The sequence below is a fragment of the Dryobates pubescens genome, chromosome 20 (assembly GCF_014839835.1).
Source record: "Dryobates pubescens isolate bDryPub1 chromosome 20, bDryPub1.pri, whole genome shotgun sequence".
NCBI lineage: Eukaryota > Metazoa > Chordata > Aves > Piciformes > Picidae > Dryobates > Dryobates pubescens.
In genome coordinates this window covers 4,644,289-4,712,195 of record NC_071631.1, presented here as the reverse complement: position 1 = coordinate 4,712,195, position 67,907 = coordinate 4,644,289, and the positions used below count along the sequence as shown (strand labels likewise).

At 53.5% G+C, this 67,907-nt stretch overlaps 1 protein-coding gene across 1 annotated transcript; it reads left to right on the top strand.

Moving 5' to 3' along the window:
- Positions 1-14,524: 14,524 nt before the first annotated feature.
- Positions 14,525-50,305, top strand: EPHA10 (EPH receptor A10). The gene is made up of 16 exons (XM_054170338.1): positions 14,525-14,599; positions 15,818-16,487; positions 30,614-30,769; positions 31,475-31,816; positions 35,761-35,885; positions 38,084-38,246; positions 39,676-39,784; positions 40,006-40,061; positions 41,481-41,606; positions 43,068-43,253; positions 44,146-44,207; positions 44,325-44,528; positions 45,153-45,302; positions 45,515-45,708; positions 45,853-46,017; positions 46,508-50,305. Exons 2-16 carry the CDS (start codon positions 15,884-15,886, stop codon positions 46,620-46,622), a joined length of 2,757 nt encoding a protein of 918 aa, XP_054026313.1. The 5' UTR covers positions 14,525-14,599; positions 15,818-15,883; the 3' UTR covers positions 46,623-50,305.
- The last annotated feature ends 17,602 nt before the right edge of the window (positions 50,306-67,907 follow it).

Below are 67,907 nucleotides of genomic sequence, written 5' to 3'. Positions count from 1 at the left end.
CGTTTTTGCACCCCAGTGCCTGACTAATCAAACCTCTGCTCGCCCACCGTGGCAAACTAGTGTATTTTGGTCCCAACATTACAGAGATACTGGCGTGATAGAACGTGCAACGTTATCTCTAATAAGCAATTATATTTCATTAGAGGAATTAATTAAAATCTTACACTTAAACCAAGTAGCTAATTACAGACCTTTTAGCTTAATAAAGATAGAGTGAGGAAAGGGATAATATATATGGTAATTATTGAGTGAAGTAGAATGTAATGTGCATCCGGGGCGTGCCGAGGACATTTGCAGTCAATACTTAATTACTTTACTGCTCTCTGAAGTCTACCTGGCATCTGCTTGCTCCCCTCGCCCCTACCCTGACACCCTCACTGCTGCCACTTACCTGAGAGGCAGGGGGATGTGTCTCATGGGGTTGATCTGCTGTGGCAGCTCACAGCTGTCTGGGCCGGTGCCTGTGCTGCGTTGGACCTGCCCACTCTTGGCACAGCCTATGCCAGCTGCCCATCTCTGCCCAGCTTTTGTAGGGCTCTGGCCACGAGCCCTAGTTGGTGCTGCCTCCCTGCCCTGCAAACCTCCTTGGGGACTCCCCTGCTGCCCTGTTCTGCAAATGTGTTACAGGGTGCTGGGCTGTGCTAGCAGCTGGCAAAGCTGCCCGGTGTGCCCCGCGGAGACCCTTTGCTCCTCCAGCTCGCCTTGATTGAGCAGCGTTCCCGGCATCGCTCAGCCCTTACGGTAACACAGAGGAGAAATGTATTTAGCGAGGCTGGAGGTCAGGTTTTGAGAGTTAACAGTTGCGAGGTCAGGAACAGAGAGTTACAAGAGAAAACAAAAGACAAACTGCAGCCCTGTGCTGAGCGCGGGGCCAGGCTGCTCCCTCGGCTCTGTGCCTGGTGCCGCAGGGCTCTGCTGGCAGCTCAAGGATGCCAGAGCTCAGCTCCCTGCCCAGGCTGTCTTCAGCCCTCTGTTAATTAGCTTCCTGCCAGTGGAAGCAAGGTCCATGCTCCTCTGCCTTCCTACAGATGGGGATGGATGGGAAGTCATCTCAGTCCCCACTGTCACCTTCCCTTCTAGGGATGTCTGGTGAGGCTAAACCTTTCCACAGGCCTGTAAACAGCCCTGGAGAGCTGTCAGCACTGAGCACGACCAGCCCAGCCCTGCCACGATGGCCGACAGCTCAGCTCAGCTTAATGACTGGATGTGGACTTAATGACTGGCAGGCAATGGGACCTGCTGGCTGGGCAAACTGGAACTTGGCACAAAGCAAGAGGTGTCCGGCTGGAAAATCCTGGCTTGTTTGGGAAAGGCCACTGTGATGCTGCAACACTTGAGCTAGCTGGGTTATGAACAGCTCCAAAAACCCAGCAGTAACTGGAAAGGGAGGTAAGATGCACTCAGCAACTGAACTAAGCAGGCAAGGCAGGCATCTGAGTGGCAACATGCCAGAGAGCAAGAACGCAGGAGATCCAACTGCAGGCACTGCCACCAGAAGTGCCAGGACAGTGTCAGAGGGATGGTGGCAGGAAAGACCTAGTTGATGTGCTGCAGGCCCTGGTAACATGGGGCTGGGGTCCTGCCAGTAGCTACCCCAACTCTGCTGCAGGAGGTGCCTGCGCTTCCCCCTGCTTCAACAGCAGCAGCTGAGTCCTGCCCAAGCAAGAGGAGACACCAATTGTGTGTGAGCCCCGCCGTGGTGTTTGATTTGTGTGTCGTGCTGCACCCATGAAGGGTTTAAGCAAGGATGAAAGGCTGCTTTAGGAGGAGAGGCTGAGTGATTAAGCAGCTCTCTCCCTTTGCACTTGAGCACTGCGCTGGCTGGCAGCTGCTCTGCGCCTGCCATAATTATGTCAGAGCCTGCGGTGCCATCAAGGGTCTCCAGCCATCTGCAAGTGAAGAGCTTCTTCCCAATTACTAGCACTGGCATCCCATGTCCTCTTTGGTCCGAGCTGATGTTTGCTGAAGGATATTGGAAGAATTAGTAGATATATTTCTCTCTAATCCTGTCTCAAGCGACAGCAAAATCAAACTAAAAAGCAGCAGCTCGTGTGCTGTTGTTTTAGGCAGCAGCCCAGTGGTGTTAATGAAGGGTTTTATCATTCTGGGGGCTGCATTGATTTGGAGAAGGAAGCAGCCAGGGTAACAAAGCTGGACAAATTAAAAGATTAACAGCATGAAGAGGTGTTAGAGCACCACAGATTCTCTGGGAACTTGCCTGGGCTATCCCACTCTTTGAGACTGGTGTCCCTGCCACAGCTTTGCCCTTCCCTCAGGCTCCTCCAGGTGCCGGGCTGCTGCTTCCCTCTTTCTAGGAAGGAGCTGTAGGCGATTGCAGCCCCACTATGCTGCATCCCTGCCAAATACACCAAGCACAAAGTGCCACCCCTCTGCCCATTTCCTGGCTGCAGCATGTCCCTGAGCATCAGGGCAGCACTTTGTGCTCGGTGTATTTGGAAGGGATGCAGCATGCTGGGGCTGTTGAGGGGTTCAACGAGCCAGGAAACCATTTGTCACTGTCTGTGTTTTGGCCAAGTAACATAAATAAGTGGACTGTGTTTGCAAAGGTGAGGCCTCTGCATGGACAAGCAGCCTTGGGGAAGAAGAGCAGGGTGTGGATGTTTCTGAGAATCTTCTTTTGTCTTTGCTCTTCTTCCCTGGCAATATCAGCAAGCTCTCAGGCACCTCTGCTCTCTAATCTAATCCAATCACTCCTAGGAAAACAGGATTTGCTGCAGTGCCTGACCACTTAGGGACCCACCAGCAGAGTAAATACCAGAGAGGTTTCATGAGGGTGCCCAGAAGCTCTCACAGCACCTTCTAATGCAGAGACAGGGTTGGAATCTGGATCTCTCCCTGCATTGTGCTGCTGCTCCGAATTCCACCACTGTACTGCTGCTGACTTTGAACAAGCTCCTCTGGGGGGAGTGGGGGTTGAGCTCTGCATCATCTTTGGCTGTTCACTGATATGCAGCCTGTCCCCATCCTGTCCCTTGGATCTCACAGCTGAAGTGCTGTGATCTGGATACCCACCCGCTCCAGCTGTATTTCCCATTTCCGTGGCTGGAGTTCATGAGGAGATGAGACATCCCTTATCCTCTGCCTGTGCTGCAGGTACCACACCTGAGGGCAGTGGGAATGGGGCTCTGCTGGGCACTGAATTGGAGCTGCCAGGCGTGGGCAGAGGGGCAGCTGCGGGCTGCAGCCCTGGGGTTTCCCTGGGGGTGCATTAGGTGATTTATGAGCATCTTCCAAGGTTTTCTCCTTTATGATTCTTGATTAGTAGATAAAAGGCCCATTTCTTTCTTTTAATGGAGTCTCTGATGTTAATGGCCTCCCTCCAGTCAGATTAAGGTGCTTTGGCCTGGTTTATTCTAATAGGGGATGACTGAGAAGACTCTGGCTGGGTCACAGTTGGCTTCCTCACGTGTCTTGCTGTGCCGTGCTGCGGCCACTCTGCTGACGAGAAGCTTCCTGCAAATTAAAGAAAGGCTGGAGGAGCTCATCCCTCTCTTTGCAAGGGCTCCAGCACTCCCTCCTCCAGGCCTCCTCCTTGCTGTGGACGCATCTCAGGACCATCCCGAGGAGCACATGGCCATGATATGGGAATGGGGCAAAGGCTGAGCTCCTGGGGCAGCTGGTGCTGCAGTGATCACCTTCCCTGGTGTGCCGTGGGAACAGGGCTGCCTGTTCTTCCAGCCTTTGCCAGCCTCTGCCTGTCTCTGCTGTGTGTTGCCGTCCAAGGGCAAAGCCAAGAGTCTGTAGGATAATCAGAGCTATTAGAGCACTTGTTTGTGCAAGAGGGTGTGAAACACAGATGGATGCAGGACTCTGGGGAGCAAGAGAGAACAAGTGGGGACATGCCCATGTCTCGGCTGGGGTGGAGGGAGTACAGCCTGTGGTAGCTGGCACAGGGACCCTGGCTTCCCTGTGCCCCCCTCAGCCATAGGCATCTCTGAAGCAGCACGGAGCAACTCCCCAGGCTGCAGCCTCCTCGCATTACAAAGGCACCATCTCTGCATTTTAAGTGTGTGCTCCTTGATGTTGTCCTGCCTCTAAATGATTCTGGAAATGTATCGTCTACTTAACTACCTTTTAATTAAAAGTCAGGGATATTAGAAAAGTGAAATCAATTCCTGTCACAATTAAGAGTTTGAACAATTGCAGCGAGTTTCACCAAAGGATCCTCTCTGGACTTATTGATCTGTATTGTCATAATGTCTGCTTTATTACCATGGCTCAGACGCTCTTAAATGAATATTTCACCTGAATTATGGATGTCATCTGCGGCAGGGGAGGCTGCTGCTGCCACTCAGAGCCTGCAGGGCTTCCAGGCCCTGACGCTGGCTGGCCAGGGCTGGGGCTGGGTTGAACAGCCTTGTCCCCTGGAGTGCCAGGCTCATTGGTGAGCGTGCTGCTCACACTGCTGGAGCAAGCTGAGGAGTCATGGTGGGGCAGTCTCACGGTTTGCAGGCCCAGGAACCATCTCCAAGCCTGGAGACAGCCTGGGGAGTGGTACTGGTGAGCAGGAATCAGCGACCAGCAGTGCCCACGGGAGTGTCCTTGCACTCCGTGCCCTGCTGATGGGAGCAGGACCAGGAGGGCAGGCTGACATTTGGTCTGGAGCCTTCCCCACAGGCACCCATGGCTCCCTCAGCCATTGAAACCTTTCTCTTCCTCTCCTATCCTTCTCCCCCTTCTCTCCTCCTCCTTTCCTTTTCCTTCTCTTCCCCTGCAGAGGGGCTGCAGGGAGGTCCTTGGTACTCTCTGTTGCGGAAGTGACGGGAGAGTAGGAGGCTGATTAATCAAAATCTAACATGATGAAGAACCTTTTTAAAGGCAGAAGATGTCCCACTTAGGGTTTCTTTGCCCTTTAAAAGTTCTTGAAAACTAGGGGGTCTTGGAGGAAAGAAAATTGATTTCTCATGGTTTCTTTTGTACCTCGGGGCAGAAAGTAAATTCAAAGGGGCCCTGACATGAAAGGTCAGAGTCTCTGTTGCCGTGGCTGATAATGAGAACTCTCACAGATAAATCAAACCACCTGGATTTCACCACAGAGGAGCTACTGGTTTAGCCCAAGATGTTGGGATTAGAAAGAAGAGAGGGCATGTGCTAAAATCCTGCCTGCTGTGGAAGCAGACTCGGCAGCGGGAATGCTGCAGCCCCCAGTTATCCTGGGGTCATGGCCGTACTCTGCTGCCTGGTGGTGCCTGGTGCATCCCCTGCCTCTTTCCAGTTTGTGCAGGTTCTGCCAGCCTCTCCCAGCTCTTGTTTCATGCTGAAGTGCCTTCTTTAGAGTCTGGCTTGCCTCTTGTGCTGTTGCTGCTCTTGCTATGATCCACGGGCAGGGGCTCCTGCAGCTCTTTTCCCCTCTCTCCATGTTCACCCACAGCCACCTTGCCAAGACCTGGGGCTGGGGAGGGATCAACAACCCCCAGCCTTGACGGCACTGCTTGTGCAGTAGTAGCCATGGCTCCCAAGGCTGCAGCCCTCTAGATACTGTTTGCTCTGTGATAAATAGGAATCACATAATCATTTCTGGCTCTTATTAATGCTTTTAATCTGCAGACCTCAGGAGCACTCAGACAGGGAGAGCTGAGCCACGGAAAGTGAAAGATGCTCAGGAAAAAAAAAAAGGGAAGAAGCAGAGGAAAGTGAGTAGGATGAACTTTTTACCTCTTTATCCCATTAGCACATTCACCACAGATTGCACAATCCTTTTAGAAGCAGGGCTGGAAGGCAGCAGGGGTGCCGGGTGCCAGGCGGTGGCTTCAGCTCTGTGGCAGTGCCAGGGCTCTTCTGCTCGCAGGGGGCACAAGTCAGGGTGTCAGGGATGGCTCCAGCCCTGCCTGCCCCCCGCCCCAGGACAGCCTCCAGCTTGGATCACTGCTTCTCTCTCGTTTGTGCTTTGCGACCCTCAGGCTCCTGCCGTTGGTGATGACTAATTGGAGAAGTGTCTAATCTTGTCCTCCGCTGATGGTACCATTGTGCAGCCTGTGATTAACCACGCTGTCAGCCACTGCTGTTTACAGATAATAATGCTGCTTTTTCTCCATCCCTACACCATCAGCCTCATTAGGAAGGTTTATGGATAAATTAGTCAGTCTGGAACTGGATAATGTCTCCAAATGCATCTACTGAGCACCTCACCCTCTGACTCCGGGTGGCCAGATACGACTGCGGTGACCCCAAACCACCGCCCAGGTTAGCTTTGCTTCGATGGAGACTCTTTCAGGGGTGCAGCCTCCAGGCTGGAGACAACAGTTAAGTGTCTGGGTTGATTAAATTCTCCCTGATGCTTCATTACAGCACAATCTGCAAAACATGCAAAAAGCTGCTCTTTTTTTTTTTTTCCATCTTCTTCTTTTTCTTCCCTCCCCCTCCCCCCCCTTGCTGAATGAGAAATTCATCCAGAGAAAGCTCCTGGTAGGGGTGGTGCATGGCCTTTTGGATACAGTAGGAACAAGCCGCAGCTGCTGATGGGAACAGGTTGTTTCTGCCATTTGTTATTCTTTCCCCTAATTATAATGCAGATTGGACACTCTCTCCAGCATTTCCTCCCTTTCTGTTGATTTAAGCAGTATTTTTGTGAACCTCCATGGCAATCTCGCCCTGGGATGTGCCTGCACTGTTGTAATGAAACCAAATTTATGGCTTCCCCCAAACTGCAGCCTCTCCCCTCCAACACCCCTTCCACCAGCAGCTACGCTGAGCCGGGACAGGCAGCTTGTGCAGGCAGCAGGGCCAAGCGTGGGGCCAGGGGAGTCCCTCCCCAGTGACAGGACAGAGCTGGCAGGACCCCCGTGGCATGTGTCCTGGGTGACAGCGTGGCCAGGGTCTGGTGGTCTCTGGGGCTGGCGGCACGTGGAGCAGGGACGCCTGGGGGTGTGGGAAGCTCTCCAGCTCTCAGCTCTCTGCTGCACACCGAGTGCCCTGTAATTAACAGAGAGCTTTAATGGAGCTGGACACCCCGAGCTGGTGCCTTATTTAGAGCCTGCCCAAGCGCTGAGTCCTGGAGTGCAAAACACATGCAGGAATTAGCCCCACTTGGAGCGAATTGCTAATTATCATTTGCAGAATGCTCTGCCCTCCCTTAGCAGCGACAGATGAAAAGACTCACTCTGGGTGACCTCCCCATCACCCTCGCCCTGCCACCGAGGCATAATTGTCGAGCACCTTGTGGTGATTGAGGCCTGAGATGTCTTTCTTCATCAGTGTCATGCAACTTGCATCTTTGATTGCCTAATGAACAGGAGCTGGGGCTGCGTCCCCCCAAGGAGAGCCGTGGCAGCTCGGTCCTGCAACTTCAGCGCCTTTCTTGTTCAGAGATGTTTGCTGCCACTTTATTGAGGGGCCAATGGAGTTAGAAATCTGGGGTAACTGGTTTTCAATGGGGATTTAGCAAATACTTGCATGTGAAAATGGGAGGTTGTGGAGTCTTCTTTTCTGGAGACTTTCAAGACCCATCTGGATGTGTTCCTGTGTGACCTGTGCTGGATTCTATGGTTCTGCTCTGGCGCAGGGGGAGGGGGTGGGTGGACTCAATGATCTTTGGAGGTTCCTTCCACCCCCTAACATCCTGGGATACTCTTAACAAGCAGGGAAAATATGGAAAAGGGAAATCCACAGCTGGGGCAAGCTGGCACTTTGGGGTCCCTCTCCAGAATGCATGGGGATGCATGCACAGAGCTGTAGGTGCCTTCAGGAACAGCATGATCTAGCCTGGCATGAATTCAGCACAGTGCTGCTGGGAGCAGTCACAGGAGGTCCAGGAAAGAGCACAGGCTGTGGTGGGAGCTCAGCACCGGGGCAGGCACTTGGCCTCTGGTGGAGCATCCCTCCTGATGCCCAAGGCTGGGCACTTGCCTCGCCTGACTGCAAGGCCAGCAGGACCAGTCTGTCTGAAACCCATCGGGCCACAAGTGATGGCCACCCGCTGCAGATCCCTTTGTAAAACACATAAACAGCCTGCTGTGAGATGATTTCCGACGCCACTGCAAACGAGCATCCTAATGACAGCACTTCAAACAGAACTGCTGCAAATCTCTGTAAGTGATTTTAATGAAACCAGCCAGGAATACAAGGAGAGCAAATCAAAGCTAGGACAACTCCTTTGTTCAAATTACACGTAATTGGTATCAAAATTATGATAATGGTTGTTTGCACCATTATGCTTCAAGTATATCATCATTTCTATCACAGACCTGGGCTCTCAGAGGCTCAGGCACCTGAGCTCTCAGTCTGAAGTTCTGTCTCCCAGCCAGGAGAAGAGAAGCAGCAGAAAGGCTGCGTGTGAAGAGCACAAAGGTGGCAGTGTCCTGCCCTGTATTTGGCACCACCACCAAAGGGTCTCTGCAGGGCATGACTACTCTTCCCTGGGGAACCCTACCCCAGCCTGGTTAGAACTCTGAGGTCCAGCTGGAAGGGCCTTGCCCCTACTGCCTCTGCTCGCTGGCCGTGGGAGTGCAGCAGGTCAGTATTTCTGCTCCTGGTGATCAAGAGTGACAGGAAGGGTGGGGCAGGGCACGGCACATGCCCAAAGTCAATATGTTTAAGTAATTGGGCATTAATTAGCACTAATTTACACCTGCATTTCTCCTGAGCTCCAAATTGCTTTTCTATTAGCACCAAATGGTTTCCTCTTGATCAATGCCAGCCAGGTAGGGGTTGGAGCTGTGGTCAGCAGCAGGTCAGCGGTGACTGCCACAACCCTCGGGGGGGTGTGTGGGTCCCCGACTGCCCTATGCTCAGGGCGTTTGGGGGGAGTGCGGTGGCCAAGGGCAGGCAGGGTCTGGCCAGCGTGGGGAGAGAGGTTCTCCTGGACTCAGCAAATGCCTTGGCTTGCCCTTCACATACTGTCACCTGGTTGCGGCACCCGGATCCGTCCTGCCTGGCTCTAATTAATAGAGTGTGATAATTTGTCTCCACTTGAGTTGGAATTTGATGCTGAGTGGATCCCTGCCCCCATCTTATTGATGATGACAGAAGGGGGTATTACTTATGTAAGTGTAATAATCTTAGGCTGCCTGGAGCTCTGGATTTTCTCAGGATATGACGAATGGGAGGCATTTAAAAAAATCAGACACTTACTATATTTTATATTATTTTCTAGAACGTGGATCTCCCTGGGCTGCCTGGAAATCCATTAGCAAGAAATGTAAAGATGCTTAAAGGCATTTACCCAGATTAGCTGCCCTTATGTAGTCAAGGATCTTTTATGTGATTACCTTAAAAGCTAAAGAGCTGCTGCAAAACACTTCTAGCACAGAGATGCCGAAGCAAAGAGTACACAGCTGACAGAAAAATTAAGCCTCCGAAAACAAATGCATCGCTCTGGTTGCTTTTGTTTTCAGACAAACAAAACAGAACTTAAGAGGAGTTAAGAGACAGAGCGTTTTTCCTCTGGCAGCCCCCAGGGCAGGGCTGGGCAGCTTTGCTCGGGAGATTTATGGGGAAGCTTTACATTAACTTCTGTTTTCGCTGTGATTTCTACCAGTTAGCAAGGACGAGAGGGTGCAGGATGAGACGGCGCTATCGGCACGGTGCTGGAGCGTGACCCTCCCGGGAAGCAGTGTCTGAGCCCCGGGATCAGCTCGGCAGGGGCTGGCGAGGCATGGAGGGACCTGCTGCGTGTCGCTGGAGCTGCACTAACCTGGCCGTGTCCAGCGTGGGATGTTTGTGCTGCGTTGCTGCTGCCTGCTCTGCTCTGTCCCAGCCTCATCACAGCAGAAGCAGCAAAACTGGTCCGGGAGCATGCTTCCTTTTTTTTTTGTGACATGCCCAAAACAGCACGAAATTGCACAAATCCCTTGTTTTCTGTGCTAAGAAAATCCTTTCAACTGTGGAAGAGGAAGGAGAGGTGCAAAAGGTTCTGTGAGGTTTTTGCCTGCTCCTCTTTTCTTCAAGGGCAGCTCTTACAGCCACATACTGAGGGCTCCTTTGTCCTTTAGCATAAAAAGTCATTTGTCAGCAAAAGAAACAAAGTTTTGTTTTTCAGTCCAGATCTGGCTGTCCTCCCACTGAGACTTTCAACTCTTTATCTCAGGAATTGATGGTCTCGGATTCTGATCCTCTTTCCTTGGTGTTTGTATCGATTTTCTTTTTTTTTTTTTTTTTTTTCCCCAGGAGGGTTATTTTCACTGTGGTTTCAAAACTATCTTTCTGTCTCCACTTACAGCAGGTAATAGCTCAGCTCAGAGAATTACACGTTTTTTCTGGGCTACACTGCCTCCAGCTCTTTGCAGAAGATCTCCTGGAAATATGGAGCCTGGACAAGACAATCAGGCATCTTTGCTTTCCCACTGTTCTCTCTCCAGCTCATCCTGTGGCCGCGGTGGCACTGGGCAGCAGGGTAGGGGAAGCTGCTTGTGTGTTGGGCATGAGTGACAGCAGTGACCAGACAACCAGGGTAGTCCTCTTCCTTCGCTTGCAGGAACTGGGTCCATGGTGTGCTGCTGGTGCTTTGGGAGAGGCTGCTATGCTGGGCCACCCTGGGACAGCAGCCCTGCCCCGTGTCTGCTGACCCAGGGGGACAGAGTCCCTCTGTCCTGCCCCCGGCAGTCTTTGGGCTCAAGGGCCCATTGGTGGTCATTAGCTGTGCCTGACAACAAATCTATCCAACAGCCTCAGATTTAAAGGCTGCTCTGTTTCCTTTCCTCCAGTGATGGCTTTTAGTCATCCAGCTTTACCAAAAGAAGATTCATGAGGCCATTTGCCCAAAACAACACCAATACTTCAAAATCATAATTAAAATACCTCTGGCTGCTCTAATATTAAGCTTTTATAAGTGCTTGGAATAATATTTCAGGTAAATGATGAAGCTTTGTACTCTATTAGCACGACAGTCCTCTAGTGAAACAGCTCTAACATCAAACCCTCCACGTGCACTGAAAATGCTCTTTCCCTGTCTGTCTCTTCAGGGACAGGGATGCGTGCAGCTCCCACGGGTCTCGGCTGGTGAATGGAGCTGTCCCAGGGGTCTGCATTGATCTGTTTGGTGACATTAACACCTCCCGACGTCCCCCGCAGAGACAGCCGGCACAGGAATTCTGAATGGGAGGCTGCTGTGCCCCAGGGGCTGGTGAGCGAGCTCCCGTATATTACACTGTGTGAGTTGTGTGTCATATTAGAGCAATCTGATTTTAAAGGGCATCTTTCAAGCGCAAACTGGCTTTTTCCCACACTTGACTGATCACACAAATAACTGTGATTAAAGGTCAAGTGCCTGGGTTTTTCTGTTTTACTCCTTAAAAATTTATATGCGAAAGAAAACCTAGAAGTTAACATAGCATGAAATTGTTATGCAGTTATGAGCCTTTAACGACAACTAAATATCACTTTTCTTCCTGGGTGGCTTGAGAAATCTCCAATAACAGTGGGTCACTTCTTCTGGTTTCCACTTGAGGAAGGTTATAAATAAACCCTGTCTTCCCTGCCCTATAATGTGATGGGGAGAGGGTTTTAACGGTATGAACTTGTGACCCAGTCACCGAGGCTGGACCCTGGTAGTGTCAGGGCTTGGAGCACTGATGCGCAGTGGCAGCACCACAGCAAAGCATCAGCCCGTGGTGAGTGCTTCCAGTGGGGAATAGCATTGATAATTGGACCAGCATCTTGTCACCACTTAGGTTACTAGAGAAAAGGTAGTGGCAGTGTGTGCAGCGGGGCTGAGAGTTGGAGGGAGAGCTGGAGACACCCTTGGGCTCCAGGTGCCCAGCTGGGCTGTCTGCATCCTGCATCTCTGCTGCAGATCTGTCAGGCTACAGCCAAGACAGTGGCTGAAGAGCATTTGGAGTGGGAGTGGAGTGCTGGAAGGCATGGAAAGCAACTAGAAATATTAGAGGTAGATATGGTCAAATCCAGCTGTGAATCATCCTGCTTGAAAAATGTTTCCTCAAAACAGCCACAGCAGCAGCAGCTTCCTCTGAGCTGTCCAGGAGCCCTAGAGAGCCAGCAGATTTGGCCATGGATGCAATGCCTCCCAGACCTCTCAAAAGTGAACACGCCTCAGCTGTTAAAAGTGCTTGGAAAGGCAAAATTCCTGTCTGGCCAGCTGTGGCAGTAGGGGTCCAGCAGTGCTGCTGGGACTGGGGACGTTGCTCCTTGGTGCTGTGCACAGGGCTTGGCATCCATGCCCATTACCAGGGCCTGTGTACTGGGTGCTGCAGCCCAGACAGGCTGTGCTAAATAAAGACTCGGTGATTTTGTTGCAGATTTGCAATGGTTTACCTTGACAGCACATAATCAGTGAAGGGAACACCCCACAGGGACAAGTGCTACTACACAAACAAGTTCTGGCATCATGGTAGGAGCCACCAGGTGAGAACCTGACAGGTGTTCAGCCTGACTACATTTTTCAAGGACCTACAATTAATGACAAACAAACCTTGTGGAGTTCCTCCCCTGGTGCAGGAGGCTATGGGCCTGGCAGCACCCACCTCACCCAAATGAGTAGGGAATTGCCGCCCCCAGCTTGGCCAGTCTCCACGAAGCTTCCTCATGCTGCGTTTGCTGCCATGGCACTGCGTGTCATGACCCTCTGGCAAGACTCACCCTGCCTGGCACTGCTTTTTCCTGGGGTTTTGGCTGACCACTTTGACTTTTATGGCAGCTGCTGGGCTTGGAGGACCTTGAGATGAAGCTGGAAATCAAATTTCAACCCCCAAAGTCAGACATAAACCTGGCGTTCCTGGGCATCGCTTGCAGGCACAGGCAGTAACGAGCCCTGCCGCGCTGTCCCCGGGGCTGTGGTGCAGAAAGGCGGCTTTGACTCGCCGCTGGCTGCCCGTTCATGGCGGCACGGAGCAAATGTCACCCGTTGGGTGTCCCACGGCACTGTGAGTTGTGGCTGTGACCACAACAGCATCTCAGCGTCACCACGGGCTATCCGCGCCCTAGCCGCCCTCTGGGTCCCACCGGCAGCCCCTGCCCTTGGCAGCGGGACCGAGCAGCCCAAAGCTCTTCCCGGCGGCGCTCAGCCCGCTCCGGCGAGCGCCGACAGCTGCCGTCAGTGAGCTCCAGAGTGAACGGCGCGCCTCACCCCGCCCCCCCTCGCTCCACGCCCCGTCGGCCGCGGCCGATTGGCCGAGCCGTCTCCCGGCCACGCCCCGCCAGCGGCGATTGGCGGCTCTGGGCGGGGGCGGGGCGCGGCGGCCGGCGCGCGGCGGCGGCGCGGGGCGCGCGGAGTCGGCGGCGCCATGGCGACGGCGCGCGGCAGTGGCGGCTTCCCCCGAGCGCTGCCGCTGCTGTTGCTGCCACTGCTCCCGGTGCTGCTGCCGTCGCCGCTGCTGCTGCCCCGCGCCGCCGCCGAGCAGGGTGAGCTGGGACCAGGAGGGCGGAGCGGCATCTCCGCTGCACCTGCGTTTCTGGCCGCGCTATGTCTCCGGTGCTCCGGACGCGCCGGTCACGCCGCGTCGTGCTCTCCGTGCTCTCCGTGTCCGGCGGCCGCCGCGCTCGGTGCCGCCACATCGGTTCCGGCGTCGATCCCCTGCAGCGGGTCGTGCTGCGCGTTGCGGTGACCGGAAGGAGCTGGCGCGGCTCAGGGGCAGCTGGCGTCTGTGGGTCTGCTCTCGGGCCAGCGGATCGGGTCCTGGCACGCTTCCCCGACCACCCCGCGGTGTCCCCGCCAGTCCCCGCGAGCTCGGCCATTGCTTCGCGGGGTGGGGGTGCATGTGCTGGCGATCTGTGATGCGGGGGGACGCGCGGGAGAAACGGGACGGGGTGCGGCGGATCCGGCCGCCCCGGTCGGCGGCTCCTCGCGGGACTCCCGGGCGTGTCGGGGGATCCCGAAGAGAGGAGATTGGTGCGGCTTCGGTACCGGAGAGGCAGTAGCCTGCCCCGGCTGCAGCGGCTCCGAGAGGCAGCGTTGACCTCCTGTGAGGCGGGCACACAGTTCCAGCCCCGGAGGTCGCTGAGCGAGGGGGCCGCGCTGCCTCGCACGGATTCACCGCCCGGAGAAGTGCCCGGGAGCCCTCGGGGTACCATGGTCCCCATGGCCGCGCCCGGCGGTGTCCGGTGACTCGAGTCCGAGAGCAAGCGCGGCGCCAGTCAGGGGCGCGTCCGCTCGCTGGCGGAGGGGGAATCGAGCCTGGATTTGGGAAAACGGCTTAGGAGAGGCTGCGGGCAGAGGGCAGGGCTGCCCCACAGCACCGGCCAGCGCCTCTCGGCCCGCGGGGGATGGCATGGGCACAGTGCGGCGACAGCGCTGTCTGGGTCGGTGGGATTGTCCTGCAGGGTCCCTTTGGGCTGTAGCCTTCCTTGGGGCGTTGTCCCCTCCAGGTCGGGGCTCTGATAGCCTAACGGTGATGTCTGCTCTGGGGTCTGCACTGGAGCTTCGGGCCAGAGCCCTGCAGGGCAGGTCCTGCTCGGTGGCTGCTGGAGCTGGGCAGGAGCTGCGCCCTGCATTTGGGACCTCACTCACTGCTCGGGCTGGGGCGGCGCGAGCTGGGGTGCATGACGCGGTGCGGAGCTCCTCAAGGGGCAGCTGAATGGGTATCTGTTGGTGTATGCTTGCTAAGGTGTGGTCTTTCCTGCAGTTGTCCTGCTGGACTCAAAGGAATCGCAGGCGGAGCTGGGCTGGACCTCGCACCCGTCCAACGGGGTAAGCGTGGTGGTGGCACTGTTCCCCTCCTTTGCTTTGGTGCTCTGCCTTTGGTGCTCAGCAGCATCTGAAGTCCACACTGAAGCTGGTGGAGAGGGCAGAGGGTGGCACCCTGGGAACAGAGTGAGAGGTGAGGTGCTGGTTGTATGCGTGCTGTGACTGGCATGGAGCAGCTTATCAGAAGGGTTCTGCTCTCCTGTAGCATGCAAATCACCACCAGTCAGTTAGGGTTTGTGCTGTGGTTTGCACACCAGTGCAAGCTCCATGGGATCAACCCAGCCCTTGGAGGAGGCTGTGGCTGGGGTGGGTTTGTCAGGGGCTAAATGTCACACAAGGTTGGTTTGATGAGGTCCTTGCTTTGCTGCCGGGGTGAGCCTGTAGCTGCTCCCAGAAGAGCAAACTCAAGAGTTGTGTTCCTGTCTGCCTTGGGTTCATTTTCCATAGTGGAAACAAACCCTTCAGAGGGAGTGGTCATGGATTCTGGAGTCACCTGCCTTGCTCAGCTGTTAGTCTGCAGAGGAGATGCTGTTTTGGGTGCATTTAGAAATCTTGCATGCATTTGCTCCTGGAAAGCTTTGCTTTGGGTAGCTGCCAGGTCACCCTCAAGGCTGTGAGGGTTGAATCATCACTTCACTAACCAGGATCTTTGCTGGTAACTCTGAGGAGATCCCATTTCACTTGCAGTCAGAGGATTTGTCATGTTCTAGGTAAAACTTTTGTCAGAGAATCTGCTGCTTGCTGTCCAGAAAGATACTTGTCCTTGTGTGATTGGTGTCACCTCTCTTTGGCCATCTTTGGCTTCTTTGGGCAGTTCAGCACCATCTGGCATTACGCTGTGTGGTGATGCTGTGCAGATGTACCTTGCCAGGGACAAATTTTGAACTGTGGGAGACAAAGGCTCTGGTTTCTCAGCAGATGATGTATCCAGGTTCACAAGCAGACTTTGTTTTAGAAGGCCTGATGCCAGTGCCCTCTTTCTGGTCGTGTCTGCATCTCTGCAAAGAGCTCAGGTGTGAGGTGGTCCAGCAGCACCATTGTGTTACCACAGCTTGTGGGCTTGGTAGGCTGAGGACTTCTGGTGCCTATGACATAATGGCCTGTAGGTGGAGAGGCTCGTGGTGGGGATATTTATAGTGAGTGGTGAGTCCGTGCTGGGGCGGCTGGCTCTGGCTCACAGCAGCCCCCGAGCTCTTACAGCCCATTGTGTTCTCTCCCCAGTGGGAAGAAATCAGTGGCGTGGATGAGAATTACAAACCCATCCGCACCTACCAGGTCTGCAATGTCATGGAGCCCAACCAGAACAACTGGCTGCAGACAGGCTGGATCGCCAGGCGTGATGGCCAGCGCATCTTCATCGAGCTGAAGTTCACCCTGCGGGACTGCAACAGCATCCCTGGCGTGACTGGCACCTGCAAGGAGACTTTCAACCTGTACTACGTTGAGTCTGACTCTGACCTGGGCTGTCACGTCCACGAGAGCAAGCACATCAAGATCGACACCATTGCCGCTGACGAGAGCTTCACGCAGGGGGACCTGGGTGAGCGTAAGATGAAGCTGAACACCGAGCTGAGGGAGATTGGGCACCTGAGCAAGAGAGGCTTCCACCTGGGCTTCCAGGATGTGGGTGCCTGTGTGGCGCTGGTCTCCGTGCGGGTCTATTACAAGAAGTGCCTCAGCACCGTGCAGAACCTGGCCGTGTTCCCGGACACGGTGGCGGAGGTGGCCTTCGCCACGCTGGTGGAAGTTAAGGGCACTTGCGTGGCTCATGCTGAAGTGGACGTGGATAACCCCCCCCGGATGCACTGCAGTGCGGAGGGCGAGTGGCTGGTGCCCATCGGGAAGTGTGCCTGTGGTCCTGGCTTCGAGGAGAAGGATGGGGGATGCAGAGGTAAAAGTGCCTGTCTCTGTCCCAGCTTCTGTCTGTGTCAGTCCATGGTGCTGCCAGGCTGCTCTGCTCTGCCTGCTGCCTGAGCACAGCTAGGACAAGCGGTGTTGCCTTTTGTCAGCAGAATGGGTCTTGGCTGATTGCAGCTCCCCAGCTGACAGCCAGACCTTTGTTTGAAGGGTGACAGTTGGGTAGATGGGAGTGGGAGCTGCTCTGTGGTGTGGTCTTGACCAGGCAGATGTACCAGGGCTGTGGATATCATCAGGCATTTCCCACAGCTTTATCTTAACCATAAAATTACTCTAGAACATGAATATCCCTGTCATCAGGCTTTAGACACAACTTATTAGTTTGATGACTTTACAGCTCGCAAAGTTATGTTTAACAGCAGCTGTAAAGTGGATGTAGCCTCCACTTAATGGCATCCCTCTCATGAACCTGTGACCACTTTGATCTCACTGTGAAAGGCAGGCAAGAGCCAGGTGTGTGGTCAGCCCTGAGTGTGGGGCAGGGTCTGCTGTGATGCTCCTCCTGGAGCCTCCAAAAGGAGAGAGGTGCTGGGCTGATGCCTCCACTTGGGCAACTCCCCTTTTTGGGCCATGGTCAGGACCTTGTCCCAGTTCAGCAGAGGCATGAGCTGTCAGTGGTCCTGGGCAGCAGTTCTGCCTATCCTGCCCTAGCTGTGGCCGTTCCTCTGTCCATCAGCACCTGGGGCTTGTCTTCTCTGGAAGGTGTAATTAGCTCCCAGTTAGCAGCCCTGTTAGCAGAGCTGCTCTGAGGCAGGAGAGTGATTAGACCACCAGCTGTGACACGTGAGAGATCTTTTCTTTAGTAAGATGCACCTAGAAAGATCCTTTGTTGCCCCTGCCTGGTGTCCAGGTAATACCTTGTACTGGTACAAGATAGATTGAAAGGAGAAGAGCTACAGCAGCCCCATGCAGGTGCAGTTCCCGTGTGAGCTCTTCCTGAGGAGTCAGCTCTGCCCTTTGGAGCTGCTTGAGGCTCCTCATATTTAGACTGTGCCAGCTGTGCCCCCTTCCTCCAGGAGGTGGGAAGCCTTCTCTGGTTCTTCAGGTGGTGGCATTGACTTGGTGGCCTCCTTAAGAAGACCTTATGAGAACTATGGAATCGAAACCCTAGCGCTGTTCATTGCTTCAGCGGCTCGTGGCAGCTCGCCATGCTTTCCCCATCTGTTCCGAGTGGGAATTTACATAGCAGGTCCCAGAAGGCTTTTGCTAATGTTTCAGGTTTCTCTGTGTTGAGTTTAAATAATTCATATTCTCCAAGGAAAAATATTTGAAGTAATTTAATGGCCATAATTAAGTTTTCCCCCTCTCTCACAGAAAGCAGGTCATTAGTCACTCTCTGCAGAGCAGTGTCTGATGTCTGGTCAAATATCAGAAAAGAGTTTTTAAGGGTTGAAAGTTTTTTGGTTGGTTCCAGAGCCCAGCATTAGCATAGTGCTAAGTGAATAACTTTAAAAGGTTTCTGATGAAAGGCATCCAGGGCTGTGGAAATTCTTCAACAAGGATGAAAACCTTTGAGCTGGAGGCAAGCCAATATGGAGGGGAGTTTGGGGACGTTAAAGCAGCCCAGCGATGGCACAGCAAATCCAGCTCCACCACCGTGCTCCTGTGGTGGTGGCTTGGGAGGGTGTGAGTCCACTGGGTCCATCTTGCCCATGACACTCTTGTGCTCTTCTGACACATGGGTAAGGGTTTAGCTAGGTTGGCAGTGCAGGTGGTGGCCATGGTGGCCACAAGGGTGTGGGTGGTGTGAGCTTCTCTGCAGCAGGAACGAGCTTCATTTCCCACTGAACTGGGGAGGCTGTTGGAACTAAATCACAAGGCTGGTATCCCTGTAACCATGATTGAAGTGCTGAAATCATCCCGCTGCTGAGAGCGCATTTGTATCCTCGCACTGAAATTAGGAGAGATGAGAAAGGCTGCCAGGATTTCCAGCACTGCTGATTACTGCTGTGAGACAGCCCAGCCCTTCCACTGTCCCTCTCCCTGTGCTGTGCCACCTCTCTGAAGAAGCCCCAGCACCTGCCAGGCTGCCAGGGGTGTGCACATTTCTGATGAATCATTTCACTGATCGCTGAGACGCAGCCATCTCTGGGGTGGAACCGAGCAGCTTTAGCATCTGGCTAACATCTCCTCCTGAATAAGGGGAGCGGTTCTGTCACTGCAAGCACTCCCCCTGCTTTTCTCCTCCAGGATGGATATGCAGCCAGATGCTGCTCTGTGCTCACTCTGATCTGAAAGCCTATTTCCAGCAGAGGCACAGCAGGCAAGCACCAGGTCCTCTTGCAGTGTGGATGCTCACCTGCCTAGCCCTCTTCTGCTCTCCGAAGGCTTCACAGCACTGATGTGCTTTTACCCTTAATTCTACCAGGTCTGAGCTCTGGCCCCTTCCTGCCATTTACCTTGTGGTGCATTGCAATAGCTTCTGTGTAAATGAAACCGGGATGTGGAGGAGCTGCCTGACATTTGCTGTAAAGTTGTCTCTTTCTGCTTCATCTTTCCCATCCAATCCCTTGTAATATCTGCAAGGAGAATTTCAACAAAGCCCAAGGTTAATATTTACCAGCCAGATTCGTTGCAAATGAGACAACTTCAACCAGACATTGAATTAATATGATGGAGACCAGTTTCCAGAAATAGCTGTCAGCCCCTCTGCTTTGACAGAAACGTAAATTTGTGCTGCAGCAAAGTTTCCTTCTCCATTTATTTCCTTCCACTGCTGACAGCTGTGTCAGGAGCTGGCTCTGTGCTGGGGAAATGCCCTGTGCTCTGCTCTCCTGCGCTGGCATCGCCATGCAGGGCAGGCTGGCACTGTGCAGGGCAGGCTGGCACCGTGTGCCTTCCGGTGGCGATGGTCTGATCACCAGGCTCTGCCCCTTGCCTACGCAGAGATGACGTGACTGAAGCCAATTTTAGGGAGGAAACAGCTCCCAGTGCTTTGTCAGGGGTTTTAAAGGACGTTTTAAAGTGAATTTGGTGTGGGTTTGACAGCTCCACTGGGACTGGGCAGTGAGGCAGGACCTGACTGGGTCACGGGCAGTCAGACTGGTCCCTGGCCAGTGCTGCTGCTGCTTCATGGTCCAACTGAACATATATTTGCTTCCCTCACAGTAGGCAGCAGGCATTGCTGCTTTCCAGGAAAGGAAAGCCTCATGCAAGAGTCGCATCAGTGACTCGCTGTTTGTAGCAGCCCATGGGCATGAGGAGCAGCTGCCAGTCTCCATGGTGGCTGTTTGAAAAGGGGGAATAAAAGAAGTTCCCATACTACTGAAGGGATTTTTGAGCAGCTGGTTGGATCTAACATGCCATAGACAGGAGACAAGGAAGAGTTACCCTGTCTCACTCGGGGACAAAGCTGGAGAAAGTTGTAGCCCTTAGACTCATTCTTGTTCTGGACCCTCCTGAACTGAAGCAAGGATAGAGGGGACAGGTGTTGCTCTTGCAGGATTTTCCCTTTTTCCACTCCTTTCCTGTATATTTGTGATAAACCAGCAGGAGTGCCTAGTCTCAGCTGGGTGGGTTTGCACACTTCATCCCACTGTGTTGGGTGCTCCTGAATGTTCTTGCATGGGTGACCTGTCAGCAGCTCTGCCTGTTTGCTTACATGGGAAGTGGATTTTCTGAGGGCTGGAGGCAAGTCTCCCATCAGAGCCTTTCTTGGGAAGGGCCAGGCTTGCCCTAGAGGAAGCTCTGGCAAGCAAGGCTGTCGGTGCCAGCCTGCACATCTGTGTCTGGCAGAAGGGCACCGTCCTGGTCTGTGCTGGGCTCATCCCCAAGTGACTTCTGTGTGAAGGACCTTTGCAAGGCGAGCTGGCACAGCTGCTGGTCTTGAAACATAGGATGGAAGGCACAAGCTGAGACTAACGAGAAGAATTTTTCCTAAGGGTTGCTGCTGGTGAGCCCAACAGTGACACTCGGTGCTCTGCAGCAAGAAATGGCTGCTCTGAGCTACTAGGGGATTTGCCAGGGGTCTGTCAAGAAGTGAAGGACACTGGGCTGGCAGCCTGCTCTGCTCGGGCTGGGCCACGTTATTAATGGCTCTAATTGCCTGATGAGTCTAACGCTGTGTGTAGTGTAATTGCACTTTATGGCAGCTTATAATTGTTGCTGTTAATGAGGAGACAAGATTTGTGACAGCACAGTCTGGATTCTGATCTGATCCTTCCTTGTTGCTGTTTTCCTAACTTATTTTCAGATCCCTGGTGATTTCCTGGGGCTGTGCCTGTGTCAAGGCAGCGGCTGCTGCTCCCCTTGCTCTGCCTGCTGGGGTTGGGGTTCTTGGGGCTCTGTAGGGTCCTCCAGCAACACCTCTATCTCCTGCTCAGGTGGCTGTCCTAGCCTCTCACTCTCCTCATGTCTAGCACAGATTGTTCTTGCAGTAACTTAAGCTTCTGCCTCCTTGTCCCAGTGGCAGGGCAGATTGTGCCTTGTACAGACACTTCAGGAAAGTCGATATTATCTTCCCTGTGCTTGACTTCTTCAATAGCAGGGGAAAAAGCAGATAAGCAAAACCTTTGAGGAGCTCATCCTGCCTGTTGTGAGTAAAGGGCTGTGAACAAAACCACAGCTGTAAATCCCGTGAAATTGAGCTGGCTTCTCACTGCTGCCAGCCCTTCCTTGGACATGAACTTGGTCGATGTCTGAGCAAATCTAAAGGGAAGTTTCTTTAAAGAAGAGGTTTTCCTTAGTTTTCATTCTCCAAAGGGAAGTGCTGCAATGGAGAAAGTGCTGGTTTTTTAAAACCCCAATCTTCCCATTTGTGTCCTGATGTACCTCCCATTTAGTGCTTGTCTGCAGAGCATCACAAAGCTGAGTTTGGGGAAGCAGATTGCTCTGTTGTTGGACCACTCGCTTTTGTGCTTGTCCGTCAAGGCTGCCACACTGAGTGCCTTTGCCTGGCTGAGTACCTTTGCCCAACTGCCTGCACTTGTGCTCTGCATGACCAGGGCTTGCTTCTGCTGAGAAGCTTGGGGCAGGAGTGGGAAGTGGTATTGGTGAGTTTCTTTCTTGTGTGTTATGTGTGTCCCACCACATCACTGCAGTGTCCTTAGATGGGAAATAAAGAGTTCAGTTGAAAGTTGGAGCAATTTAGACTGCTCAATTACAGTATTTTGTCATCAACTGCAAGGGGATCTCCTGAAGCCTAAGGTCTGCTTTTCCCTTTAGATAGAGAAAAGATGGATCCAAATGTGGAGCACTTGAGGCTTTTGATACATTTCATCTTTTATACATTAGCTTGCAAACCTGCATGTGCTTCTGGAGTTTATTTTATCTTCTGACTGATGCTCGAGTATTATGCATAATAAGTTTATTTTTTCTCCTGGGATTCTCTTAAGTTGCACAAAGCATCAGGTTTTGCTTTCATCACTGATGCAGCCACCGGCATCCCGCTGACAGACGCTGCGCTCGTGGGGCTGGGGCTGATACACTTGTTGGGGCTGGATCCAGGGATGCTGGAACTGTGCTGAGTGGCTGTGGGGTGGGAAAGGGGGGCATGCATCCAGTGGGGGCTGTGGGAGTAAATCTGTGCCTGTTGCACAGGAATAATCACTGAGGAGATTTATACTCTGGTGGTTTCCTTTCTGAGTTATGGTCTGGCTTTCTCCTCCTGGGTCTGAACCAGCAGAACATGGCTGGAGCACCTTTGTAGCCCAGCCAAAGCAACTCTTTCAAGGCATGGAGGGCTTCGTGCTGAATGAATCTGGATTATTTGCCTCTACCCAGGCTCAGCCATCACCTCCGTGGCAGCCGTAATGCCTTATGGTAGGTGCTGCTTTCCATCAGTCATGCTGTGAAGCAGAAGCTTTCTCCTCAGTCTCTCTTTGGAGTAATGATCAAGCTTGCAGATATTTGTTATTCGGGATTGCATATCACATTGCCGTTCCACGGCGTGTCTGAAATAATTATGGCTATGGAAATTGTGGCAGAGCCAGACACAAATTACTCTGGGACACTTAATTTTAGAGCAAACTGCTCAGAAAATTACAAGGACCTCTGTTCATTTGCTGAATTTTTTTGGTCAGGCTTAAGGTTGCAGGTACCTGGCTGCCGGTCATCGTGTGCCGTGCAGGGCAGCCGTGTCCTGCCCGGGGCTGCGGGCTCTGTGTGAGAGGAAGCCTGCTGCAGGAGCAGGCTGTGCCGAGGTGCAAGTCAGCCAGTCCTTCACAGGGAATCATTGGGTGGATCCATTAGGGAGCTGAAGGAGACAACAGTCAATTGCAGTTGGCTCCCTGGATGCGCCGGCTCCAGCCTGTCCTTGAGGCGCGTTCCCATGTGGACAGCAGTGAGGTTCTGCTGGTGCTGGCCTGGTGCTGAGTGCAGGCAGAGACATTCAGTGAGATGTTTTGAGGCTGCCTTGATAAATATTCCTGGGTATTTAATTTTCTTCTGGACTAAATCACTGAATTTAATTTCAGCTGTTGAGAGCTCGGTGTTGGAGATGCACAAAGACCCAGCCTCTGGACATGGGTTTTCATTTCAGTGCTCTTTAGATTATTTAACAAGTGCAAAAATTAGAGAGTATCGTTGTCCTGAAGGGTTCAGGGGTGCTGGGGACGTGCTGGTCTGCAGGCTTTGCAAAGCAGCCATTACTGGAAACCAGCCACTGAAAAGCAAAGTTTGTGTAGCTCAGGCTGCCCTTTGGATGCTCTCGAGTGGCACAGCTCATGATGCCCATCCTGGCAGATGGGGTGCAAGGTGAGTGGAGCTGGAGACCTGATCCCCTGCCCGTGTGGATCACTGCCTTGTGCTTCGTCCCCTGAGCACGGCGCGGAGATTGGACACGGCTCCGTTCCCTGCTCGCAGCAGGGCTCGGCGGCAGCATCGCTGCTGCTGCAGGGTATTGATTACAGGTCTGCAATGAGACAGGGCCAGATTGCAAACCCAGCATGGCAGGGGGACAGGAGCCTCTCTATTACCAGAGGACATTTGTTGACAAGGCTCTTTCAGCGGCTCGATAACACCACTGAAACCTCATCCTGTTGCTGTGTTCTGCACAAGGTGCCCTGGCTGCTTTTGGGCAGCTCATCCTCATCTGCAGCTGCTTGCCTGCAGCCTCCTTCCAGGTTGCCCACTCCCACCCTGGTCCTTCTGGTCGTCCTTGGGCTGCTGCTCCATCCCTCCTGCCGTGCTGGCATGGAGCACTTCTCCTCTTCACTGCTGGAACATAATCAACAGTGACTTGCTTGGTTTGATAGTAGAAGTAGGATAGATGGAGGCTGGGCATGCCTGCCTGTCCTGGGGAGGGGTCAGCAGCAGCGATAGCTCTGGTGACAGACACATTGAGAGCAACTTCCCATTCTACATGACTGATGATAGCAGTGGGCTTGTAGAGACACAAAAGATGGATGTCTATGCAGCATGTGGAGTGTGCCCTTGACAGCAGCCCATGGCATGGGGAGCAGAGGATTTCTTCCCCTGAGTGCTCGAAGGGGCTGCTGCAGACCTTTGGTTTGCCTTGAGCTGGGCTAATCCTGGCAACACCTTAATTAAGGAGCAGCCATACCTCTTTAGTGCTCTGGGGGAAGCCCTGTGTGCAGCCTGCCCAGCAACGGTGGGGGCTCATGGGGCACTGGAAATTCACGCTTCTCAAGTCTGCCCCTTGTGAGGCGAGTGTTGGATGCCAGCCTAAGAGCTGGGTGTTCCAAGTCCATCCTTTGCCAGGAGGGACCGTGGGCCTGCTGAGGCGTCTTGACCCGGGGGTGCCGTGGTGGTTCTCACTTGGAGCACCCCCTTGGCACCAGCTGATTATTTCCTTTAGCTTTGCTGCGTTTCCTAAGGAGCGTTTTTATGAATGCCTGCTTCAGCAGGGAAAATTAACAGACGCTAAAAGCAGATGAACTTTGTCAAATACAATCTCGTGACCAAGAAAAAAATGGAAAGGGATTGATTTTGGAAGACAACCGAGTTGTAGTGTTAATTATAAATGACTCTATAGGCGTTTGGAGGGAAACTGCAGGCGTTATTGATTCCTGCTGGCACGCAGGCGGCTCCTCCGCTATCTGCAGGAGCTTGGCAGCCTGGAGAGGTTCAATAGTGCTAACGCAGGCAGTGTCCTTCCCGGGTTTTCTCTTTCTTCAGCGCTATCTCCAAGGTTTGTGGGTCAACAAACTGACCCCAGACAGTTTGGGGAGGGAACAAAAAACAAACAACAACAAAAAAGAGGCAGAATCCATCAAAAGCATTAAAGCTAAATGCTGAAGAGGGTGTAAAGAAGCCACCCAACTCTGATATGAGGAAAATGATACCAGACAGCAGAGAGGAGTAAGTGTGGCTGCCAGGGTGTTGCTGGAGCTCAGTGAATGCCTTCCACAGCCAGGGAGGGGTTTGTCCTGCTTGTGCACTTTCTCTTCCCCCCTGCCCTTTCCCATCTGCTCTGCCCTGCAGTGGTGTCGCTGCCAGATTCTTCGTCCCACTGCTTTGCTGCCGTGGGTTGGACACTGTGCCACAGCGTGGGCACTCCAACAGAAACTGCCTTGGTACCTGCAGAGTCATTGTAACACCTTCATTAGGAGGGGTCATCTCTGTTGCATAGTGTGGGTCCAGGTGCAAGAGTTATGGTCCATGTTCACATCCAAGTCCAGGAGGTGAAATGCAAGAGGAGGCTACGCCAGTGTCTGTCACTGGTTTGGTACTGGTGGGCTGAGAAGGACAGACCCAGAACAGCATCCCAAAATGGTCTTTAAAAGGGTCCTCCTGAACTGTACCCCAGCTGGGACCTCCAGGCAAGTCCTTCCCTGTCTGTGGTATAGCACAGCAGGACTGGAGAAGTGGAGAAGGGAAAGTGTGCATGCACACATGGTTTTCCCAGCTATGCAGGCAGGAGGTGATTTGATGGCTTTTGCCTGACATTTGTATTAGCATAACCATGAAGTTGTCTGGGTTAAGTGGCTTTATTCCCAAATCCATGATATGAGGGAATTTTATCCTAGCATTTAATCTTCCATCTGTGCTCATTCTCTTAGTATTTTATGCTAAGCTTCAGTGTTTACTTAGGTCCCAGCCCCTTCTTCTCTGTGAAACGCTGAACACTTTTTAATTAGACAAGACTCAGAAGCTCAGGAAATGGGGTCTTGGTTTCACTGGGCCCTGCATGGTGTCTGGGGCTATGCTCCCTGCTGCTGCTCGTGTTTGTCAGTGGAAACCCACCCCATGATCTACAAACCATGCTGCAGCTGCTGCCTCTGTTGTGTGGAGCATCCAGGTGCTGGCCCAGGCATGGGAAGGACAGAGAGTGGTACTGCCCTGGCTGGCAGCAGGCTTGATGCTGGGTACAGCTGTGGAAAAGTCACATCAGACCCAGCTGAGTGTCCAAGTTGTGTAGCCAGGTTGGAGCTGGAGGTCCTCTGCTCCAGCTTCCTCTATGGAAGCAGAATTCGTGCCCATCACAGGCTTCTCTGTTGAGAGCTTTTCCCAGTTAATCAAAATATCTTCTGCCATTTTTCAAACCAAAATTTGAACTTGCAGCTAACTGTGGCATAGAAAATGTGAAGATCCTTGCTGGTGCAGAAATAGCTTCAGCATCTGTGGAGCTGGGACTGACTGGAGGGAAAGGTTATGCCCAGGAGCCACTGGCAGGCTGTGTGATGGGAATGTTGGAAGTGCTGGGGAGAGAAAATAAAGCTGTCCTATGCCAGCTGGGTAGGAACCCATGCATTTTTCAGCTCTGCATCCTCAATAGCCCCTGCTCACCCTGTGGCACAGACTGAACACGAGAGGACATTGCCTTCTCCTCTCCATGGAGCCATCCGTGCTCGTCCGAGGAGCTGTGGCAGAGGAGTGGGTAGGTGAAGCCCTCCCGTGGGTGAATCACGCTGGGTGCTCTGCTGAGCTGCAGCACAGATCAGTGTTGCTTGTTCTGCTCCTGGTTTGATCCTGTGTGCAGGCAGTGTGGTATCAAGGAGGGAATGTGTGCTCCCTGTCAGTGAAATGAGTAAGGCAGGGCTGGGGAGCAGGGAGTAGCTTGTGTGGGCAGTGATGATGGAACTGGAGAGAAGCAACTGATGTCTGCTCTGTCTAACTGCTGCTCTTTGGCTCTGGGAGAAGGTATTGTTGGATTCTATTATTTAATATTTAAGTTGCAGTAGTGCCAGAGGACAAGGAATTGGATAGAAAGCAGTGTACAGAAAAGAGAATTTCATCCTGTAAATGGATCCTGATCTCTCGAGAGCTGTCACAGACCCACTGCAAAAATGAGCACTGTACAATGACAGGGACACCTCAGCCAGCTGAGGGCTGAGAATAACACTTGTGGGATGAGGTGGAGGAAGGTGGGAGTTTCTCTGAGACTAGGAAAGGGGAGCACACAGGCTGTATCACATGTGCTGAGGTGCTCTTGTTCTTCTTGAGGGTAAGGTTCAGATGACCCAGGAACAAAATGTACACATAATCCCACGGCTGTGCTTGGGCTCCTGGTGGGACATGCTCTTGTGGTGTTCTGGTGCCTTTTCTTGGGAAAATGGAGGTGTTGGTGCAGTGCTGCCGTCTGTAAGCTGACTTCCAGGGTGGAACAGCCTGAAAGATGCCTCTAATCCAAACGTTCCATCTCCTGCGACGTGACATCAGCTCTGTGTGACTGGCAGGCTCCTCTCTGAACCCAGAGAGCAGTGAGCTCTGGGCTTAGTGCTCAGGTCCCAGCAGGTTTGTAAACAAGATCGATTTTGTGTTCTGCCTGACAAGCTGTGGGCAGGGATCTTGTGAAAGCTTTGATGTCACAGCCAGATCAGCTTCTTCTGTGGGCAGGGATGGGCCTGAGTTGGGGCTGCAGCAGAGGGTGGCTGCAGTCATGGGCAGCACCAAAGCCCACAAGCAGAGCCAGGAGGACACATCCAAATGTTTGGGGAAGTTCATAGAATCATAGACTTGTTAGGGTTGGAAGGGACCTCAAGGATCATTTAGTTCCAACCCCCCCTGCCATGGGCAGGGACACCTCACACTAGATCTGGTTGCTCAGAGCCACATCCAGCCTGGCTGCAAAAACCTCCAGGGATGAGGCTTCCACCACCTCCCTGGGCAGCCTGTTCCAGTGTCTCACCATCCTCAAGGTGAAGAACTTCTTCCTAACATCCAACCTGAATCTACCCATTTCTATTTTTGGTCCATTCCCTCCAGCCCTGTCGTTACCTGACACCCTGAAAAGTGCCTCCCCAGCTTTCTTGTAGCCCCCTTCAGATACTGGAAAGCCACAATAAGGTCTCCTTGGAGCCTTCTCTTCTCCAATCTGAACAGCCCCAACTCTCTCAGTCCGTACTCATAGGAAAGGAGCTCCAACCCCCTGCTCATCCTCATGGCCCTTCTCTGGACACTTTCCAGCACGTCCAGATCCTTCTTGTAATAGGGGCTGTATGGTGGCTGGGGGACCAGGGGGTCTGCCAGTTCTTGGCCTCTCCAGGATGGGTACAGCAGACACTGGGCTCAGCCGGTGGCTGGCTCAGCAGAGAGCTCCAAGTGCTGGAAGTTCAGTTTGGGTTTCTTTGTTGAAGTCCCTTTGTGGTGAGATGTGCTCTCAGGCTTCTGCTCTCTGGAGGTGGCAAACTATGTCTCCATTGTTTGAACGTAACATCAGTTCTCGTTTGGTTTCTCAAATATAAAGAGAAAGCTGGAAGTGTTAAGAGTAGTAATTTAAACATTTGCTGGCTTCCCCTCTTTTATCTAGCACCCTAGGTAGGGAATGACATTTACTGTGCATGGTGGCTGTGCCAGTCTCACCTCTGCTGTGTTTGTCAAGGCCACACATCGGAAGGTTCAATTCTGCTGTTGCACAGACTGAGGAGAGGTGAATCCTGAACTGCAGCCTCTCCAGTCCCACACTGGCAGCAGCTGCTTGCTGTTTGCAAGATCAGGGAGCAAACATCTATTCTTCTTCCCAGAAACAGACATTTTCCTGGAAATCCCTTCTCCAGCCCATCTCAGGAGGGGATGCTCCAGCCCTCCAGCAGCTGTGAAGGTGCCCTGGCGCCCCGTGCCTGCAGAGACAGCAGTGAGGGCTCCTGGCAGAGCAGATCACCTCAGCCGGTGCTGATACCGCAGGCAGGACAGACACCTACATGTCTCCAGGGACTGCTGCGGGGTCCCTGTGTCCTTCTCTGTCACCAGCTTAGAGCCAGAGCCCACTGCTGGGGCTTCCTTTTGTGCCTGGGTGCCTGCAGCATGTGCTGGAGTGTTCTGACTCGTCCTGTTCAGCAGGAACTGCAGCCAAAGGGAGCCCAGCAGTGATCTGCTGATGTTTGGTTCCCTCATTTTTTATCATTTTTTGGGGTGTGTGTGTTTATTCTCCATTTTAACCATTTCACCTTTCAGCTTTGCTACAGAAATGATGAGTCCTCATCAGCTGGGAAGTTGCTGTTTGCATTTCAGACAGAGGGAAGTCTCTCTTCATTGCTTGGCTGTGACTTGAGGAGGCCAAATCTATTGCTTCTTGCAGGCTGTGCTTGTGCTGGGTGACCCAACAGCACAAGATCTTGTCTGGCAAGGAGCAAGACTCATGGGCAGCTCTGGAGAGGCTCTGTCTGTTATGTAAGAAAAGCAGAGATCTCTGATGTGTGCTACTGCTGGCATCTCTGCCAAGCTGCTGTCTGCTGTGTGCCAGTGGCCCGGGGACAAAGGGCCACAGGGAGTACAAATCTCAGCCACGGTGCTGCCATCCCTCCTCGTGTCCCCACGTGTGACTGCAGGGCACTGAATTTCTAAAGGCTTTGTGGCAGGTGAAATAACCTCCCCTTAAATGTTCACCCGTTTTCAGCATCCCAGGGAAGGATCTTCTCTGCCTGCGCCGTGTCTGGTGCTTTGTCCTCAGATCACAGCTGTAGCTGCCAGGTTTATATCATGCTAAAAATTAATGAACCAGAGTGCACTGGAATCTGCTTTGAAAGGAACAGGCTCAGCAGCCAGCTCCTTAAAAATGATAAGAGAGGGGCCTGCCGTGGTGGAGCTGCTCATCTGGGAACTTTACAAGTGATTAAGCTTAAACATACCGGGAGCTGCTGAAGGGGCAGTGACAGCAGCACCACATCAAGAAGATGAAGAAGCCAAGCAAAGCATGAAGGCTTCTGTATGGCTTGAAATTCAGCTGAGACAAAGCCCAGCCCTGGGGCTGGCCGTGCTAGGGGCTGAGGCTCAGAGGGGCTGCAGCCCATGGAGCCCCCTCTGTGCCTGCCCCATCTCCTATTGTTGGGGACACCCACCAAGGACAGGCACACGTTTGCGTGCAGGCTGTCTCCTTTTCAGATGTTTTGGGGTCAAACTGAAGCTGCTGCCAAGTGCTTCGAGGAGTTTTTCAGCCATTTGTGTTGTTTTTGTAAAGTGCTGTGTCTTTCATGCAGAACTAGCTGGGTGTCCTGCCAGGAGTGCTGCTTGCAGGCTGCATGCTGCTGCTGGGAGAGATCAAACAAGCCCTTGACCAGCGCGAGAATTCCTTGTTTGTCTGCGTATCAAAGGCACTTCCAAAGGATAAGGGGAGCCTGCCGAGGGGCTGTGAAAGCAAATTTATCTTCCTGTTGTTTAACTCCACCACACACCTCCCTGCCTGCAGCCACTGCTCTATGCTCCACAGCGACAGAGCTGTAGCTGCCAGTGACATGGCCTTGTGACTCAGGGTTGTATGTGAGGCTCTGGTGACTGATGAGGTCTCCAGCTTCTCCATTTTCAATATTCCTCTCCTTTAGGGGTTGTTGTTGAGTCTTGCTATGGTTCCCATGTAATTTCTGCTCTGCTCACCTAAGTCTAAACACTAAGCCATGTGTTTTCCATATCCTGCATCTTTCTGCAGCCACCTCGTCCTCCATGTCCCTCCAGAACCTTCAGCTCCCTTCACATGTTGCCCCGACTGATGTCTGACCATTTCTTCAGCCCCTTGAAAGAGTCCTCCAGCCTGGAAGTCAGTGCAGAGCTACAGCATCCAAATGTCCCTTCTGGGTGAACCCAAAGGCACACCACTCTTGGTGCCAGGATCATGCAGGTGCTCAGGGAAAGTAGCTTGGAGGGTGGTATCTGCTGGCCAGTGGCAAGCAAAGGATGTCCCAGGAAACGGGGAAATGCAGTCATCAAACACGTCCCACGTTCACCTTGTGATGTTCTTCCCATAACTCTCACTCCCTGTCTTTCCAGCTTGCCTTCCTGGATTTTACAAGCTGTCCCTCCGGCTCCCTCTCTGCTCTCCTTGCCCTGAGCACAGCTTCACGCATGAGGAAGCCTCCACGTTCTGTCTGTGCCAGAAGAACTACTCCAGGTCCCCATCAGACCCACCATCTGCCTCCTGCACACGTACGTCTGGCTACAGTGGCAGCTCTTTGGCAGGCAAAGGGGGGGTCCAGACGCTGTCTGTCCGGCAGCACCAAGCTGAGCAGGTGCCTGCTGGCTGCCCAAGGCTGTCCCCTGCCAGCTGGGTGTGCCAGCCCACGAGCCCTGTGCCTGGCCATGCGTGTCCTGGGAGGTCTGCGTGAGGGAAGGGGATGGAGGGGCTGTCCCTATGCCATGGAGCTTACAGGCTGAGGCTGCAGGCTGATGAGAGCTGCATGGTTGGGCTTGCAGAGTCTCCAGTAAAACCAAGGCAGTCACTGAGTCAATATAGCTCACAGATTTTAATTAAATGGCCTCTAGTTAATTGGATTGGACTCCAGCTACTCCAGTGATGGATGCTGTGCTGCTGTCTGCCCAGTGACGGGAAACTTCTGCTCTGTCCGAGCGTGAGCAGGGCTGGGCAGCATCCCACCAGTGAGTGGCTCCTGGCCTCTTGTAGCCCAACCCCCAGGAGATGCCAGGTTTGAGTGGGCACTGCTCCATCCACTGTCGCCACCGTACCACACGCATCCATGTCCCCTTAAGCTGCCATGTGCTGTGGCTGCCAAGGACCTCGCTCTCTTGCTCAGTGCCCAGGCTGCTGCTCCCAGAGGAGCTGTGGGTTTGCCCTCCCTCTTGGCAGTGCCCAGCTGTCCTAGTGCCTGTGCACAGAAACTCTTCTGCTTCCAGGTCCGCCCTCTGCCCCGAGGAACCTGGTGTACAGCCTGCGGCAGTCATCGCTGGTGCTGGAGTGGAGTGCCCCTGCCGACGCGGGCGGCCGGAGCGACCTCACCTACAGCCTGTGGTGCGGGCGCTGCCCGGCGGCGCTGCGGGGCCGCTGCGAGCAGTGCGGCAGCAGCGTGGGCTTTGTGCCGCAGCAGACAGGGCTGGTGGGCCGCACCGTCACCCTGCTCAACCTGCTGCCTCACGCCAACTACACCATCCGCGTGGCAGCTGTCAATGGCGTCTCGGCGCTCAGCCCGCTGGCCGGGCAGCAGTACGCCGAAGTCAATGTCTCCACTGGCCTCTCAGGTACGGTGCCACTGGAGGTGGTTTGGTGCCTTGTCCCCGTGGCACCATGATGATACCTGTCCCCCATGCTCTTACATTTGGGGGTTGTAGAATTGTCAGGGTTGGAAGGGACCCCAAGGATCAGCCAGTTCCAACCCCCCTGCCATGGGCAGGGACACTTCATGCTATAGCAGGTTGCTCAGAGCCACATCCAGCCTGGCCTTATAAACCTTCAGGGATAGGGCTTCCACCTCCACCCTGGGCAACCTGTTCCAGTGTCTCATCACCCTCAGGGGGAAGAATTTCTTCCTGACATCCAGTCTGACCATACGAGTCTGCTCAGAGGCCAGGTCTGTGGCTTTGCTGCCAGGAGGACATGAGGTCTGGAGGCAGTGTGGGCACTGTCCTCAGGCTCTACATGCCTGATACCGTGCCAGTGCCCTGGTTCCTCTGAGATTGCTCTCAGTGGTGCTCAGCAGTGATGGGCAGCACAGGCAGGAGTGGGGATGGAGACCCAGCACTGCCAAGGGGTTGCTGGTTGGGGTGGTGGAGAGGTGAGGAGCTGCTGTGCTGGAGCCCATGGCCAAGCTGTCTCCACCATGCAGGCTCCCTTCCACTGCATGTTTTGTGTTTCTATTCCCTGATGTGGGGGAGGTGAGGGCCCAGCCTGAGCACATGGACCTAGCCCTAGGCTGGTGGGTTTGGTCCCTCCTCAGTTGCTGGCTATGCCCAAAGAAGCTGAGCCCTGGCTTGTTGTGTCCTTGTCTGCTCCTCCGTGGTTCCGTTATTAATTTGCATGAAAAGCCTTTGCCAAGCCACGGTTAATGGAGACAGATGATCCTCACGTACCTCTTGGCAGGAATTGGCCAACAATTTCATCTGAAGAGATTAAACTTTGATCTTGTTATAAATAATTTTCCCACCACTTGATCAAACGTTGTTGCCTGTGTTGTTGCTTTCTCTCCTCTCATACAACAATCCCTGCGAATCCGTTGGGTGGATGCTGTCTTGCAGATTGCTGCTCTTCAGGGGAGATGTCATTCCTCATTAGGGTCTTTGCTGCTCAAGGATGGATTTAGCTCTGAGAGGATCTTCTGTCCCCTGAGCTCAGGCTTATTCCTGAGCCAGAGCACAAGCTCAGGAAGGGTGAGCTCGATGAGGTTTAATGAGGCTCTAGCCTGGTGCTGGGTTCAGGGACCAGTGCTCAGGAGCTGTGCCCTCACCCAGATTTTCAGGTCTGATCTGGGGACAGGAGGGCAGCAAATGTCCCATTCCCTGCAAGGAGTGAAGCAACAAGTCTGTGATACCAACCCATGCTCTGGTGTTCATCTGTTTAATGCAGCTTTTCCTCAGGGCGAGTGGGAATCTCAGCCCCTTCCTCCACCCCACATACTCCTAAAGGAGCTGGAATGCACACACAGAATCTGGCATAATTAATCTCGTGATCTGCTCCAAATCAATGTCTCCTGTTGAGCTGTAAAGTCTCCAGATGCAGATGGTGGCTCAAAAGTAGCGGAGGTGCAGGAAAGGTCTTGGGACTCCTAATTTTATTGCTGCTGAAGGGGTCCCCTCCTGGGGCAGTGCTGAGCTGCTCCATCTGTGGGTGCCCAGTTCCTCTGGCTTTGGCACTGTGGGCAAGAAGTGACAGTGATGATTAACCTGTGCTGATTGGCAAAGAGGGAGAAAGGGTCTTCTCCTGCGGGGCTGCTTCTCTGTTGTCTTTAACACCCTTCTGGGGCAAGAGGCCCCCAGTGCAGGCAGGATGTAGTGCAGAGCCTTGCCTGGCATGGACAGCTTACAGACTATGCCATCTCTAGCAAGTCCTGAGCCCTGGAGCCCCTCATCTTTAGGGCCCACCACTGAAGTGCTGGATGGGGCCAGAGATGAGGAGCAAGGGAGCCCAGAGACGCCTGCTGCAGCTGTGACTTCCTCTGCGGCTGCCACGCAATGGGCTCGGGGAAGTCATCTCTGGCAGGAGGGGAGCTCTGGCTGCAGATACACAGCTTCAGAGGAAAAATTAAACAAAGAAGCATGATCCTGTTTAGCTGTCAGATCCCTGCTCCTCTAAATAGAACTCTGAGTGCAGCTTTGGCACTGCCCTTCCCCTTCAGCAGCCACCAGAGGGAATTAGCAGTTGTTCATTGTGTTTGCAGGGGAAAAGAGGAGATGCTATTTAGTCTGCAGGAGGCAAAATTAATACTGTGTTTTTTCTAATCTGGCCCCAGCATGGGACTAAATAAAAGTGTTTGAGGAGAGAAGGGAGCTGTTTACCTGCAGGAGCAGAGCTGCATTAGCTATGTAAATGTTCACTCCAGGACGATGTCATTTATATTCCCGGCAGGGATCGGCTCCTCACTTAGAGGGCTTTTAAATCTGCTGCAGATTAATAATGCAGCCAGTGCCGGATGCTCTCTGCTTGGAGAGACCCTGGAGAGGCAGCTTGTGCTGAGACAGGTCCTCTGAAGTGGACCTCTCTGCTGCAGCCACACCAGCCCAGCCCCAGCCAGCAAGGACGGTGGGTCCAGGGGACAAGGTGATGCTGGGGTGAGGGTCTGCACTCAGAATCACACAGAATCACAGAGTTATTGAGGCTGGGAAAGACCTCATCCAGTCCAGCCTATGACCTAACACCATGACATCAGCTAAACTGTGCCACCAAGTGCCATGTCCAATCTTCTCTTAAAGACCTTCAGTGATGGCAACTCCACCACCTCCCTGGGCAGTCCATCCCAGTGCTTAATCAGCCTTTCTGTGAAGAAGTGCTTCCTAAGCACAAAGCAGCCCTGGAGGAGCTGTGTGATGACTGATGAGGCTGCTTCTCTGGTTTGGACAGAAGGATGCTGGGGCAGGACTTGCCTGGGAGAGTGCCCAATGTGTTTTCTGTGTTGGGGTGTTGATCACTGGTGATGGAGGAGAGAGGCCAACCCTCCACTACAAGCTGTGCCACGGCACAGGGTGGCAGAGGCGTTCAGGGATGGTGGCAAGTTCTGTCTGCCCGACTGCTGCTCACCTCGTGTAGGGGGCGGTGGATGGCATGATGGACTGGTTGTGTCTGCTCCGGTTTGCTGTGGTCTGCTCAGCTGCCCCAGCTCCAAAAAGGTGTGGGGAGTGTTCCTGAGGACAGCTGGGTACAGGGGCTGGGCACCAAAGTGGCTCTTCCTGCAGGCACTCTGGGTTCAGCTCCATTTCAAGTGTTTGTTGTGTGTGTCCGAGGGCCCTCTCTGGGTTGTTCCATGCCAGGGCAGCTGCCCAGACCCCGTTTTATGCCTTTTCTGCTGATGCACTGTTAATTAAGAGGAGCAAACCCACATTCAGTGGAAAGGAGTTTATAAAATCAGGCAGAGTGGTGAATTATTTAATGTTTGCTTTTTCAGAATTGAGGCAACGTTAGGGGAGCTTAAAATATTGATGGGAAACATTTTTTTTTTCTCCCACAGTGTGAGATGCTTTATAGTCTGTGTGATTCTCTTTAATGCCTTTTAAACAAATTTGAGGCTAGTGCCTGCTTCTCTGGCAGGTACCATGGGGTCTGCTCTGCAGCCCCTCGCTGGCTGAGTCTGGTTTTTCCTGATGACCTTGTTAAGACTCAGGAGCTCTTATTCAGGTTTCTTCAGCCCCTTTGTGAGATGCAGAGGTGCAGGAGGGCATCTGTGTGATGTTTTATTGATGGGAATCATATCAACTAGCAAGGAGCACTTAACATGGTGTGCAGGAGCATCAGCCTGGCCTCAGCTGCCTGTGTCCCTTCTGCTTGTAAAACACTTGGTGACAGGTGCCCAAGCAGAAGCTGTGGGGTCGTGGTGGGGATTTCCCTGCAGCCCTGAAGGCTGTGAGCATGCCCCTGTGGGTCAGGGTCTGTCTGTGATGCTGGGGAAGGCAGGCAGGTGGGCAGGTGTGGACCAGGGGAGATGCTGTATTAGTGGCAGTGCTGCAGTCATCAGCTGCTTTCCTCTCTGCTTTTCCAGCACCAACTCCTGTCACTGACATCCGCACGGATAAGGTTGAGCAGAAGAGTGTCTCCTTGTCCTGGCAGGTGCCAGGCTTCCCAACCACCAACAGCACCGAGTATGAGGTCAAGTACTATGAGAAGGTAGGCTCTGGGCACCTGTTCCAGCTCTTGCTCATGCCCCAGCCCTCCCTGTCTGATTCCCAGGTGCTTCCCTCTCTAGCTAGATCTGCACTGTGGGAGTGTGGTGCCACCTGTGTCTCCTGGTGCCAGCAGTGCCATGGCTGCTGTGGCACCCAGTCACAGCCAGTCACCTGCCATGTGAAGACTGAAGAGTGGGAAAGGGAGGGAGTGTGTGTTTGGGGATGGTGCTGCTCTGAAGGCACCTGAAACTAAGAGGAGGGTTTCAAATGGGGGCCAAAAAGGTCTTTTCCTCTCTGGCAGCATTATGCAATCTGCTTATGCAGGGTTTAGGAAGTTTGGATTATTTGTAGAGTATGTGCTAGAGTGGTATTTTTTCCCCATCTATGGAGCAAGATCTAATGCTGACATCTCTCATCTTCATGGGGGGAAGAGCAAAGCCAATAATTTTCATTCTTTCTCTTTTGATGCCTTGGCTGGCTTCTTTCAAGGGCTTTGGAAATGTGAGGTTTGGGTGCTTGCCATTAGCCATCCAGGGACTGCTAAACAGTAGTGGGTTTCTAAATCTTTGGTGAGATGACACCAATGCTCATAACCTGTGCTCTGAGAAAGTGTTGGACCTTGTGGTCTCTGCTGGCTGAGGACTGAGTGGACCCCTGGGAATGGTGTTGCCCCTAGGGGAAGGGCCACAAGCAAACATTTTAATGACAGTCTCTTAAGTCTAAAATTAGCTGTTAGGTGAGAGGTGTGGTGGGCTGAGAGCTTTAGAAGAAGCACTGGTGGGCAGAGGGCAGGGACAGTGCTCCATATCCAAATGGATGTGGTTTATGACACAGTTCTGCAGATCACCTTCTCTGCGTGTGCTCAGGCTCCTCACGGAGCCGATTAGGCAGCACGCAGTCGGTGCAGGTGACACGTTGGCATTCTGCACTTGGAAACAAGCTCCCTTCAAGCTGATTCATATTAATGTGACTTTCAGTATCTGATGGCTTTGAAAGGAGGAATCCGTGGGTGAGGGCTAAGGCTGAAGCCTGAGACAGTAATTCCTGTGCAAATGGGCTGCAGCAACCGGATCCTGGGGTTATGTGAGATGAGAAACTTCCCTGCTTGGGCAGGGAATCCAAACGATGGTTTAGCCATTAGTCACTGAAATGAGGCTCTTGATGCTGACACAAAATCAACTTAGTTCCTAATCTTTGCTTGTGAAGCCATACTTGAGCTATGGAGATCAAGGGGAAATGTGTATTGAATGGTAAAGGCTTTTGACAGCCAGGTGCCCGGCCCTGGGAGCAGTGTGGTGAGTGGATGCTGCCTGTGCCTATGCCAGGGATGTGCACTGGGACTGGTCTGCAGCGTAATGAGGCTCCAGCACATCTGAGGCTGATGCTGAGGCTGCAGGGGGTGGCCTGGGCCTGCTCCTGGTGGGAAGTGGCCTCGGATAACCCTATCTTGGGGCTGCGGCACCATTGGTCTCGACTCTGGCCAGGGAGGTTTGTTCAGAAGCAGCCAGCTTGGCTGAGATGATTCCCAGGGCAGCTGTGCAGCAGCACAAGAAGTTTGTGGGAGCTCACAGGAGGCTGGGACCTGTGCTGCTTTGCAGACCACAGGAGGCAGAGGTGTGGGGATCTACTTCTCTGGCAGGTGAAAGTGTCAGAGTCACTGAGTGGTTCCCCTGGCTGAGCAGAGCCCACCCTGCCCCTTGCCAGCTATTTGCCTTTAGCCAGAGCAAAGGGGCCTGCAGGCAATGGGCAAGTGAATAAAATCCTGGAGAGCAGGACTGCTGGCAAAGCCACCTGCCAGCTTGGATCACCCAGCCTGTGCTAACACCCCTGTATTTGCTCCAGAGCTCCAGTAGTCATCGCAGGGGAGTGGGAAGGGGCTAGACAGTGCCGGCAGCCGAGCCCTGGCATGGGGGCAGGCAGGAGGAAAGGAGCCGTGCGGGGTGGCACAGCTGCTCCCCACCACCCCACCCTCCCTCCGCCTTCACAGCACATCATCTGGCTCCATCTGCCATTGCATGTGACCTTTCCATGTAATTTCTATTAATGAGACATCCAGCAAATGTATTCTTTCCGGGGAAGGTTTTATGTTTAGACAGCCTGTCCTGATGGGACCCGGGGGCGCGGATACAGCCGTGCCGTGCCCGCGCCGTGGCACAGCTGTCAGCTCAGCTAGATCTTGGGTACCTCATTACTTCCCAGGATCAGAGAGATCAAAGTTACTCGACTGTGAAAACCACATCCCCGGCCGTGACGGTCAATAACCTGAAGCCTGGCACCCTCTACATCTTCCAAGTGCGCACATCCTCCTCGCCGGACTACGGAGGCTCCAGCCCCAGCATTGAAGTGGAGACGCTGGCAGAGCGTAAGTGCTGCCCAGGCTGGGGACTCTCACACCTTTCTGCAGCCTGAGGTGCTTTGAGCTGAGCTGTGAGGATGCTGCTACTCCTTCCCCACATGCTCCTTTCAGTCTGCTCTACAGTCTGGAGAAGAGAAGACTGAGAGGGGATTTAATAAGTGTTTATAAATACTTGAGGGCTGAGTGTCAGGAGGGAGGGCACAGGCTCTGCTCAGTTGCAGAGCAGCACCTATTCCTCTGGTTCTGCTGCTCCACATCCAAGAGCACAGACTACCCAGGATGTGCTGTTAATTGTGTTTTCCTGTGTGATTCTAACAAGGTGGCTTCTGCTGGTTGACTTGTCCCGGAGGTGTCTGTCCTCACTCTCCTCAGTGCAACATCAGTGAGGGCAGCCAGTCTCTGGCTGCTCTCCTCTGTAGAGGCTGGGAACAGTGTCTGCTCTTTGACTGAGGTTGCCCAAGAAAGTGCTTGGCAGAGCAAAGTATACCTGGGGGTTGTTCTGCCTCGGTGTGATGTTGGTGCTGGAACAGATCTCACCAGGTCCCTTTTGTGGGGCCACCAAACAGGCACTGGAAGGGAGTGAATGTCAGTCCCTGCTGGTGTAGCTGCTGAGGGCATGATCCTGCCCAGATCTGCAGAGCCGTGCAGCCTACAGTGGTGCAGCAGAGACAGGCTGGGTGGCTACACAGGTTGCAGCAGGGCCAAACTAGAGATCCAGCTGGCTGTGGCTGTGTGCCCCAGGGCTCAGGAAGCACTTGGCTTATTAGCTGCTTGGCTGAATGAGGCTGGCCAGTGTCAGTGTTATTTGCTGGGGCTTTTCCTTTTCAGTTCCCATTCATAACTCCAGTCCAGAAGCACCTCATTTCACTGGCTGAAAGAGGGCTTGGAGAGATGGTTGGGCTTCAGCTAATAACCCACCCTGGCTGGAAATGAAAGCCCTGAGTGGCTGGCTCAGTACAGCTCTCACAGATTGTGTTTAACAGGGCTTTAAATTGCATCCATTTGCCACACAGAAGACATTTTCAGAATGAATTGAAGCCAATAAAAGTTTTATATAGAATGTAGCTTTCTGATACCCCTGTTTGCAAAAGCAGGAAGGGAAGGAATTAATGTGATGAAGGAAAGCTATTTGTAAGCCATAACTTTTAACACGTCCCTCGGATAATCAGGAGCCTTTCCTTGGCACCAATTACCAAACCAGGAGCCCAGGGTGGCAGTGGAGGGCTTGCTCCATCCGTGCCCGCAGTGCTGCCCACACGTTGGTCTGACTGCACCAGCTCCAGCCTCCAAAACCAGACCACAGTGTGAGCTCTGTGAGGATGGTGAGAAGTAAGCCTGGGCTGTGGGTGAGCTGTCCCACAGCCTTGCTAGAGGATGCAGGCTGGCGCTGGGAGGAGCGTCCGGGGCTGCCCCACGCTGTGCTTCCCTCCTGCAGTGCCGGTGGCGTCCAGCGAGCAGAACCCTGCCCTCATCATCGCCGTGGTGGCTATCGCGGCGCTGACGGTGCTGGTGTCCGTCGTGATCGGCGTGATGGTCTGGAGGAGGTGAGCAGAGCTGGGGTGGGGCCCGAAGAGGCTTGGGCTGGGCTGGGGGACTGAGGTGAGCAGGGCGCAGTGCTGGCTGTCAGCCTGGGGGCTGGGGGAGCTGCCTGCAGGCTCCTCATGCTGTGAGGCTGGGCTGCTCCTAGGGGCTGCCGCTTGAGGCTTTTACCCCCAGCCAGGGGCTGCTGCCCAGGTCATGGTTTGCATCTTCACTCTCGTTTCAGACAGTGTGGGTACAGCAAGGCCAGCCAGGATGGGGACGAGGAGCTCTACTTCCATTGTAAGTGGGGCCTGGGCACCACAGCCGGTTCGGCTGCGTGGGGATCTCTCTGTTCATTGCTGTATTGCCCATCTCCCCACAGAGCAGCCCTGAGCCCCAGCTCCCACAGCATTTCCATCCCCTGTCGTCCTGGAGTAGGGGCTCAGCACAGAGAGCTCTGGGCAGCTTCCTCAGCCAGTGTCCATCCTGCACTCAGGTCACTGCTGCGCCGAAGGGAAGGGAACTGTGCTCAGTTTTCCACAGGGTGCAGGAATTATTCCCTCAGCCTTCCACAAATGGCTGCAGGATGCAGCTTTTTTTCCTGGGGCTACTCCTGGTTATGGAGCAGCAACAATTTTACAGACAACACATGTCAAAGCAAATTCAGATGTCAGGACTGATGAGTTTATCTGATTCCTGGCATATGTCTGTGACGCACGCATATGCTCTCCTGCTCCCCCAAGCATTTCAGAGGCAGCAGAGCCTGCATGCTCCTTGGGTGCAGCTTGGCCTCCCCTGTCTCTGAAGAGCCCTGTGCTGCAGAGCTGCCCTTGGGAGTCTTCCTAAGGCTTCCTGTGCAGGGTGAGGGGAGAGCAGCAGCTTCCTGCTCTTGAGACAGTGAATGGAGTGGAGATGGAAGGGAAGCCTTGCATGGTGTGACCCTTTCCTGGAGCATTACTGTTTGCCCATCTGCTGGTCCTGGCCAGGCCAAACAGCTCATGTGAAATGTGCCTTACCCTCCTGGCCTTGTCCAGGAAGAGAGCAAGCTTGGCAGAGCTCTAGCAGAGCCAGGTGAGCGGCAGAGCTCTAGCAGAGCCGGGTGAGCAGCAGAGCTGAGGTACTTTGGCTATTGCTTTGGCTGCTTGTTCTCAGGAGATGAGAGCTGGGGTTGTGAGGAAGCCCCAGCAAGCAGGTAGCCGTTTCTCCTGCAGAGCTTTGCAGGGGTTCCTGCCAGCAGGTCAGGCTCATTCCATGGGTTCTCCTGGATGTGCCCCCAGGCAGGGTCAGTCACCTGGAGCAGATGGTTGGGTGCCTGTGGGAGGCATTTTGCTGCCCATGCTGCTAGTTGAGGGGTCCTGGAAGGTGGCTGCTGTTCATTGTTATAGTGATCTGTCTTAGAGGTCTTGGGAATGTTGATGATTTGGATAATTGAGGATTAGTATGGGTGGCAGAAAGGCTCAGTCTGGGCAGGAGCTGCACTGGAGCGAAGGAACTACTCCTCTTTACCCCAGGGGTTGTGGCAGTGGAGCGGAGCGATTAGGCTCATTTAATGGCACCAGGAATTTCCTAGCAACCTTAAAATCAAGTCTTTGGCTTTGCTTGTCCAAAGGTGGCCAGTCAGTCCTGCCAGCAGCCCCAGACATGGGTAACTTGCCAGGGACAGCTGGGCAGGAGTACTGCTGAGCCTTTCTCACGCCTCCTTTCTGCCTTTTCCTGCAGTTAAAATACCCACCAGGAGGACCTACATCGATCCTGACACTTGTGAAGACCCCATGCAGGCTGTGCACCTCTTTGCCAAAGAGCTGGATAATGCTAATGTTAAAATTGAGAGGATCATTGGGAAAGGCAAGTCCCCCCTCGCTGGCCCCTCTGTGGCCATGCTGTGCTGCGGGGTGGTGGCTGTGCCACTGGCCATGTGTGTGCCCACCTGGAGCACTCCCCTCTTGCCCCAGCACACAGGGCCATGGCAGTGCCACAGCATCACAGCTGTGGTCCTGCCAAGGCTACAGTGCTGTAGGGCACTGCTCCTCTGGCCCTGTAAGCACTGCAGGCCTCTGCTCTTGCTCTTGTCTGGAGGGTCCACGTGTTCAGGGGTAGGTGGGAGTGGGGCTGCTGAGGGTTGTGTTCAGGAGCTCGGCTTTGCCTTCACATTTGTTTGTCTGAGGTACCAGGAAGAGCCAGGCATGAGGTGTGGGCCAGAAAGCATCAGCAGTTACCTGCACCTGGGCAGTTTGACAGCAGCATCCAAACTATTTATAAGTGTGTGAACTTAATGATTTATTGATTTTCATCGACTTCACTGCCTAAAACTTAAAAGCAAATTAAAATCCCCTCACTGGGCCCTGGAGCCTGAATTGCTAATGTGCACCAGGACAGGGGGAACATGATTATTCTCTGTCATTCCTTTTCCTAAAGATAAATTCAGCTGCAGAAAAGGAAGAGGTGGTGGAAGGGGGAAGGGCTTGCCCCCAGCTTTAAGGAGAATGGTGAAGGAAAGAGGACACTGAGGACAAGAGGAGGTTATCTTTGTAGCTGCTGAGTGGAGCAGCTGAGACTAACCTCCCAGACCTCTGAGAAACAAATTGGGGTTTGAAAAAACAAGGCAAACTAGTCAGGAAAGCATTTAAATATAAGAAATTTGGGAGGGTGTTTGTCTTGCTGCTGACCTAACAAGCACCTTGCTGTTCAAATCAATAAAGCTCTTCAGAGCTACAAGTCTTTTGCTGTAAAGCCAATATTGGCCTTTTATGTTGGGAATTTGGTAGCTGCTGTTGGGAAGTGTCTGGCTGTGCAGGGCAGGACCCTCCTGGCTCTGCTGAGCTCTATCCTGGAAGGAGCAGAGCTGAAACTGGGATCAGGACGGGCCAGACTCAGGGAGCCCAAATGCAGTGGCTGTAGGCTGCTCTGTTCATGGGAGAAAGCACAGCATGCACTTGAGCAGTGTGGGGAGATCAGCTGAGAGGTGTAGAGAGAGAGGGAAGAAATTCCATTGTGTTGTCACTCGTGTTTAGAGTCACATGCTGGTGCTAAACTTGTGCTGAGGGCTGCGTTCAGCAGAGGGGGAAGGTGAGAGAACAGACTCTGCGGGGGCAACCTGCAGCCATGCAGGGCTGAGGTCACGGATTGGCAAATCCCCTGATTTCCAATGGGAAGATCTTGCTTGTCCACAGCAGCAGGACTCAGCACTGGTGCTGCAGGAATGCACCTCATGGCCTCAGAGCAAAGCAAGTATTCCCTGGAGGAGAGCTGGGAGGGCCACATCAGCATGGCCATGGCTGCTGGGTAACTCCTCTCTCTGCTGTGCAGGGGAGTTTGGGGAGATCTGCAGGGGCTGCCTGAAGCTTCCCAGCAAGCGTGAGCTGCCCGTGGCCATCCAGACCCTGCGGGCAGGCTGCTCCGAGAAGCAGCAGCGCTTGTTCCTGGCAGAGGCCAGCACCATGGGGCAGTTCGACCACTCCAACGTCATCCGCCTGGAGGGGGTCATCACCAGAGGTGAGGGGTTCCTCATCACTAGAGGTGAGGGGTTCATCATCACCAGATGTGAGGGGTTCCTCATCACTAGAGGTGAGGGGTTCATCATCACCACATGTGAGGGGTTCATCATCACCACATGTGAGGGGTTCCTCATCACTAGAGGTGAGGGGTTCCTCATCACTAGAGGTGAGGAGGTTCATCATCACCAGAGGTGAGGGGTCCTGGCTATGTGGCACAAGCAGCCTGAGCCATGCATGCTGGAGAAGGGCTCCTGTGCAGCCTTGAGCTGCTGCTGCTTTGGAGCAGTGCCCTGGTGCTGGAGGTGCCATGCTGTTGCTCTCTGGCAGTCAGCTGTTTCCTCCTATATTGGCTATATTAGCCTTCTGATGATTAATAAAATGCTTACAGCCAGAGGAATAAATCCAGGTAGCAGAGCTGGCTTAGCAGCAGAGCTGTGCGCTCCTCATAAAAGCAAATTGAAGTGAGGCTCTTGTCAGAGGAACAGATGACTCTGCTCCTGGCTCCCATGGGAGTGTGTGTGCTGAACTAGGCTGTGAATGCTGGAGTTAAATGGATCCCCCTGCAAACCCAGCAGCACAGGAGCACCGCTGCTGATTTCAACCAGCCTGTTGTTAGGTAAGGAGGTGCTTCTGCTCTCAGTCAGGGGCTGAGCTGGTTGCTTTTGCTTTCACTAAGTGAAGTGATTCTGTGTCCTGATAAAAGGAGCATCTGGTATTGGGACCCACTGGATTCCCAGCTGGGTACCACAGGAAAGCCTCAGACCCAGTGCTGGCTGCAAACTGCCTGAGCTGAAGTTCTCACCTGAGCCAGCCGTGCTGGAGGGTGGCACTGGATTTCTGACACCTGCAATGGGCAGGACTCATGCTGTGCTCCTTGTCTGTCCATGCAGGGAGCACCATGATGATAGTGATGGAGTACATGGGGAATGGTGTGCTGGACTCGTTCCTCAGGGTGAGTGCCGGCAGCTGGTGGTAACTGTGGGGCTCTGCCACCCCCTCAGGCTCTGCTGGCCATAACTGCTTCAGCTGGGCATTGCTCACCTTTGGCTTTTTCTCTTCTTTTTTACAGAAACACGAGGGACAGTTCACAGCCACCCAGCTCATCTGCATGTTGCAGGGGATTGCCTCTGGCATGAAGTACCTGGCAGAGATGGGATACATACATAAGAGCCTTGCTGCCCACAAAGTGCTGGTGAACAGTAGCCTGGCATGCAAAATAACTGGTTTCAGACAGCCACAAGAAGATAAGATGGAGACCATCTTCTCCACCATGGTAAGCTGCACTTCCAAATTCTGTTGTCAGCATCCCCCAGAAGCAAAGTGCTGGCACAATGGCTGCAGGGCTCTGGGGCAGAGCTGTCCTGGCACTGGTGTGCTGCTGGTAAGGAGCAGCCAGCTGAGCGTGGGGGTTGGAGAGCCCAGCAGGAGCCCTGGCTGCTGGCACTGTGGTGCAGCAGGGCTGCAGCTCAGGAGTGGGGAGTCTCCCCACTGTTAATTACAATTAGTGGTGTCTGTCACCTGCTTCCCTATGGTGCATCCAGAGAGCTCTGTGGATGCCAGGATGGGGATGGCTAATTACAGGAGAGCAAGCCAGGGTGTATGGGCTGTGTGTCTGCATGGCTCTGAGCTGGTTTTCCTTAAATATGAATGCAGAAAATGCCCTCAGCTCTGCTCAGAGGCATTCTCCCCTGCTCCCATATAGCATGACATAGCCTGGCCATTTTGAAACAAATTGAGGCAAAAGTTTTCTCTTAGCCCTAAACCTGCCTGTGGCTCATTCAGTGTCCATCCCTGTGGTGCTGAGCCGGGCATAATGAATGGCCACCCGGGAACTGCATCCATTGCTCATGTACTGCTGTGCCAGCTCATCACCTCTCCTCCTCTTCTGCCCATTCAGCGTGGGAAGAGCCTGGTGCTGTGGTCAGCCCCTGAAGCCATCCAGTATCACCACTTCAGTCCAGCCAGTGACGTTTGGAGCTTTGGCATTGTCATGTGGGAAGTGATGTCCTACGGCGAGAGACCCTATTGGGACATGTCCAACCAGGACGTGAGTCTGTGGTGGCCGCATGGTAGATGATGATGTTGCCACCTCTGATGGTGTGTGGGTGGCTCCCTGGTGTGTGGAGCAGCTGCTGCTGCAGCTGCTGCTGCTCCCAGATGGGGTGTGAAAGGAGTTTTGCCCCAGGGCTTTGCCTGTGATCATCATCACAGCGCCTGACTGCAGCCCTTTACCTCCTCTGCCCTCCTCTGCCGCTGCAGGTGATGAAGGCTGTGGAGGATGGGTTCCGCCTGCCTGCCCCAGTGAACTGCCAGCCGCCCCTGCACCAGCTCATGCTTGACTGCTGGCAGAAGGAGCGCAGCCAGAGACCCAAGTTCTCACACATCCACAACATCCTGAGCAAGATGGTGCAGAGCTCAGAGCCCCCGAAGTGTCCCACCTCCACCTGCACCAGGTGACCACCCTGTGGCTTCACTGCTGCTTGTCCTCCTGCTCCCTGCTGGACCCAGCTTAGCCCTGCAGTGCCCTGCTGCCTGCTCACTCCCCTGCTGCCTGCTCACTCCCCTGCTGCCAGCTCACTGCCCTGTTCTGTTGACAGGTCCCGCAGCACCTCCATCCCCCTCACCCAGCGCACCTTCTCAGCCTTCCCATCCTTCAGCTCCGTGGGTGAGTGGCTGGAAGCCATAGAAATGGGCAGGTACAAGGACAACTTCACTGCTGCCGGCTACTGCTACCTGGAATCAGTGGCCAGGATGACAGCCCAGTAAGTGAACTGGTTTCCTGGCTCCATAACCTTGTGTTGCTGGGTGCTCTACCCTTCAGTGATGGTCAGACATCACTGGACAAGAGGACAGGTCTGCAGTCTGTAACAGCTTGCTGGGGTGGGGTGGCCTGCATGTCTGACCTGCTGGTTTTGAAGCACAGATTTAAACCTGGAGTTTGTGACTTCAGTTTCTGGCCCGTCCCCACCAGAGAGCAGAGGCTGTTGAGTGCTGTTGGCTGATAACCTCACATGCAGCATAGGATGCAGAGCCAGGAGCTGCCTCATGCTTGGTCTGCTGCTGGCATGCATTACCTGTGGGTGCCCTGCCAGGGTCGGTGCTGCCTTGGCTGGGGCAACAGGCTGGGGACTTGTTACTCCAGCAGGTCCTCAGGAGCCTGGTGGTGTGAAACCTGCGCTGGGAGCAGCTGGTGCTGGGGCACTTCACCTTGGGGGCTCATTCCTCACGGCTGACGTGGGGCTCGTTTTGCAGAGACATCCTCAGCCTGGGGATCACACTGCCAGAGCACCAGCAGACCATCCTGAGCGGCATCCAGACCCTGCGGGCCCAGGTGATCCAGATGCACGGCCGAGGCGTGCAGGTGTGAAGAGCCCCCAGAGAGCTGCAGCGCCCTGACCCAGCTCCCGGGGAGGAGAGAGCCAACCCCAAGCCAGACCGAATCTCTGAAGCCTGGTGGGCTCAGGTGGGGTGTAGGATTCACTGGGCTGCTGTTGAATAAGTCATTCCATGTGGCAGGAGAGCAGGGCTTCCCGGCCCCCATGCTTGGGGGGTTCCTGGAGGTGAGTGGTGTGCTGAGGTGGATGCAGCTCTCCCAGCACTGGTTTGTGAGATGCAGAGCTGCCATTCCCTCTGGGAACTGGGTTACAGGGTGGATGGACATTTGTGCATTGTTGTAATCCAGGGCTGACAGCATTTTCTATCTTGCATCCTACTGGTGAGATCCATGGGTATTTTTATACAAGCTGACATGTTCTAGCAACCCCACGAGGAGCTTTTATTGCTTTTATTTTTAGAGACCAGAGCACAGCTCACACCCAGCACCCAACTTCTGGAAGGTGACTTTCCCCATCTGCTATGCTGAAGGAAATTCATTCCCAGCCGTGTCCCTTCCGCTCCAAGAGTTCCTTCACTGAGCCTTGATGCCACAGTTGGTGAACAAAACCAAATATTCTCCACTAAAGTGCAGAGTAAATGGTGCTGAATGTTGCTAAGGCTCTCTCGGCTGGACAATTTCAGGGGAAGAAATTGAAAGCTTTGATGAAGAGAGCCTTAGCTGAGAGAGGGCAAGCGGTGGAGCCCTTGGGCAGGGAAGGGAATAGCAGCAGGAGTGTCCTGCTTTGCTGTCCTGCTCACTTTCCCACTGCTGGGCAGAGGTCCATGCCCAAGGACTGCAGTGCCAGTGCACCCTGCAGTGGAGTGCACCCAGGTCTGGGTGTTTGAGGTAGCAGCAGGGGCTATGCTAAAGGGACCATGGCCCCCAGGTGGGTGCTGGGGCTTGGGCAGAAGTGGGCATTGCATCTGTGGCATCCCTGAAAGCCTGCTGTGCCATCTAGGCATAATCCAGGGCACATCAGCACTTTATCTGGTTGCAGAGGTAGCGTGGTGCTGCCCGCCTCACGCGCTGATGCAGCCCCGAGCCCTGACGGAAGACATAAATAGCATCTGCTTAATCATGGAACTTCCCTTGAAGTTAGTTAATTAAATGGGTCTTTGCAGCCTTGTTCAGAGTTTTGTAGGCCTTTTATTATCATCTGTAAGTACTGTGAGTGAATTATTAATGATGAAAGGCAAAGATTTACAAAGGGAACGGATTGCTGTGGGAGATGTTCACAGCGCAGCTGGAAATCTGCTCCAGTCAGATCTTCCTGGCAGCCTGCTCCAGAGGATGGGATCTGAACCACCACTGAGCCAAGGGCCCTATGGCAGCCTCTCACCCTGCCCTGGTGTCTTCCTTCTCTCCCAGTTCATGGTCAAGCAGAGTGGCACAGCTGTGGGTGCCAGTGGCTATCCCATGACCCATGTGCCCTGGCACCGTAGGGATCCAGCTTCAGCTTGGCAAAGCCTTAGTCATGGTGCTTTCATTCACACCTGCCCTCAGGCTCTTCTGGCTCAGCTGGATCCAGGAGTGCTCCAGACTAGCAAGATTTCACTTCTTTACATATTTTAGCTTGATTGTGTCAGAGATCAGAACTCTCTGCCTGATCTTTGCCAACCAGTGGCCACAAGAAGCTGCCAGTTGCTGTTGGTCTCTCCATTCTCTGCCCCAGGCCCTGTTCCTGGGCAGTGCTGTGGTGAGCACCACACACTCCTGCTGCTCTTGGTTGTGCCACGGTGCAGGCTGGTGAGAAGAGCACAATTCCCTGTGCAGGATTTGAGCTCCCAAGGGCACACATGAGGGGGGCTGTGAACCAGCACAGCCAGGCATGAGCAGAGCTGGAGGCAGGAGCTTGTCCCGTGGCAGTGGAGCTGTCCCAGCTTTGGGCAAGTGCTGGGCAGACTCCAGAGAGTTTGCTGCTCTCTGGGGTGAATAAGCTCTCTCCTGCCCCCTCTGCAGCTCCAACATTCCCCTGTGTCACCTGGGCAGGTTTTTAACAGAAATACTTTGTCTTTACTTTGGCCCTTGCCTGCTCTGGTTGGTCACTCACCATCCTGCTGCTCTGCACCCAGAAGAGTAATTAATGGTGAACTGAAACCTTCATTTGGTAGAGATGCCAGATCCTGAGGATCAAGTGCAATTTGTATGCTCTTTATGTTTACATTTTATCTATAGAGAAAATTTTATTATCCTTCTCCAAGCAGGGAGTTGGACCAACTTGATTCCAGAGCCTCTCTCCCTCCTCCCTGCCCCTTGTCTTGTCTGCCAGGGTCTCCAGCAGGGAGGTCACTGCTGAGGGGTTGGCTCCAGCTTGGTGCAGTTGCTTTCAAGGAGGGCTGGGAAAAGCCAGGGCTTGGTGGCGAGGTGACAGAGCTTCAGAGTCTGCCAAACTGACTGTGGATCCCTTGGGAAGCTGCCGTGGCTGTGTGGGCAAGAGGCCCATGGCTGCTGAGCTGTGCCCAGGCAGCAGCCCCACAGCCCTCAGTGCTGCGTGCTCTGTAACCATGTGCTCGGTGCTGGAGCTCTCCCAGTGCAATCGAGACCATCTTTCAATCATTTAGTCTTTCCCCCCCTGGATTAGGCTCCTGGACTGCATTCTCCAGCACAATCAGAACTGAAGGTGCAATTTCTTTCTCTGAGTCTCTGGAGCTGTTCCCTGTGTTTAATTACTTTTCTGACTCGCTCTGGTGAGGGACTGGGATCTGCTCCCGCTTTCTGGGCGGGGGGAGCAGGCTCTAACTCAGCACAAACAAGAGGTGCTTGCATTCCTGGGCTCTCCTTCAAGAAAGGAAGGAAAAAGCCCACAATGAAGGTGCGTGCTCTAGGCCGAGCTTGTTGCAACAATAAACACTTTTAATTGAGCTCCTCGTCAACCCTGAAGGTAATAAAATGAGCAAATTAAGCTATAGATTGTTGTTATGATTTTAAAATTAACTTGCATCCTCTCAGCATCTCTCTTTGGGGAGGTATTCGATGCCTCCTGATTAAATTAATTAGCAACACTGTTTGGAAGCTGCTCGACCAAGGGAAATACCTCAAAATCATTTCAGTCTCTGCTCAGCCAGCCTCTGCTGCCAGGCTCCTTCCACTGAGCTCCTTCCTGGATCTTCTGTGCTGCTTCCCTCCAGGAGGATGGATCCTGACCCTGTGGCTGCTCTGGCTGCTGTGTCCTGCAGGATCAGACCCTATGGAATGAGTAGGGGGAGGGACAGCATTAGGGTAGGAGTTGCTCTGGAGCCTGATGGGGAAGCTCTGGTCACATTCCCCTGGCACAGCTGAGTGTGGGCTCCGCCACCCCAGCACCCTGCAGCACCCCTGGCACGGAACTAAAACTGGAATCAAGGTGGTTCATCTCCAGATGCTTTTTGATATTCATTAACCATGTGTTATATACTGTAAATACCTACTTGAGAAGTCAATCTATATTTTTCTAAGCTCAGAACAAATGTAATATACTATCATAAGGGACACTGTGTGCATTTCATGTTTGAACTATAGTCAGACATCTCCAGGGAATCACAGTTGGGTTGGGATAATTAATAATGATAATAATAATCATAATGGTAAGAATAAGAGTACTAATGATAAATGGTAATAAAGATCTATTGGCATTTTTGTTAATTTTGTATTTATTGAACCATGTTTCAAGACTGCAATAATGAGCTATCTAAACACCTGAGTAAAACCAAGCCCTCGTTCTGCCTTGCTTTGTCTGTGTGGGTCATTTCGGCTTTAGCGTGGGTAGCAGGGGGCGGGTGAGGACTGCTCTTAGTCACAGCAAGGTGGGAAATGATGCCCAATTAGCTCCCTGGTGTGCTGGAGGAGAGCCTTAGCTCCTGCTGCAGAGGTGGCACTCGAGGTGGTGGTTGGGATTGTTCAGTTTGGAGAAGAGGAGGCTCCAAGGAGACCTTATTGTGGCCTTATTGGGGGCTACAGGAAAGCTGGTGAGGGACTGTTTAGGGTGTCAGGTGGCAATAGGACTAGGGGGAATGGATCCAAGCTAGAGGAGGGCAGATTAGATGTCAGGAAGAAGTTCTTCACCATAAGGGTGGTGAGACACTGGAACAGGCTGCCCAGGGAGGTGGTGGAATCCTCATCCCTGGATGTTTTTGAGGTGAGGCTGGATGTGGCTCTGGGCAGCCTGATCTAGTGTGAGGTGTCCCTGCCCATGGCAGGTGGATTGGAACTGGATGATCCTTGAGGTGCCTTCCAAGCCTAACAATTCTGTGATTCTTGCTGTTGAAGCTTTGTTAGGGATGCCATATCTGGTGCTTTGTGTGTGCTTGGTGGACAGCAAGACCAGTTGGTTGGCCAGCCAGGCCTGATGGTGTTGGGGCAGGCAGGAATCCCTCCCTGACCCCCAGGGAGCTGGTAACCTTGGAAGTGCTCAGAGCATGGAGCTGTCAGTGCAGGTGCCATTGTCAGCCTGGCACACGTGTGGCTGTGGAAGCGTGGGGCTGCTGCTGCTGAGCAGAGGGAAAACTGCAGAGTTACAGTGCTTGAGGCATGTAATTAATTGTTTAATTGAGGAAATGGAAGCAGGGTATGGCCAGCAAGGGAAAAGCAAACACTGCACAAGCAAAAACAGGTAGGAACAGTTTGATGCTACTCTTACTGGTTCACACTTCTTCTCTTTTTCTTATTAAGCTGCTTAATGCCAAAGAGCAGGTACCAGAGCCTGGCTTGGTCTGCTGACAGCAGTGACAGCTGCTGGGGAAAGCAACTGAATGGGTGCTTAAAATGGGTGAAGCCTATTTGCCTTCTGTCGATCAATTAATTCAGGCAGTGTTCAGCAGGAGCCTGGCCAGGGCTCTCTTGGCACTCTAAAGGAATCATCAGTGCTCTGAAGCAGGGCTTGGTGGCGAGTCACAGCCAGGCAGATGGATTTGTGCTCAGTCGTCTGCACTCCTGCCTCCTGTGCTCCTCAGGTGATGGTTTTGCCTCTCTTCTCTGACCTTCCTGGCATGTTCTCAGCTGGGGACTGAGGGACATCTTCCCCCTGTGCTGCTGAGGGGCTGGTTACCCCCAGCACAGATGATGGAAGGCATAGCTGATGCTGGAGGTCTCCAGCTGCAGCCATCATCTTCCCTCTGGGCTTCAAGGTCAGCCTAGGGGTGCATGGGCAGGGATGGCATCCCCAGGTAATGTTGGGTGATGGACTGCAGGGCTGACACTGAGGCTGCTGCTCCTTCTGCCCCCACACTCTGGCCGGACAACAAATGTTTGCTGCACAACAGACCAGAGAAAACCCTTATCCATATGATTCTGGAAGTTTGAGGGATAAATGACAGCCTGGTCTGCATCTGTGCATGTGTCTTGTGCATCCAGCAATGGGCTGGCCCAGCCTCTGACACACAGTGTTTTTGAGGAAGAAAATCAGCTCTGGAAAACAGCTGGGAACAGCTAACAGCACAGCTATCCCCCTGTGCAGGGCTGGCCTGTGACTGAGCAGTGCTAGTGCCAGTTCCTGTGCCCTGGGGACCTCAGTGCCAGCCCTGCACCCCTGTTTCCCCTGTGCTGCTGGGGACGTGGTGCTGGTGACAGAGGAGGATCAATAAGCTGTTGGAGCTGAGACAGTCGAATGGAGCTGCAGCAGGGATCAGTCAGGGAAGGGCTCAGTGCTTGGCATCTGCTGCCTCATATGGGGGTTGCTGAGGGCAACATTCATTGCTTGGGCAGCTGGGCACAGCCTCTGGCAGGGCCGTGTTGTGGGAGAGCAAAGGAAGAGCTGGGGAGCCTCCTCCTACCCCTTGCCCCCACCTGGCAGCCTCAGACATGAAACCCCTCACCTCTCCCCGTCCTCTTTTGCACTTTGCACCTTTGTTGCAGGAGGCTGTGTGCCCTGGCATTGCTGTGCTGGCTGACAGGGCCAGGAGGAGCCAACACTCCTGTGCCAGAGGCATGGTGGGGGTCAGACAAGCCCAACGTCGCTGCAGTGTGTCCTCGGGAAGGAGGCGAGCAGGAGGAGAGCTATGCCTGGGGACTGTTAAAGAGAGGCTGGTTCTGGAAGAAGAGCAGCGTTTAAATGTGAACGGCTGCTAATTACCAGGAAGAGCCAGTGCCATCCATCACCATCAGCAGTGCTCTGCCAGTCCAAGTGTCACCGGGACGGAGGCAGTGTTCCTCCTCAGATTAATCTCCCACCACCTCGCTGCTCCAGAAGAGCTCTGCACACGCTGGGGCACTGCCCAAACCCTGCAGCTCCTCCTGCCACATCCCAGCTCCCACCTCCCCACCAGGGCTTCACCACGAAGTCCAGTTGCCCTCCCAGCTGCCAGTGGTGCCATGCAGTGCCCAGCTTGGCTGGAACAAGTGTGTGGCATGGAGGGACAGCCTTGCATGGATTGTTTGCCTTGCATTGGCTCTGCCTTCCTCCTTGTGTTAGTTGCCCAGCATCACCCACTTAAACCACTTCTGATCAAGGCAGAGGCTGCAGACTCTGCTTCAGCCACACAGTGCAGAGATGAAGCTGCAAGGACCTGCTCCTTCTGCCTGCAGGCTATGCCAGCCAGGACAGAGGTGCCAGCCTTGGACTCGTCTGGCTGCACCAGCCCCTGAACTCTGGCTTGGCAGAGGAGGGACTGGGCAAAGGGCACCCAGGCTGAAGCAAATGCTGGGGTTTGCAGCATGTTCAGGTGGCCTTGGACTGAGACTGAGTGGCCTTGGCACAGGGCTGGGTGGCCTTGGCATAGGGCTGGGTGGCTGCCAGCAGCACCCATACACCTGTCTTTGCCCTTACCCTTGCTGCTGACAGTGGAGCCATCTGCCCAGCAGCAAGCAGTGCCTGGCAGCAGAGGAGCTGTTTAATTACACAATTCTAAATGTCTTTGGCCTCTTTATCTTGCCGAGGCTGACGAGCACCTTCAGCACCAGACAAAGCCACGCTGTTATCGCTCCACACAGCGGCTGCCTTCCTGGGCAGCAGCCACAGCTGAAGGGGCACAAACAAAAGCAGAGGAACATCACTGAGTCAGCAGGTCCAGATCAGTCCCTGAGGCACCACCTCAACACAGGCTCTGCCCCGTAGCTGCATCTCAGGCAGCCTGAGCTGTTCCTGCCTTGCTTCCGTGCACTCCAACAACTTGCCACATGCAGAGCCCTGACAGCAGGAGCTTGGGGGCTGGCGGGGGCTGTGTCCCTATCCTGTCCCTGCCACCACTGTTTTGGCTTTGCCCTCACAGTGTTTGGAAGCAAAACACACCTGGGATGGTGTTGGTGCTGCTGGCTGGGATGTGGCCTTAGCCGGCTGTGTGCTGCAAGCTGGTGGCAGGTGTCTCTGGTGGCCACTTGGGATGGGAGGTAGGTTAGAGGGTTTCTGCTCTTCCTGCTACAATGAAGAGCCCTTATAAAGGGGCTGTGCCCAGGCACCTGCACCCCAATCTTTCTTTTCCCTGTGTGGCATCTGACTTAGAGGACATAATTAATTATTCTTTTAGCAGACCAGGCTTTCAGGTCTGCATCACACCTGATAAAACTTTCATTAGATGAGGAGAAACTCCATGAGGTGCTGGGACTTGGCAACAGCTGAGCACAAGCCTTCATTAGAGACACAGCTGCATCAGGCTTGGGGTGCTGCTGAAGGTGGCTGCTCATTAAGTGACACTTTACAAATGGGAGATGAAATATTGACCTGCAGACATTTAGCAGAGATGAGCAGCATGGTGCTGCCTGGCTCAGTGCCATCTCCATGGTGGTGGCAGTGCCAGCTCCTGTGGCAGTGGGGTTCTGGACATCCTCCTGCCTGCTCTGCCCACGCTCTAGTGCTCCCATCCTCAGGGTATTTTCCATGTCTGCTGGACAGATAGACCCTGTGGGGAGGCATGTGCCAGTGCTGGTGCTGCCCAGGGGCCGTCTGGCCACAGCTCTGTGGCTGGGAAGCTCTGGCAGCCTGTGGCAGCCCCTCCAGCAGTGATAGGGATGGCACTCAGCCATGGGGGTTTTATGCTGTTGAATATTTTAAAGTGAATTCTATTAAACTCCAGGAGAAAACAGAGATTAATAGGGCAATGAAAATGCTTTTGGTGAGATTTAGGTGCTCTGGGGTGGTGGTGATCACTGGATAAACAGGGGCTGGTGATGAGCTCCAGGGTAAGTGGGGTGTAAATCAGCAACACGCTGCAGATCCAGGGAGGAACAGGCTCCAGCACCCAGCCTGCTCCTGCTGGGGCTGTTTCTGGGCAAAGTTAAGTGCAGATAAAATGCAGCTCTGCAGGAGAAGCAGAATTCATCACAGCAGCTCCTCTAGGGAGCTGCAACAGGCTCGTCCTCTCATCACCATTTCATCCCCAGGCCTGTTTGTCCCGGTGCTGTCCATCCCTGTGTGTGTGACCCCAGGGGTTCTCACCTGCTCTTGCACACTGCCACTCTCCTGCTACCATCTGGGTGCTCCTGCACAGCCTCCAGCCAGTGTCTGTGGGTCAGGCTCCTACATTTCCTTGCCAGTCTCTTCCTTGTGTATTTGCTTGTTCCTGCTCCAAAAAGGGCTTCCTGTTAGTAAAAATGCTGCCAAATCCTTGCTGGCTGAAGGTTAGAACCATCACCCCAAACCAGCAGACACCTTGTCTAAGACTGCAGCTTGTGAGGGTCTGGAGATGGCTCTGGGGAGCCCCAGAGTGCTTGGGTGTGGTGAGTGCAGGAGCTGAGCTAGTTGGAGGCATCCCAGAGGTGTCTGTGGACTTCTCACATGTGTGCCTGTGTCCTCTCCATCCAAAGCACCAGCAACCCAAGTGCTTGTGCTAGTGGGCAGCTGGCTGTGCTGGGCAGCAAGGAGGCTGCAGTCAGCTCTGCAGCACCCTCCATTTCCTGATCACGATTAAGAGCTCCCTAGGCACTGGGGCAGATCCTGGTTTCCACTGAATTATCTCACAGAGGAGCCCTGCTATGGCTGTAACATTTTCCCACAGAAGGGCAAAGTTTCCCTGAAGCGTTAAACTCACTGCTCACAGAGTTTGCTCAGCAGGGCAGGGTGGCTCCAGGAGCTGTCTCACAGCACAGAGCAAGGGCAATGCATAAAGCCCTGCTTTGGCTTGCAGGGAAGCGTGCTGTGTCAGGTATCACATCACACCCCATCCAAATGAGCTGTGGCATAATGAATCAAACCTCCCAAAATAAAACTTTGCTCTAGAAATAAACTTGTCACTGTCAATTTCAACTCTTGCCAAGGAATCGTGATTTGATGTGGGTTACTTTTGCCAGCTATTTGCAGCAGTGGGTGGGTTTTAATTGCTATCTATAACAGGAGTAAGAGACTAAAAGAGTGAGAGGAAGGTGTCTCTAGCCAAATGTGCCTTAGCTGTACAACAGAAACCCCAGATCCTGAATGTAGCTCCAAAATAGCAGAGCTTGAGAGAGAGCAAAACTCAGTCTGTTTGGAGCAGACAAGGAGAAGGAGGGTTCCCCTCATTCCCACTTATCCAAAGATCCATGGAGGCAATGGTAGCTGCTGCCAGAGGTGGGGATCTGACTAAATCTCTTGCCCACACCTGGCTGAGACATTGTCCTCTGGCCCAGGCAGGCTCCCTGGATACTTGATAGGGACTTGATGTGTGGCCACAGCAAGTGGTGCAGGGGCTGGGGAGGCAGTGGGTGAAGGGAGCAGGCAAAGAGTCAGATGATGAGACTAGGAGGTGGAACCAGATGGACATCAGCCCAGCCCTGGAAGCTGGGGCAGATCATTGATGGCAGCACCCAAGGATCAGCCCTGGGAGCCAGCTCAGCTCATCGAGTCCAACCCCACTGCCAGAGCAGGACCATAGACTCTAGCGCAGGTCGCACAGGAATGCATCCAGATGGGTGTTGAAGTCCTGCCCTCTAACCAGCCCTCGAGTAAGGCTATTCCCCGCGTTGGCAGCTGTGCACTCTGCCTGTCCTCACTCCTGCTCTCGCAGTGAGCCACAGTCCTCCCAGGATCCTGGCCTGTCCCAGCCCTGTCCCAGCCTCTGCCGGGACGTGAGGAGGTGCAGGTGACAAAGGAGGGAGGTGGCAGCCGCCGAGGGCGCTGGGGAGCAGCGGCGGCTCGCAGTCCGATATTGATTTGAGGAATGTTTCAAACAGATCATTTATTTTCATTAGACTTCTGCCGATGTCTTCATATCAGTGTCCCCTACGTAGGTCGACATCTGTCCTCAGGAATGCTTTAATTGCATTTTCTTCGCTTTACGCAGCTCTTAGCTAATGCATTCTGGCTTCATTAGATTAGACACCTATTGTCCTGAGGATGTTGTCATGTTTTCAAATGGCTTCAATCAGCACCTCCCAGGCACCGGCTATTTCAGGAGATAATAAAACCGAAACCTCATTCAGGCTGGGTGAGTAATGGAGGTGCTTTTCCCACCCCCCCACCCCCCACCCCTCCATCCTGCCTGGCTTTAAATTTGACTCGCTGACATCCCTCTGGATGCTGGCGGAACACAATTAAGCCTCTTGTCTTGCAGGCATCGTCCGCGTGGTTCCGCGCTGCTCGGGAGGAAGAGCTCTGCAACAGGAGCCGCGTTTCTAATGATCTTGTCATCGTGAGCAGCGCAGAGACATTAGAGGAAGCGCTGAGGGAACAGTCAAGATCAAAACTCAGATTTCCAGATGTCCGGAGCGCGGCAGGCTGCAGGCTCGTGGTGCTCTGTCCCCTCAGCCTAAGCTGGCCAGCAGCTCGGGGGAGGATGAACCGTGTCCAGAGAAGGGCCACGAGGATGAGCAGAGGGCTGGAGCACCTCTCCTATGAGGACAGACTGAGAGAGTTGGGGCTGTTCAGTCTGGAGAAGAGAAGGCTTCCGAGAAGACCTTCTTGTGGCCTTCCAGTATCTGAAGGGGGCTACAAGAAAGCTGGGGAGGGACTTTATAGGGTGTCAGGACTGGGGGGAATGAAAAAAGTAAAACCAACTAGAAATGGGTACATTCAGATTGAATATTAGGAAGAAGTTCTTCCCCATGAGGGTGGTGAGAGACTGGCACAGGTTGCCCAGGGAGGTGGTGGAAGCCTCATCCCTGGATGTTTTTGCAGCCAGGCTGGATGTGGCTGTGAGCAACCTGCTGTAGTGTGAGGTGTTCCTGCCCATGGCAGGGGGTTGGAACTGGCTGAGCCTTGAGGTCCCTTCCAACCATAACAATTCTATGATTCCATGGAGTGAAGCAGCGCTGCAGGGTTCTCTCTTTGGCAGCTCCAGGCAAGAGCTGTCCTCAGACCCTGCTCTGCAGAAGTTTGTTCCCCTCAGGGGAGCCCCAGGACCCTTTACCAGTGCTTACCACAGCTCCTGCCCCACAGCACAGCTGCAAATAGCCACAGGTTCAGATGACCCAAGGAGGGAAGAGATGGCCAGATCTTGTCTTGAGGGGAACAGCTCTGTACTGTGCTCTGCTCCCCCTGCAAGGGCTGGTGGCTCCAGGACAGTCCTGATGCTGCAGGATCAGCTTAGCACACAGGTCCCCAGACCACTCAACTCCAGCAGGAGGGTTGTCTCAACCCTGTCTTCTCATCACAAGCTAACCTCAACATCTGCATCTCTCCTTTTTGCCCCACAGGCAATATTTTGACTTCTGGAATTCATCTTACCTAGCAAGGGACTCTAAATATATCCCAGACAATTTCCTCTCCTCATTTTTAATAATCTCTTTCAGCCTCAAATTAGTTTTTGAAAATATGTATTGGGCTGATAGGCTTTTTATCACAGCTGATAGACAGTATTCATCACCCCCTGTCTTAATCCTCACAACACACACACACATTCATTACAGGAGCCCTGCCTCAATTTTAACAGCACTTAATTCATTACCACTCCATTACTGCCTCTGCATGCTCCCCAAAACAACTTCACCAACCATTTGTTACCAGGGATCCTGTGAGCAGCTCTGGTGTCCTCCCCACGGAGCTGTGGTTGCTCCTTGAGCCATGGGATGGGATGGGATGGAACTGAACATTCCTATTCAGAGCATGGCAGGTGGAGGATGCTGCCCTGTCCCTTGCAAGACTCACCCTGGAGAGCTCAGGGAGGTGAGATATGGAAGAGCAGAAGTTTTAAAGCCCTTTCCCTGTTCTTTCTCTGCTGGCTGGGCTGTGAGGGCTGCAGGTGACTGCAGCCCCACCATGGGCACAGCGAGGCTGAGGCGATGCCTTGGGTCCTCTTGTCCCTGTGCCTGGTGAGGTCAAACCAGGAGTGATGGAGGCAGCCCTGTGCAGATCAGTGGTGCCTCTCCATGTCCTCAGCCTGGTCAGGTCCTGGGGGAAGAACCTGCTGGCAGAGCACATCTGCAGCAACAGCTCCTCCAGAACAACCACTCCAGCAAAATCCCAGCTTTGTGAGAAACTTCTGTAAGCAGAGGCCTAAGCATTAGGACAGAGGAGGAGCCACCAGGATCACTTTGGGCCAGAGCTGAGAGCAAGAAGAAGGAGCAACAGGTTGTGGAGATTGGTGGGAAAGAGGACAATCAGGAAAGCCTGACAAGCTCAGCAACTGCCTTGCAATGAGCGCTGCAGAGATGGTGAAGCTGCAACAGTTGTGCCCTGGGAGCTCAGAGTCACCTACTTGGCAAAAAATAAATCCCATGGGACTGCCTCCATGAGACCAAGGACAGGTTGCCCTAGTGCCCAGGTCCCTGTGCCAGCTCATTTCATTCTGTGCCATGCCCTTGCCATTACCCAGCACATAGAGGAGCCTGGGTAGGATTGGCATGGCTCAGCCCCTGTGCTGGGAGGTTTATGGCATCATGGAACAGCTGGGCCTGAGCAAACACAGCTGAGCAATTCTGCAAGGCCCCTGGTTAACAAAGCATCTTCATGAATCCCCTTTGATGGGATTTCCTTTTACTGCACTGGCTGATTAAAAGCATCCCTGGGATGCTGGCAATTCCCTCTTGCTTGGGGCATGGTGGTGTCAGGGCTCCCATCCAGAGCAAGGGAGGTGGGATGAGGATCAGCATCCTCTAACTTCCCCTTTACCCTGTTGGCAGCCAGACTGGGAGCGTTGTCCCCCTGCCAGTCTTGCAGGATTTAGCCCAGAATCGATTAAACTCCCTCTGCCAGGAAAGAAAACACCCTGCAAGGCTGCTGATGCCACATGTGGCCAGAAAAATGCTGCCATTGAGCACCTGCAGAGGAAGGTTCATCAGCAACCTTTGGAGCCAAGAGGCAATTATGTTACTCACTGCAGCCTCCAAACAGGTCCAGAAGGTTGTCAGTGCAGGGAGATCTTGGGAAGAGGAGAAAGCAACATGGTGGCTCTGTATTAGAAGTGGCATTTCTACTTCTAACCAACAGCAAGTTGTTGTCTTTAAGGACAAAAATAGGCATGAAGAGCAGACAGGTGCTGACTGCAGCATCAGGGTTCAGCCAGGATAAGGGGTGAGAAGGTAATTCCAAGTCATTAGCAGATATAGCTAGAGAAGGAAAGCTTCACAGAGACCTTCCCTGCAGCCTGCAAGCCCCTGCCTGGATCTATTAGTTAATGAATCCTCAGCTCATCAAGTCATGGCCCTGCCCGCACAGCACTGCCCAGGGAGTGCATCCCTTAGCTGTGGGAGCACTGCTGGGTCCCACTGGTGCTGCTCTTGCCTGGCAGTGCTGGCCCAGCCACAGCCCTTCTGGAGCAGGGGGACATGCTCCAGACTACTGCCCAGGCACGGCCCTTCTGAAGCACAGGGACATGATCCAGACTGCCTGTGCCTGTGGAAGCTTTGTGCTTCCCAAGGTGCACTCATCCCAGACTCCAGCCCCTTCCCCCTTGCAGAGGGGGTGGCTGCCCTTGACTGAGTCCCTCAGAGGTGGTGGGGCAGGAGCAGAGGTCTCCAGAGACATTTGCAGCTTTGTGTCTGGGGTATTTTGAGGTAATTAATTGGTGAGGGGTGACATGTGCAGAGATGTCTGCAGAGATGCTCTGCTCAGGGTCTGAGGGACCACCATGAGAACCCAGCCTCCGAGAATGCCCGGGCTGTGCTGCCCACTCCTGTCAACGCCCAGCAGCAGGCAGTACCCTTCCTGGAGCTCCAGCACTCTGCACGAAGAAACTTCCTGCAGCAAACCTTCTCCAAGTGTTGTGGGGAACAGATGGAAGCGCCAGATGGGGAAGGTGTCTGAGGAGGGAGAAGTTATTATGTGGAGTGAGCCACAGGCTCCAACGATCCCGCTCCAAACAATTGGCAATTAACTTAGGCTATTAGCATCAAACTTTGCCTCCAAAGTTTCCTCTCTCTGCTGTTGGACCTCCTCATTTCTAGGTGAGTTGGGTATTTGATGAGAAAATGATGCTGTAAGTCATGCACAGCGAGGTGCTGGTTCCTCAAACAAGAGGAAAAGCACCAGAGAGATTATTTGCCAAACGTAATGGGATTAGGATCGCCGGCACCGTCCCAAAGGGAAATTGGTTCTCTTCTGCAAGGGCTTTTATTTATAGTGAGCAGGTGGAGCCTTGTCACTGTTTTGTCCTGTGCTGGCACAGGTTTGGGATGTGTCCTTCAAGGGGACACCCACAGGCGGCACCCTGTGTGCTCCAGCTCCTGAAGATAGGAGCTGAGACCTCCTCAGCTCTGCTGGCACCCCTGGCTCAGCCCTGCCCCACAGCAGCTTTCCATGGTGGAGCATCTCCAGCCACAAACCTCCTCCTCCCTTGGGTCACCCACTCTGGAATCTGCCTGCACCAGGGCATGGCTGGCTCCTCTGCCAGGCTAGCTTTTCAGTGCACAATGAAGTGTCACACTCATGCCAGAGGGGTCTTAGCAGCCCCTGGCCACCACCTCACCGTAAGCACCCAACATGGGGCTCAGGCATCTGCTAATGGGGCCCATGCATGGGTACTATTCTGAGTGCTTACACTTGAACTTGTCAGGCACTCAAGTATGGGTAACTGGACACACCTGTGGAAATGAACCCAATGCTCATGTAGGTGCAGATCATGCAGTTTATGCTCAGCACCACTCAATCTCCCTCCTGCCTTAAAGGGCTGAACTGTGCTGCTCTTGGGGGGGATGTGCTCCCACACCCTGGAGGTGGGCATTGTGCTGCAATGTAATACACAGATGAGCCTCACTGCTGCCCATCAGGGTGCCTCCAGTGCCCAGCAGCTCTGCTCCCCCTGTGCCTGCACAGGCTCTCACCCCTCCAAGGGTGACTTTGCTCTGCCCTGTTTGCTGTGAAGTGCAAAGCTGTTGCCTTTCAGATCCCTGCTCTGCCTGGCAGGATCACAGCATCTCCTGTTTTATCTGAGAGAGCTGCTTGGAGCTGGCAGCACTTGGAGCTGGCAGCTCTTGGAGCTGGCAGCTCTTGGAGGTGGTTTCTTTGCCCATCAGGTTCCTATGGAGCTGCATCTCCCATCATCTTTGTGTGCAGTAATTGAGCACCAAAAGACAAAGCAGGAGCATTTGTGAGCGTGCAGGAGCTGAGTGCTCAGCACTGCCCTGGCCAAGCCTCCCTCCTAGGCTGCCTGCTCAGACAGAAGGCATTTTCCATGGCGCTTTCCATCTGGCACTGATCACTGCCCAATTTCTGCTACCTTCATTTGCAGTCAGCAGAAGCAGGCTGACTGACATTGAGACAGAGCAACTCCTCAGATCCCATCAATCAAGTGCCATCAGGATCCAGCTTCCCAGGCCACCAGGTCACCCTGCATGGGAGATCAGCTTCTATCCAAGGCAGAGCCCTCCCCGTGCCCCTCTCCCATTGCCGCTGGGAGACGCTGCAGCAGGCACTCAAGCCCCCAGCGCTGTTTGTGTGAGGGATACAGGACAAGGATAAATTGACCTTTTCCAATGGCTTTATGCCTCAGCACTAAGGATCACGGCCGCGTCTCCCACTCCATCCCTTTGATTTGGGGCTTCATCCGGGTCCTGGCACTGTTCAGGGCTCCTGAGGTAGCTCCCAAGGAGGGGCTGTGATGGAGCTGAGATCCCATTAACATTTCCAGTTTCTGCCTCACAGCAAAGTAATTAATTTCGAATTGTGTATGAAAGGCCCTGGTTTCCCTGCTCAGTGCAAAACCAGCAGGGTTTGTGTGCTGCGAGGGGACTGACCCAGAACCGGCGGCTATCGATTTCTCGAGGGGGCGGGACCACGCAGCACCGGCAGAGCAGAGGACAGACAGCGGCAGAGCAGAGGACAGACAGCGGCAGAGCAGAGGACAGACAGCGGCAGAGCAGAGGACAGACAGCGGCAGAGCAGAGGACGGACGCTGGCAGTGGACTCTTCCTCTGAAGACTTTTAGGTCCTGTCTGGATGTGCTCCTCTGTGACCTGTGCTACATTCTGTGGTCCTGCACTGGCAGGGGGGTTGGACTCGGTGATCTCTTTGGGTCCCTTCCAACCCCTGACATCCTGTGATCCTGTGATAACTGCACCCACAGTGACTCAGTGAACACAAATAGGGCTGTGGCCCTTGCTGGGACTGATGGAATTGAGTCTCAGACAGAGGGAATCCCTCCCTTCACCCTCTGCCATGGCAGCTTCAGGCTCCAGAGGGACCTTTGCTGATTCTTGTGGAGGCACAGGCAGGACCTGGCACTTGGGGGCAGAGGCATTGGGGATGACAAGGAAATTTACAGAGATGACTTCCCTATTAACTGTCACACCCTCATTAAGGGGAAATTAAATTAATTATGTTGTAGCAGGCACTAAATCTTTCCCTGGAGAGACAGGAGGGTGCCTGGGATTTGGGTCTCTCTGTGTGTGATGTTAAAATTAGCAATTCTGTCTAATCCCATTTTTCAGTGTAATGATGCTTCCAGGGGAGCAGAGTGGTAAAGCTCTGTGGCTTATGGGCACTAATTTTCTGAGATAAATAGAGAATTTCTTCCCCTGCTCTCATCAGGGCTAAGGATGAAATTGTTCTGAAGTTCTCACCCCATAAGCTGCGTTTCCCAGCGCTGGATTTTAAGAGGACATTTCTGCTTCCCCCAGCACTGCTGTGACAGCTGAGCAGTGGCACCCTGCAATCCCACAGTGAGCTCCAGCCACAGCACTTTTCGTATTATCTGGCTGGAAATGAGATTCACTGGACAACACAGATCTGATTTGCAGCACAGCTGAGAAAGAAATCCTCCTGCCTTTAAGAAAGCTGCTACCTATGAATAAATTTGATACACTGATTTTGGTCTCCTGGCAGGATCAAACTTGGTTGTGAAAGCCACGACCCAGCCTGCCTTGTGGGCACCTCCTCCTGGAAGCAAATACTTGGTGTTCACCTCAGAAAGGGGCTCACCTTGCTGGAGGGGGCTTGGCACACCTGGGTTTCTCACCCTGTGGGAATGGCACCGTGGCTGGAGGGAAGCCAGACTCAGCAGAGGTGTCAGACCCTCAGATGCAGGCATCAGAGGCTGGTGCTGCTGCAGGAGGGGAAAACCCTCCTTGTTTTGCCAGCTGGCTGGGACTGGAAGGATGGGCTGTGACCCAACACCGTGGAGCAGAGGACACACAAAGAACAACCACTTCCCCAGGGACCTCAGCACAGAACAGCACAGCTCCTTGGGAACTCTTCTGTATCATCAACAAATTTCCTACCCACAAGCTAAGCTAAGCCCCTCTGGCCCCTTACACAAATCCCCCAGGACTGACTCTTCCCAACCAACATACCCCTCCAAGATGAGCCACCAGAAACTTGCCAAGAGACCACTCATCCCCCCCTGAGCAACATGCACGTGGGAAGAGAAGCGAGCCCGGCAGCAAGGCTCCTCTCCCACTGCACACCTCCAGGATTCACCCTGCAGCATGATTAATGAGAGGCACACAGGCTGCAGCCCAAGCCATGGCAGACAGCAACCTTTGGTTTGTCTCCTGGAGTCCCCAGCACAGCAGTGGAGGTCAGCTGTGGGGTCCCACGGGGAACACCACATTGGAGCAGATGGCAACGGGCAGAGCGCAGCCCAACAAAGCGCTGGGGATGCAGCTTCCCCGCGGCGAGATGCCAGCCGGGAACGCCCACCACCACCACTCACATCTTCTAATTAATACATTACATCTAATTGAGGGCCCAACTGCTAAATGGTGTCAGTCAGGTTAATTAAATGTTGAATCTTTTTGTCAGTTAGTAAAAAGCCAACCGAGCAAAGCAGCGCCCACCCAAACCACAGCCGCAAGGGAAGGAGGGAGAAAGGCAAAGTTGAAGCTTAAGCAGAGCAGGCAGGATGCTCCCCCAGCTGAGGGAGGGTAACTCAGCATCTGTCCTCTCAGCAATCACAGAAGGAAGGTTTGATGGGCCATGGAAAGCAGTGGAAGAGCTGAACCCCTGCACTCCCCTCTGCTCCATCTTTCACTTCTCTCTCCACAGCAGGGGTCACAGCTCTTCAGCACTGAGGCCACTTGTGTGCAACAGGAGTCTGAGCACCACGCCGAGGACCAGCACCAGCTAGGCCTCCTCATCGCTGTCTTGTGATCTACCAACAGCACCTTCCCCTTCAGCAGAAGGGTGAGGAACCAGCTGGCCACATCTTGCAGTTTGTGGACCAGGCAGGAAGGCAGGTGGCAGCAGATCTGGGACCCATGGACTCATCTCCCAGGGGAGATTCTTTTTGTCCTGTTTAAAAATTGCACTTTGCTCAGCTGTGAACCAGCCTTGAGCAGCCAAATCCAGTTGAGAGGAGTCCCTGCTCCTGGCAAGGAGGTCAGAGTAGAAGATCTCTAAGGTCCCTTCCAACTGAAGCCATTCTATGATTCTATGAACTCCTCCAGATCCCTTTCAGGAATGCTAAGGAGTATTTCCCATTACACCTTCAGCTGACCCAGGAAACACAGACTTCTGGCAGGACTGCACAAGGCAGCTGGAGGAGTTGCACACTGTTCTGCACCTTCAAACCAAAAACTCCTGCATGAAAGAATTGCCCAGGGACAGCTCTGGTTTGTTCTAAGCCATCAGCCCTTCCATCAGCAAGCAGGGAACAGTTACCTGTTTGTTTCTTACAATGTCACTGAATCAGTGACCACCTGCAAGGTGCCCACGATGATAAACGCCTGTGGTGGAGCCAGAGCTATTTCTGACAATGCTTGATGGTGCACATCTATCAAATTGCCTGCAAGAGCCACCTATTAGGATCATTATCTACCAGGCCCTTTGTGGGAGTTCAATGTCAGCACATCCTGGGAAGATTCCTCTCTGGGTACCCATTCTGCTCATTATTTCTCTGGATTAATCGTTTCACATTTCTGTGATGAGTTTGGGCTGAACTTTGAAGTTCTCACACCCAGAGCAAAGCTGGAGCACAAGCCCTAAAACTCCTGAGCACCCTCCCAGGGCACAGTGTGCAGGAACTCCTGCCTGGAGGGGTGGCTGCTGTGCCTGGTGCCAGCCAAGGAAGGCAGGAACGCTTCCCAGCCTGTGAGACTGTGGTTATCCAGCAGTGCAAAAGCTCTGCTGAAACACAGACAAGCCTTGCTGTGCGTTTGCTCTGTGCTGGAAGGACCACCACAGCTTGCTCTGTTCCAAAGGAAACTTTTGAAGGTCAGGAGGTTTGACCTTAAGAAGTCAGTGCTCAGCAATCCAGCAAACTAGGGCCATTACTCCCCAAACCATTTTCCTACAGTGAAGCCACAGCTCTCAGCCCTACATCAGGTCTGAAATCACCACCACAACCCCCACTTTTTCTCATGCACCCAGCCATGCACAAAACAAGAAGGGCTTCATTCCTTCTGCAGACCCTCACCTCTTAACACAAAGCACAGGTCCTTGAGGGCCACACAGTTCAGTTCTTGGCAGAAACTTGCATAAAAACCACATTCTGAGAAGGTATCTCAGTGTCCTCCAGTCCTTCCCTTCAGACTGGCTCTGTTCAGAGGACAATCCCTGAAGCAATGCTCATAGCACCTGATAGCAGCTCAGGTGACACAAGCCAATGTCAGTCTGTAGGCTGAACTGCTCTGCCCATGATGGATGCAGCCTCTCCCAGCCCGAGGGAACAGTTGTCTCCTGCGTTGCTTTTTATTTCCCATCACTCCATTTACAGAGCAGTTCAGACTACAGCCAGGCTAGCGCAGAAAATAGAGACACAAATCCTCCCCCAGCTCCACAGAGAGGTCAGCCAGCTCCCCTGTGTGCCCCTGTGCTTGAACTGAGGACTTTCTGCTTTGTTCAACAAAATGCAGCTGCCAGGGAGTGTGCAAGAGGGCCAGAGTGATGCCAACACTTCACACGAGCAACATGAACTGCTGCTTGCCCACCTTCTAGAGCAGCACACAGTGCAGGCAGCAGCATGCAGAATGGGTTGAGGTGATGAATCTGTTCAGCTATTAGCTGCCAGAATGCTTTAATTCATGTCAGATACAATTAACTCACCCTGGCAATTGGAGAAGGAAGCTGGAATGGGAACAGCATTGTTGGTTGTGCTAGGGACGCTGTGCTTCCTGTGCCACCACTGCAGAGGACCTGGAGCTGTGGCTGCCTACACCCCAGCAAATCCAGTACAGAAAGCCCAAATTGAAATGCAGCTGTGACACCCTCCCCACCCCCAAGTTCTACAGCTTGTGCTTCCTCCAGACTTCCAAGTGCTAAATGCTGTTTTGCAAGCAGTGTCTTGCTGCAGGCATGAAGTGCTAAGTGCAGTAACACACGAATACAGCTCGGCACCCTTCAGGAGTCAGGAAGGTATGGCACAGGCATCTGGAGCTAGGAATGAGGGTATGGCTCTGTCAGGAGCTGGGCAGGCCTGCAGGGCTGTGAGGTTTTTGCCATCTGGAGAAACAGCCAAACTGCATCTGCATCTCCTTGCCCACCCCCAGGAGGAACAGAACCACTGCCTAAAATTCCTGGCTTTACCAACAATCCTTTCCTCAGCGTTAAAGAGGAGAGCCAGATGGCTGACAGTGTAACACAGCACAGGACCCTGAAGATTGACTGAGGCTTTTAAGAGCAGACAGCAATCAACAGAATTCTCCAAGCTCATTGAACACCCCAGTTTCTTCCCAGTAAAGACACATTTAATCTTGACTACATCTGTATCAAAGCAAGTGTGTTACAGCCTTATTTACAGCTTCACTAATTGGTTGGTTTTCCTCCCCCCCCCCCCACTAATTAATGTTAACAGAATTCAACAGTGACAGCAAAGCAAATGTGGCTTAGTAGTTTACAACATTGCCACCTGCAGTTAGGACTTGGAAGCTGCCAAACTCTCTTGGTGATTTCCAAGCATATTCCTGAGGTTGGCATTCCAGGGCCCTTCTTGCCTTCTAAAGGAAATCCATGCTCATGCTGATTTACAAACCACCTCCCACGCCACCAAAGCACAGGTTACCTCTGATAGCTTTTCCCATTCTTCTTTCTCAGCTGTGCTGCAGTCTTTGTTTTTTCCCCAAAGGAGAACTTTTTCCAAACCTCAA

Excerpts from the sequence above, each read along its gene's own strand:
- EPHA10 (XM_054170338.1), top strand. The coding sequence starts at position 15,884 with ATGGAGCCCAACCAGAACAACTGGCTGCAGACAGGCTGGATCGCCAGG. Across the intron at positions 44,208-44,324 it reads TGCTGGACTCGTTCCTCAGG|AAACACGAGGGACAGTTCAC; the intron begins GTGAGTGCCGGC and ends TCTTTTTTACAG. Across the intron at positions 45,303-45,514 it reads GGGACATGTCCAACCAGGAC|GTGATGAAGGCTGTGGAGGA; the intron begins GTGAGTCTGTGG and ends CTGCCGCTGCAG.